This window comes from Parambassis ranga, chromosome 17, assembly GCF_900634625.1.
Source record: "Parambassis ranga chromosome 17, fParRan2.1, whole genome shotgun sequence".
NCBI classification, from domain to species: domain Eukaryota; kingdom Metazoa; phylum Chordata; class Actinopteri; family Ambassidae; genus Parambassis; species Parambassis ranga.
The window spans coordinates 3,451,344-3,522,837 of NC_041037.1; the positions used below are offsets into that span (position 1 = coordinate 3,451,344).

General features: G+C 43.7%; 3 protein-coding genes across 7 annotated transcripts; all 3 read left to right on the top strand.

The window, feature by feature from the left end:
* The first annotated feature begins 1,060 nt into the window (after nt 1–1,060).
* Nucleotides 1,061–6,153, top strand: LOC114450054 (transmembrane protein 200C-like). The gene is made up of 2 exons (XM_028427958.1): nt 1,061–1,149; nt 3,990–6,153. Exon 2 carries the CDS (start codon nt 4,026–4,028, stop codon nt 5,577–5,579), a length of 1,554 nt encoding a protein of 517 aa, XP_028283759.1. The 5' UTR covers nt 1,061–1,149; nt 3,990–4,025; the 3' UTR covers nt 5,580–6,153.
* Nucleotides 6,154–15,473: 9,320 nt separating this feature from the next.
* LOC114450212 (protein 4.1-like) lies at nt 15,474–49,603 on the top strand. 5 transcript variants are annotated; one of them, XM_028428216.1, is made up of 26 exons: nt 15,474–15,611; nt 22,151–22,347; nt 24,669–24,812; nt 30,947–31,051; nt 31,211–31,253; nt 31,349–31,424; nt 31,563–31,781; nt 32,374–32,461; nt 34,576–34,728; nt 35,257–35,354; nt 35,820–35,995; nt 36,256–36,458; nt 36,842–37,426; nt 38,599–38,652; nt 39,739–39,774; nt 40,240–40,305; nt 40,903–41,088; nt 41,636–41,698; nt 42,112–42,801; nt 43,558–43,590; nt 43,765–43,836; nt 44,995–45,078; nt 45,363–45,461; nt 45,695–45,775; nt 46,087–46,202; nt 48,514–49,603. In XM_028428216.1, exons 2-25 carry the CDS (start codon nt 22,162–22,164, stop codon nt 46,195–46,197), a joined length of 3,651 nt encoding a protein of 1,216 aa, XP_028284017.1. In that variant the 5' UTR covers nt 15,474–15,611; nt 22,151–22,161; the 3' UTR covers nt 46,198–46,202; nt 48,514–49,603. The 5 variants fall into 5 exon arrangements, with proteins under 5 accessions (XP_028284017.1, XP_028284013.1, XP_028284015.1 ...); XM_028428212.1 differs by lacking the exons at nt 36,842–37,426; nt 39,739–39,774; XM_028428214.1 differs by lacking the exons at nt 36,842–37,426; nt 39,739–39,774; nt 46,087–46,202.
* Nucleotides 49,604–50,566: 963 nt separating this feature from the next.
* On the top strand, nt 50,567–53,329 carry LOC114450213 (zinc finger and BTB domain-containing protein 14-like). The gene is made up of 2 exons (XM_028428217.1): nt 50,567–50,689; nt 51,323–53,329. Exon 2 carries the CDS (start codon nt 51,347–51,349, stop codon nt 52,517–52,519), a length of 1,173 nt encoding a protein of 390 aa, XP_028284018.1. The 5' UTR covers nt 50,567–50,689; nt 51,323–51,346; the 3' UTR covers nt 52,520–53,329.
* The last annotated feature ends 18,165 nt before the right edge of the window (nt 53,330–71,494 follow it).

The following is a 71,494-nucleotide window of genomic DNA, read 5'->3' on the forward strand; positions in this document are numbered from 1 at the left end:
CAGTATAGATCAAATATTTCTCTTTATTGTAATAGACTGTTAAGACACGTTTTATGTCAGAGATTTTGCAGCTGCTGTCTTTTTCTTTGTCATATTTTGGAACATTTGTTTGCACTTACAGGGTTTAGACACTGTAAGTCTCTGTCAGGAGCTCAGAAACATCTGTTGTGTGTCACTGTATCTTCCTATCTTGCACAAGCTTACAGTGAAAGCTGCTCCAGACCTCCAGACCTATACACTGCACCGGTTAACTCCAGGGATTAAACACAGCTCTATAAACCCCCCCACCCCCACCCCCCCATTCCTCACTGGATTATTCCCTATGTCCGCCTGTACTTTGACTCTGACTGCGGCATGCACACTGGAGTTTTTCCTCTCTTCCTTCCACTAATTTATGCCATAAACAAAACACATTTCTGGGTCATAAATACGCAGTCAACTCTCTCTGGAGCGTCGGCTTTGTTATGCATGTTCCCCCCTGCCCAGTGCATAGCTGCTGCTTATGCTGTCTTCATCTCACTAAAACACATCTGGACTCTGTCATATTTAATTTTGTTAAACACGGGGGACACAGGATACAAGCAATTATAGCAATGTAACCCAAGGGGGGAAGGTATGGAGAGGAAGGGAACATGAAGTGAGAGAAGGTGAATCTGGCTTATTTAAATGTACCTTTTTTTTTACCCAAGTACACTGAGGTCTGTACTGTGCAAACTGAAAGCCACAGCATAGTAATTTACAAAGCATTACATTTGTCTCATACAGATTAGAGGTATCCACATGCACATCAGTTACCACGTGTCCTTATGTGTTTCCAAAGCACGGTGCAGAAAGCATGCAGTGCATGGCATTAAAAACACACCAGCACGCTGCAGAGTGTTCAGTTTCTAGAAAGGAAGAAACAAATCTGGAAGTGTTTGGGGTAATAACACACAGCGTGATGATAGCAGCCCTCATTTCTCACGTTGCCCAATAATCACCAGCACCAATGGAAATGCGGTTGGCCCGCCCCTGCCGGTCTATTGTGAATCCGCGTTCAACTGGAAACCACTCTTCCAGCCTTGGCACCAAAGTGGCGCACCACGACATGTACCGCTGAACGAGGAGTGCGCCTTAGAAGATGTTTGATTATCAAGCCACACATTTCTGGTAAGAGACGCGTGATTTTTTTTTATTTCTTATTTTGTTTTTCCTCATCAGAAACAGTTCCTGCTGCGCCTTCTACTCCACCTACCCGCGTCTCTTTCGCGTTAAAAGAGTCTGATTCCAGGGTGTCGAGGTAGATGGAGGAGTGGGAATTCTTTCTCTAATTCTGGCACCGATTGGTGTAGTTTGAGTCTTTTGAATAAATCGACGGACAGGAGGAGTTGTGGTGTGAGGAAGGCGTTGGACTTGGAGCACTGCGCTCTTTAACACTTTTATTCGTGAGATTTCTCTCACATATTTTGGTGCCTCGTCTTTCAAATGAGATATGCATGGAAGAAATATGCAGAAAATGGCAAAACGCGCGTCTGATCATCCGCTTAAACTTTTTTTTATGGCCGCGACGTTGCCATTAGATACCGATTTGTAAGTTGCAGTGGAGACGTTGGTGGTGTATGTCTTACTGCTTGGCTCTGCTATGATGTTAGTTATGAAAGCATGGGCTTCATCAAGCCATAAAACTGGTTTGGATGTTTGTCATCTTTCTGCAAGCCTGCGACCCTCCTCCTCCTCTAAAAAAATGCATTGTTTGGCTTGGAGCTGGAGCGAGGTGCGCCGCCGCCGCGGCTGATCTGGACATTTTCAGGGCGCCTCACGCTCCACAGCAGCAGCAGCAGCAGCGGCAGCAACTCGTATTTGTTTCACGGGATTTTCCAACAGAAGGGAAACAGATGTGCCGTAATGTCAACATTCGATTACTCATGCAACATTGCGCGAAAAAAAAAAAAATGCGCCCCCGCAGCTCCGGACGGAGTGCGCGTTAAAAGACCATCCTCCTCCTCCTCCTCCTCCTCCTCATCCTCATCCTCCTCCTCGTCTCTATCTACATCCTGTCAGACGAGCAGCTTTTAGGAGACAAAAACTGAGGCAGCTTCCTGTTCAGCACCGCAGACAGAGACACAATCTGACTTGTCCACACCCACTTCTGGTCCACGCTACCGCTGCCCTTCTCTCCCCACACACAGAGAAGAGAGGTCCGCCTACGCGTTATCAGTTTTAGTGCAGGTCGACTTGCTCTCGCCCGGGAGGCATTCGAGTGGTTTTTGGATGTGATAGAGATAGAAAGTCGCTATAAACAGCAGATGAGTACCGGTGCGGTGTTTGCTGAAGCTCAGGTGCAGAGCTCTCTCTCTCTCTCTCTGTGTTCTACTTTTCGTGCCTGTTATAATCATACATCTGTATTTTAAAACCAGCACCCAGAGCAACCATTGAAAAACCTTCTATTAATTGCTGCTCTGAAAGGAATTTGTGGAATAAGTTATTCATGAAGACCTGAGTCAAACACAATTAGACATGATTAGTCAAATTAAAGATGGTGTCACAGGCACAATCAGGGAGGGAATGCTAGAATCTGACTAATTAATCATCCTTATCCTCTGATTGTTATTCACTACGTGTGGCTGAAGTGTATCAGCAGATGTCTGTAATCATGATAAGTGTTGCTGGCTGCATTTTGGACACAGCTTTAGTTAAAACTAAAAACAAATGTGCGCAGCTGAGGCGGTGTACATTTGTCTGATAGTTGATATTTGATTGTGTGACGTGTGATGGACGCTGTCATCTCGTAGCGCAGCTGCGTTGGTTGATGGTGAAGTGGATTTGGGTGGAAAGCAGGAAGAGATTGTTGGTAGAGAGAGAGGAGAGGCAGGAAGAAGTGGAGAGAACATGCCTTCTGGCCTCCTGTCTGGACAAATTACATTTTCATATCGCACCGGCACAGCTGAATATAGACAAATAGCACTTCTTGTTCTCTGCTGTCAACTTTGGTATTTGTCTCTGTTTTGCTTACATCATCGTATTTGTAGATCCAGCCGCCGCAGCCGCAGCAGATGGATGTTATCTCTAGGTTTAGTCTCCCATCTGATGACTAATATTGCATCTGCCTTTAGCTGGATTAGTGCAGCGTGTGCACTCTACCTGTTGGATTATCTCTGATGCAGGGCTGGATAAAACAGCTTGCAGACACCCGGGCAAAAGTCAGCCCCCATAAAGCCCCTACTCTCCTTTTCTTTGAAAAATGATTTCCCGTGACAAATCCGGTGTTCTTAATATGAACGCTAAAAGGCTGTAAAGCAAAATAAGCTTAATGCTTCTGTTGGATAACAGCCTTTTGTTTTCAGTGTGAAGGGTGGATTCGATATCACCAGGTCAGCTCCACCTCCGATCGACAGTGATCCAATAAAGCCAGGGTAGACACCCGACCCTTAGACCTTTTCCAGGTCATTGTTAGAACCCATTTGACCCTGATACTGCTGTGAAGAAAACCTCATCTTTATGCTGCCTTCCATAGATGTCTCTGTTTAACCAGTGCTTTAGTGTTTTACCTTGCATTACACACCAGGATAAGCAGCTGAGAGGCTGCTGGCAGTGGCTCCGTGCGCAGGTTAGGTCAAAGCAGCCTCATAAACTGGTTTGATTTGTATGATTCTGTCATTGTTCAGATTTTCTTTTCTCCCCGTGCTTTTAGTTCTGTGTGTAATTAAGTCAAACTGGTTGTTTGCTCAAGTTTGTTTTTCTATAAAACAAAAATACACGTGTTTCTATTCCAGAACTGTTCCTTTAAGGCCCCTTGCATTCTGGTTGACATTGTGTTTTTATATGAATATTAATCAGAATGACACTAATCCAAAGTGAATTTTGGGCCTCTGTGGTGTATGGTTGATAATCCAGGCTGATAAACTTGGATTAGAAGTGTAATCTCCAAATTAAATCATCGTATTTTGTGTCATCTGCTTGTTTGACTACAGTGAACATCCTGTCCTCTGCTCTGTTCTGTGTTCTCTCAGACTGAGTGACGAGCCTGCTGTCTGATCGCTGCCGCCATGATAGCCACAGGTGGCCTGCTGCGCATGAATCGGCGCCAGGATTCGCTCCGGTCTAAAAACCGAGCAGAAAACAAGCGGAAACGGAAATCCAAAAAAAAGAAGAAGAACGACGTGGTGGTGGTGAAGGGGAAGCTGAACCTGTGCTCCCTGGCTGGTTTGGTGGCTGCTGTTGGAGTTGTAGTTCTCATTGTTGGGATTTCCATGGCTGTTCTGGGCTACTGGCCCAGCCAGAACCAGCAGGAGTACCAGGAGCGTCGCAGAATGGGAGCGTTCGCTAACAGGATGAGCTACTCCAGAAGTCCACCTGTTTCCTCTAATTTGACCCAAGATAAGCCGCCGTCTGTCTTCAACCAGAGCCATTCTAACAGCAGTGCCCCCGACCCATCACCTCACTGTGGCTTCCTCTGTGACTTCCTGAATAACTACCTGTACTCTGACAATCTTAAAGTCTTTGGACCGCTAGTGATGGGAATCGGTATTTTTCTCTTTATCTGTGCCAACGCAGTCCTCCATGAAAACCGAGACAAGAAAACTAAAATTATTAACCTGAGAGATATCTACTCCACAGTGATAGATCTACACAGCATACGTTCGAAAGAGTACTCCCCTCTGAACGGCCTGGTGAACTATACTCAGTCGAGGAGTGCCGAGGGCCCGTCGGGTTCTTTCCCTGCGAGTGGGATGCTCACTCGCAGCTCCTGGCCCTCCACTGGACTCAGTTTCCAGGGTGAGTTGGAAGGAGATGAGGTATTCAGACGTGCCTCATTGGCCAGCAGGCCACGTAGCTGGTCCAGGGATGTCCAGACCTTCACAGACACTGTCTACAGCATCTACAAAGACTACAGCAATAGCAGTGAGCAGGCGCCACAGCCCAGACAGTGGGAGACCACCTCCATTGTCACCTCCTCTGTGAATGCTTTCACCCTGCCTGTGATCAAACTGAACAACTGTGAGGTGGAGGAGTCGGAGAAAGTGAAGGCAGAGGGACGCTCAGAGGAAGAGGTCGTTATTGAGGCAGCTGCTAAAAACATTAGTGAGGAAGGACAGGCAAGCAGCAGCCAGGCTGACGGGGCGGACGGCAGGCAGACGGAGGCCTCTGCGACGGACTCACCCCCACCTGATCCCATGAGCCATGAGGACATATCCCCAGAAATGGCTAGCCAACAGGGGGCGCTGCAGGCTCAGCCTCTACCACAGTGGACCCAGCTGTTTCCTCCATCACCTGTTGCCAGGGCGATGGGGTCACGGCTGTCGCTCACCTCTCTCACGGAGCAGCCCGGGTCTGCACGCCGCTGCAGCCTGTCTGTGTCTGCCTGTCGTCAAGGCGACAGAGCCAGGCGCTTCAGCTGCCCCCGCCTGGAGCGCTCAAACAGCAAGGGCTACATCAAACTGACTGACCTCGGGGGAGAGTCCTTCGAAGCCCCCGACACAGACACTTTAGTGGCCACTGAAAAGGAAGTAGCACTGGATGCATCGGCAGCAGAGGAAGAAGCTCAGGGAGAGGATGACCTGGTAACACCCAGCACCTCTGCAGAATCCAAGGCTTTTTAAGCTGATGAGCCTCTTAAAACTATTTGATGTCTTGTTCTTTGTTCGTACCTTCTTCTGCGTTGAAGCCGGCTGTTACAGAGGAGAGTGAGCAGCTAAGGACTATTGAAACATAGCCATGAACACTCAAGAGCAAGCCTCTTTATAAATAAACCACACCCACAGCTCAATATTCAGATGTAATTTTTCTATTTTTTCAATGTAGCAAGAGCAATACTAAAGACTTGTTTTAGTAAAGATTTATTTACAAAAAAAAGAGAAAACAAAAAAGAAAGAACAGATCATATGAGTTTTCTTTTGTAAGGCAAACATTGTAGCTTGTAGAATTGCCAAAACTGTCACTGAGAACTGCTGTCCAACATGTTGTACTGTAGCATCAACACATGCCACAGAACACTGAATAGTCTAGATTTGTTTCTCTGCATTGTTCTGTGAAATACCACGACCAATAGGTGGACTGAATCTCAGGTAGACGTTTGGTTTAGGAATCGGGACCTTAAGGACGAGGTCTTCCCTCTGTGCACACTTGTTTATATGAAGCATTCATGGTTGAATAAATTTGACTGTAACACCTCTGTCGGGTCCAATAGGTGTCCGTGTGTGAATATTAGATTAAATGAATGCAAAATAGTTTGTTTGCTCCCAATAGTTTTTTCTTGCATTTAGAGAAATTAAAAAAAAAAGATGAAACAAGCCGGAGTACGTGGAGTGATTACGTGTGTGGCTAACCTGCCTGACTGTATGGATTTTGTTGTCCTGTGCTCAAGTTGTACATCTCCTTACAGGGAGGTACTGCAGTGGTATTGATGTTACTAATGTTATGCTAAGTGAACTGAGACCAGCAACATGCAAGTGACCTTAGCAACAGTCTGTTCAAGAATTTTAGTCAGGATTACAATGGGATATGTGCTGATTTGGAAGTCAAAAAATTCCCTCTGAAGGGGATTAATAAAGTATCTATCTATCTATATATCTATCTAAAGGGTAAGATCGATCACACATTGATTCCTTGTGTGTAAGTATTCACATTTGTTCATGTTTCTGCACTAAATATACATATTTTCCCTTAATTCTTCAACTACAAACAGATGTGTGGTTACTGTTTGAAAATACATGTTGTACCACCTCAGGAACTCTTGGGCTTGTGCACGGTGGCACCATCATTTACTAAACCAGCCCCTGTAATCGCCCCTTTTCAGGCTTTAGTATGATGGGATGTTATGATGCAATAGATCTCTGGACTGCATCTTAAAGGTCATCTGTCTGCCTCGGCTGGTTTACTGTTGTTTATCTCACTCAATCAGCCCCCTCTCTGCAGTTTTTTAAGGACAAATCAGGAGCATCTACTGTACTTCATCATAGGTGTTTTATTCAGTTGCAGCGGTTGAAACTCATAAATCACACTTGCTTGGTTTTGTTGGTCCCTGCCACAGCTGAAAATTGTACTTTATTTCCAGTCTTAGCACTCTTTTTTTAAGTGTTTTTAGCACTACCACCAGTAGATGCTAAACAGAAATCAAGATTTTGTGCATCCTGTGTTTATCTTTCAGTCAAACTGCACCAGAGTAGCGTCCCACCAAAGTTGTTATTCAGCCTTTCACCAGAACAATGTACTCCTGACATTAAATAACAAAGACAGATAATTTATGATGTCACTATATCTTTTAAATGATCAGAAAGAGAATTCTAATATAGCCATATAAAAGTAGAGTAGGCCTATTCTTCCTTTTTTGTGTATTTTAATACACACTGAAGAACGTAGTGTACTTTTTTCCTTAGAGTTTTATACATGCAACATATGAGGGATTAATGATGGATTAAAGACTTAAAGGTACAAAAGTATTTTTAAACTGCAATAAAACACTCCAGCGCTTTAATGCACTAACATTTGGACACTATAAGTAAGATCTACTGTCAGCCTAACGTGGCCATCTAGTGGTCATGTGACATAAAGATTATGATCAAACGTCCAGCTCTTCCTGACAGCGACCAGCAGGTGGCACTGCCTCAGTGCAGGTCGTGGGGATCGTAGGCGTGCCCGTTTAAACGTACCGTGGGGGCCGTTTTTACTGGGCTGGAGGGGCGGGGTTATCTCGCTCCTGTCTCTGGGAAGCTTTGCCAAAGCAGGCGCTTACAGGTGTCTGGTCCTTTACTCCCTGACGAGCCCCGGGTCGGGAACTCAGGTCTCCGTTGACACACAGCTGGTGTGTTCCAGAGCGGTTTGTGTCTCCTCCGCGAAGACTCAGGTAAAAAGCTTCACTTGTTTGTTTCACTTTGTGTTGCGTTCACAGTCCTCTCAGAGCAGTGAGTGAAGTCGGTTTTGCACAGTGTTTGGCAGCATTTAAAAAGCCATTTGTTGTAGTTGTGAAGTGTACAAAGACACAATACTCACTGATGTCTCTGTCTCATTTCTCATTCGGCTCCACCGGGATTTCCACCCACGCTGTGGCTTGCTGCCTTTCTGCTGAAATGGAATGTGACATGGTGAGTACAAGTCATTCACAAAGCGGAAAGTGTGACCGTCCACATACATACAGCAGCGAAGGACACGTTCAGTACAGTGCTGAAATATATTTAAATGACAGATACTTCAGCTTTATTTTGAAAATCTTCCCCATCACACCTTAGATGGAAGTCTGAATGTGCTGATTGTGTTCTGTCAGGTCTTCATCAGCACTTTTCTTTGGTGGTTTCTTAACTCAGTTGTTCACATAACTGCTGAGAAAGCACAACTTGTTTTCCTTGACACGCACACATAAGACATACACACACACACACAGACACACACCTGATCAAAAGTGCTGGGCAGAGGCAGCTGGTTCGGAAATAGGAAGTTGTCACAGCATGTGTTTCCTCTTAGATTCTCCTTTAAATAGAAACAAGAATAAATCAAAGGAGGAACGGGCTCTTTGTTTGAATATCCATGTGGATGTAATTAAGTCTGATTTGATATTTAATGCTCCAGTCATAGATATGTGATTCATGTGTCATTTATGACATCCATTTATGGTTCTGGATGATGAAGGTGCATGTTCAGGACTCCAGGTAATAAGGACGGGTGAAAGTCTGTGACACTTGTTCATTGGCCGGTAGCAGCAGGTACAGTCCTGGGCGTCTCTGATTGGCAGCTTTCGCTGAGGTTGTAAATTTGTAGTAACTGTGACCTGGCTTTAAAAGAGCTGAGTGTGCACAACTTTCTGTTCGGTACGTCAAACGGCACAGGCAGGTGATGCAGAGCTTTATCATCCCACGTGTCTGAGAGCGCTCACATAGAGCAGTGTGTGGAAATGGCTTTATTTGAAAGTTTAACCCTTAAAATATTAACTCTGAGTTATCATACCTGCGGTAGAAACTTGTTTCAGGTCAATCTATTTTCTGTTTTTAGCATCTTTGATATTACAAATTGATGAGATTGATTAGAGAACACATTTTCCTTGCTTTTTCTAAATGAATAATAATTAAACAATTAAATAAGAAGTTATGTGGTATCGTTTTTTCCTAAGACGAATAGATATAGAAAAAAAACATTTTCTGAGTTTTTAAGGTGGAATTCCTTTTTAGAACCTTGGGCATTTTCTTTTTTTTTCCTCATGTGGTAAACATGGGAGCTGCAGACATGCTAGACTAAATGGTAATCTGCCCTTTCTGGCTGGGCAGTTATATATACTGTATAATATATTATACCAGCTATAATATGGAACACGGGAAGCTTGTAATTATGGGTGAGCAGCCGGGGATTTCCCAATCCTGACCTAAAGTGGAGTGCATACATATAGAACTGAAACTGTAATTGATTGGATGTCTTAGAATCAGGGCGTCTGTTCCTTCTTTTGAAAGTTAGATGATTTCTGTTTCCACAGGACGAGATAACAGGATTAAATCTCATTTCTGTCGCTTATTCGTGTCATCTTAAGTTTTTAGAGACTTCCTGCTGTGGTTGTGATGTAGTGCTGCTGATGATAACACCTATCTCTGAGTATTCACCAATCAAATCATCAAAATGAATTTTACAGTCCCTTTAGTTCCTGATCAATGGCATTGTGCTGCAGGAGGAGGCGTTATTCTACCTGCTGCTCTTTGTAGCTGTGACTCACTGTGCTGTGTGTGGCTGTGGAAGGTACTGTGAGGTCAAAGGTTAAAAGGAACGCTCTGCAAAATCCCTGACATTATCAGGATTTAGTGATAAGAAATGCAAAGGTTGAAGAATAGTAATGTCTGCACTAATGTTTGCAATGAAAGGGCTGAGCCGAGTTGGGGAGTTATTAGATTACACCCATGACCTTCCCACAGTGCTCATATCAAGGAGGCCGAGGATTTATTCATCGAAATCCAATAATGGAAGTAGTTTCTGTCCCTGTAGCTAATGCAAATACTATTTTTATTTTCATTTTTATTCACTTAGAACCCTGACAAATTTTTCCAAAGTAAAAAAACAACAGCGTCTTTGGTCATTTACAGCTTGTTTATCCAGAAAAACCTGATGATCTGAAGATGTCTCCTCTGACCTCGAATACAGGTTTTCAGCCCACTGTGTATGTGTCACTGTTTAGATTACATCAAGTGTCTTTTAACATGTTTCTATGGAAGGCCCTGATCCCTCACTGTTTTTCTGTACTGTAACACCGACTAAAGTGTGAAATGCAAATGAAGCCGTTCATCACGGCGTCCGTGCCTTCAGGTGGAGCCCTCAGCAGCTCACAGTCAGTCCCAGTGAGCTGAACACGTGAGCAGTGCTGCTGTCTTCAGGGGGTTGGAGGAGATAACGCTTATGACTCAATCTGGTTGAGTGGGCTGATAAACTTGTTGGGAGTATTGTTATCTCCCAGTGTTGCCTGATGGTGCTTGAGCGGGCCGTCATTGCCTTATAAAGCTGGGGCCCCTGTGATGGCACCTGGGCGGAGTATTTATAGTAGAGTGAAGGCTTTAGTCAAATGAGGTGATGTGCAAGAACTTTTGGTTATATCGAAGTCTGTATTGTGTTCAGAACAGTTCCGTTAATGAGAAGATAAATCTCATGGGAACCAATTAGCTGGTAAATGTATCTTAGCTCCAGGACCAGAAAGAGTGGAAAGAAGCAATACTAGCTTTGTGTTTAGCTTAAATATGTGAACACATGTTGGGTTTCTCTCTGGAAATCTCACCAAGCCCAACACTGAAATCCAAGATGGCTTCTCTACACATCAATAGCTGTAGTAATATGCTGTTTACGAGCTCTTCTGTCTGTGCCTCATCAAACCAGTCAGCTCAGTCTACAAGTATGCACAGAATATAATGCAAACATCCAGGAAGTATAGTCTAGTCTAGATCATTACGTCTGTCTCGTTTCTGTGTTTCCAACCAATGTAAGGAGTAAAGTTTCAGATGTTGTTGTGTAAACTGATATCTGTTACTCTCACAACACTGAAAATATTGAAATACTGATTATCTGATAAGCTCTATGAGCCGAGCTGATGTTGAACTGCTGGTTTTTTTCACCACCACACATGCTCAACCCCTCCCTTTCTCTAACAAAATGCCTCATCTGCAATCACTCGAAGGGCAAAATCATTAGCCTATGGCTTTCCAAAGGTTAGAAATACACACCACGTTTATGATTTTTTTTTTTAGAGATAAGATGTGCTTCCTAGATGGTAATGATTCCTCATCAGTCTGCGCCCTTGGCGTTACATGAAAGGAAATGAATGCTAATAGTAGGTGTGGTGTAAATGAGGCTGTGTTCAGGGTAGTGGGTTGATTTGGGAGCTCTGTTGGTGTCAAAATTAGACTCTAATTTGGCATTTCTGCTGATTGACCTGCCGCCCTTTGGGAGCAGAGGCATTTACAGCTGGAGAGCAGCTCAAAGCAGATTTCACTTTGGGTTCATTCAGTTCAAGGTGTAATTTACCGCTAATGTCAATGGTGCATTCGTGGGCTGAACAATAGAGTGGTTTTTCATTGAGCCCGAGAGTTAGTGAAAGCCAGTTCTGATTGGACTTAATACCAGGATGACATAGGTTAGTGTAGCGAGCTTCTGATTACGCTGACTTGTGTGTGTGTCTGTGTCTGTGTGTGTGTGTGTGTGTGTGTGTGTGGAAGCCCAGGAGACAAACTGGAAATGTGATTCTGTGTTTGTGCAGAGACCTCGTCTTCTGAGACCAGCAGTGATCGTGTTCCCTTCACTCCCCTGGGTTGGCAGGGAATGCTGGCTGGACCTTTTTTTTTTAATTGGATCACATGAGTGATTTGCCGTGTATTGTAAGCAACATGCTTCAATATAATTATGTATTGATGAAGTGCCAGCTTGTTCGCCCTGACCACAGCACTGGAAATTGGATTGCTGTAATGAGGTTCATAAGGTTACTGATTTTAGAGAGTGAGAATATACACATATTCATACACACCTCCTCCGGGATTGGCCTCCAATAAACATCGAATCTGAAATGATCTAATTTATTCATGTTGATTAAACTTAGCTTGTGCCAAATCCTGTGTAAGCAGGTCAGTTTGTGCTAATACTTGGTAATATTCTGAGAAAAGGCAACATTTCAAGGTGACCTGAGTTCAAGGTTAGGGTTCAGGGCTGCACAGGAACTCAGTGTCTGTATGCAGCAAAAAAAAGTGAAGAGTTAAGCAGCCACATAAGCTAAGTAGAGTTCAGAGATCACATGTTGTCTGTCTTGTGTGGTATTAATCATTCTGCTGACCAAGGGCTGTTCTGGAGGCTCGGAGGCGGTGTGGACGTCACTCAGACTTATCTGTGAGGAGCTGTACATGCAGAGAAGAGCAGACAGCAAAGCAGAACGTGTCTTTGTACACATTTTATTATCCAACGTTCATTGTTTTATAAGAGAGATGCAATATTAAACATTTAACAACATCACAGGGTTACTTAATGGGACAGGTGTATGGCTGTTACACAGAAAATGAGGCTGGTCAGCAGTAATTTGCTTCACTGACCTCCTGATAAAGGCCTGAGTGAGCTGCCTGTTCTCTGTTATTTATGAATTATATTAGATATTATTAAATATTAGCTCAGGACTGTTAAAACTAATTTATCAGACATCAGTCTGTGGTTGGAGTTGGAGCGCACTCTGCTGGACAAAATATGGAGTGGCAACATTTCTAAATTGCTCCAGCCATCTTTTCCTGCATTATCTTCTTTATTATCTTTAATTTCTGTATATATATCACCCAACACATGTATTATGTAATATTTCTGTGATACTGGTATATATTGATTTGACACAACTACAAAGCAACAAAATGATTATATATATAATAAAATATAATAAAAACCTGCAGTATCGACATTTGTAAATAAATGTCCTTTTCCCAGGAGTTTATTTCTGCATTTGTTTTGCCCCTAGTGGCCAAAAATCAGACCAATTAGCTTTAAAAGGAGAAAGTGTCTGGTCTCATTTTTTAGGTTATTACAGTTTATCAATACAATAGAACTGCTAAGTATTTGTTTTAGTCAGACCTTGCCTTTAAACGTTCAACATTTAGCAGTATTTCAGCACTGATTCTTAAAACATGCGTATTTATGTCTTCAGACTTCATCCAACTAGTCTACATTGGCATTTTTTATCAATCCAGGAGCATGAGCGTTGATATTTCCTGCAGAGACGGCTGGTGTGTAACCCTTCATTTCCTACTTTTAATATTGTTTACTGCATTTACAGCCACCACCCACCGGCCAGACAGGCTCTGATGAGCAACGTCTGAGACGATCAGTCAGCCCATGACAGTCCTGCAGCCAGGCTGCTCTAACTGTAGATAACTACTGTTTGGCTGGACAGCTGTTACCGCCTGCTGCACAGTGTATCTTTACAGAAGGCCTCGCTGTGGTCATGTGATTTGTTGCGGAGCTGTAAGTGTTGTTTGTCGTTATGATAATGTCTGTGATTTCAAAACCAGATATGAAGGAGGAAGTGAAAGAATCCAGCGGTGTAGGAGGGAGCGTACGGTGACCTGAGGGTGTGTTTAAACACAAATCCTTTTGACTTGTTGTGGTTAATAGGAGTATCACATTAAGGCTCGGGATGCCGGCTTGGTTTGACAGCCTCCCTCAGCTATTATTACTCTTCCCTGAATTGAGGGTTACAGGAATATTCAGTTACATCTATTGTTGCAGTTCTAAACACCAGCCTGCTTGCCGGCCGGTAGTTAGCTGTGGACACCATATGTAAAACATGTACTGTTGTTGTCACTGAACGTGATTTATGAGCTGTGCTACAGTTAGCTACAGGCTGCTTGTTTTCACATTGACCCTCTACTACCTGCATAGCATGCCTGCTATGTCAACGTCACTATTTAGGACTTCAGCTCGAAGTTTGTGTGTTTATATTCTCATAATGTGCTGTAAGTGTTGGCCCGCGGTAATAATAGTTGAGCATGAAAGCAATTACATGAAATAAAAGTCAAATGGGTGACCGACTTGGGTCAAGATCCCACCGGGAGGCAGGAGGCACAAAAACCCACAAATCCTCCAGAGGGACCAGCCCAGACTCTAATTAAAAACTCTGCTTTCATGTTTGTATTTGTGAACTCACACAGACGTGCTGTATATATATATATATATATATCTAGAAGAGGGCAGCAGATGTGTGTTCATGCTCTTTATGCTCAGAGAGAATCATAACATGTTCTGGACTCTGTGCAAACAGTGAGGAAGTGTTTCAGCTCAGTGATGAAAGTATTGAAAGCAGCAGCATGGCTCCTGACAACATCAGAATATATGTATGCAGTGGCTGGTCAATGGAGACTCATTTTCATTACTGTAAATGGTGTTCAATATTTTAATTTAGAGCAACTCAGCATATTTTCTGAGCTCATCACATATTTTATACAAAAAAAAATTAATCTGCTAAGTAACTATAGCTGCTACAGGGAAGTAAAGATATTTATGCTGAACTGATATTGTTCCTCTTCAGAAGTACCAAAAACAGTCAGGAAGAAAACAGATCGTGTGGAAATTTAGCCTCAGTTTTTCTCAGATTTTTAAATACAGCTTTGCATGTAATTAACAAAACCATGCAGTGTTCGGTGTTTATTTGAATGGGTCAAAAGCCTGGAAAAGAAGGAAATACAGACCAATAGATACCTTTTTGTTGGTAAAATGATGATGTATCTGCCTATCTCAGTGTATATATGTACACACAGTATAGGTGTACTACAAACAAATTCCCTAAAAAGTCATTTAAAATAACAAAAATGATCAAGATATGTACCATATCATCACCCAAATGACTGCCATTTGGGCAGATTTATCAGCTCATTTATTAATGGACTGGTTCTTTTAGCTTTAAAGCTTTCATGTATAATGTACGTCTCCCCCTTCAGGCCATGGTGAGTAACTACACAAATACTGATGATACCAATGTAGCTGTAACATTTACTTAAATAATGGATTTTTTTTGTTGTCTTGGAACTGAAGACGTTTCTCTGTGTTTTTGTTCTCTGGACACCAGCGGCTTCACCATATTTGTAGTCTCGCGGTCACAGTCACAGGTACCCAGAACCCTAGAGGTTGTGGGGTGAACTACAATTTCTGGCAATTACACCCTGGCTTCATTTCTGAACCTTGGAGGTTGCTGCTTGTCTCGGATATCATCCTCCATCGGGTGCTGGGTGAACCTCGTGGTCCAGGTGACCAGATCACCTTAGGTGGCTCCTGTCAGCGTAGAGAAGGAGCAAACACTCCCAAACACAGTGTACAGACGCCTAAAAAAAATTCTTCCTAATGACTTGAGTAAATGTACTTTGTTACATTCCAGCGCTGATTCAGTTTCATTGAATCACTTTTCTTTAAATAGAGATGACTGGCACTGCCTTTTCCCACTAAAACAACAAACCTCGTGCCATTAATTGCCCTCCTTTGCGCGTGCACGCGCGCGCGCTGCTGAAATAATGCCCCGGCTGTGCTGATATCCCACAATTCTTCTCTCTGAGCCGCTCAGAGGAGCGTGATAGGCTGGCGGAGAGGGGGAACTGCAGCAGAGTAGCACCGCTGTCAGGAAACAGAAGCCCACTACGAACGAGGACGCTCTCCTTCTGGTAATAAAACCTCCTTTTCTTTTTTTTTTTCCTCCTCCTTTTCTCCTCTAATGTTACTCCGACGCTTTTTCTTAGGAGGCGCTTTCCGGGTTCTTATGTCTTATATTGTCATTATTCTTCTGGTCGAGTGAGCACATCAGGCTCGGCGGCCGATGACAGATGATTAACATTAAAAACGCTCCTTCACTGTGTTCACTCTAGGCGGAAAAAAGTGGAGTGGACGTGGCTAGCCGTGTCAGAAACTCGGGTCATATGCTTCTCATATTTTTCTCTTACATCGTAATGCATCGTGTCGCTGCTGGTTGCTCTGTTGAATGAGCTGCACACACAGCGGCGCTTTATTCTGTAGCTAAAAGTCAAAGCCTGCACGAATATCGGCTAAAAAAAAAATGAAGCAGGCTCCAGTTTCAAAGTGGCTGAAACAACACAGTGTTATTATATATGTGTGTGTATATACACACACACACACACACTGTGTCAGTGAAGGGCAGCGCTAAGTCACCTTCCAGCCATTACCCACATTAGCAGACAATTAATGGATTTTAAGAGAAGTGTCCACATTAAGACGACCCTCTTCGGGTTGTTTTTGATCTGCAGTGCGGTAGGCGTGGTTATGGGCCAGCAGAGGATGACACGGTCCGGATCCCCTTTTTAGCATCCTTTACATCCTTGCAGGCAGCCATGTAAAAGGAGGCTGGAGTCTGACTTGACAATTTAATTAGGATGCACAGTAAGCTGTTGTTGCAGCACTGAGGGGCAGAGACATTGTGGGCTTTGTGTGTGTGTGTGTGTGCAGGTTTTTCATACTTCAGACACTGAGGGTGTAGTTTGCTCTGTTTGTTTTGGAGGTAGATTTAATCTGCTGCTCATGTCTGTTCATGTAGTTTATTTAGGTGATCTGTTCTCCTTTTATTTAGATGCAGGAACACCCAAAATATATGAAAGATGAGCTAAAAATGTTCATTTTTTTGTGATAATCATGATTAAAAACAGAAAAATAAACATTTATATGGAAGGAAACACATGTTTTATTACGGTAATCTGCTTCCTTTTTTTTGATTGTGATCAGGAAACAGAAAATAATCTGTAGATTAACCATCATAGCTAGCTAGCTGTTAGCACAGTGTATGGCTACATAGGGAAAATCATATCAGATGAGGTCAGATGAGGAAGTTTGATTTTTTTGTCTCTCTGTGTGTGTGTGTGTGTGTGTTGTTGTTTTGTGTGTGTGTGTGTTAAGAGATTTCGTTTGAGTCTCTGGGTCAGGGTATCTCCTGGTATTGCCCTCATGGGTATAAAAATAAAACACCAGGGTTAGTATGCCTCCCCAGCTGAGGTAAACAAATTCATTTTAACCCTTTAGACCTCATGTAGGACTGAAGCCACAGCTGATTTACTGATTACCTGCAGCTAATCTCATAAAATGCTTAATCCACTCTCAGCCCCTCTATAAGAAGTTATTAGCTCCTGATCAATAAACCAAGATTTAGTTCTAATCTTTTACATTAACAAGAGATTTTCTGCCTTGTCAAAGGAGCAGTGCGACTGAGAGCTGCCAACTTTTAACCAACATGCAGTGAACCTGTCAGACACCGCGGGGACACAACACTGGCTTCAAGCCACACTAAATGTGTGTTGATTGTGTCACTGAAGAAGACCACAGTTAAGAAAATAAGTTAGCTGTGCTGTCTATTGAATCATTGCAGGGCTTGCTGTTTGAAACCGTAATGCTAAGAATGTAAACACATCTAGATTTATGGCCTCCTCAGCAGAAATGCTCTCTGCTTGGAGTCACCTTCATGCGACCGGTCTACCTTCCCCAAATTCTGCCGTCAGTTGAATCCGTGAGGGGTCAAGCAGAGCATTCACAATAACATGGATGTCAAGCCTGTGGAACGGCTGCTGAATGAAGCCATCAGATGTGCAAATATGTCTTTGTAGCAGCTGTTATGGAGTCTGTTGTCGTGGAAGTCTCAGAGAAGACGGGATGGTTCGTTTGTCCTCAACTCGGCATCATAAAACATCATTCCTAGGATGATTTGCTGAGTCACAGATGTTACAATTTCACACATTTTTAGCCTGCTAGCATAAAGGATTATTACATGCATTCTCGTTGCAAATGAAACATGTGTTATGTGGCTAAAAGAGTCCTCATGCTTAATTTGTTCTGCATCAGAGCAGGAGAATGTTCTGGCTCAACACACCGCTGTAGAAAGCAGATCTGGGTTGTGTAAAGCCTCCCTGTTGCTAAGGGCTGGGCTAAACAGTGCTAAGCTGTGAAATGTCATTTGAAGAACACTTTATACCTGCCCGAATGTCCACCTTTTATGATGACAATGGGAGTCTTACATGAGTGTTTCTCCATCCGTCTGTATGTGAGCGTCTGTGTGACCCAGATTTCTGCATCAGAGGATGTATGTGAGCCAGAGAGAGGCTGAATTTGAGTGCCGAGTCTGCCGACTATATGATCCTGCACATTAGGGAAACTAAAAGTTTACTTCAAAAATTAGATATTCAGTCAGTCAAAACGGTTTTTCCTCAAACGAATGTCCATAAATACTTAAAAAGAAATGATATCCCAGCGACAGAACAGCCCTTTTTTTGACAAAACACATCAATAATTTCCTTGTTTATGAGTCAGGACAGTTAAAAACACTTTGGGGATGTGGTGTCTCCTTTTGAGTGGCCAGGCCAGCTACATGGTATCCTATTACAGTAGCTGGGTTCATGTGTGACAGCTGTTGGCCCTGCAGCCATACAGAGCAGTCACATCATATACAGCAGGCTCGGGATGGGCCCTGACATGTCAAAAAAAAAACACCAACTATCCTCCCCATGTAACCTTCATGAGTCCCCCCAGGGAGGGTAAGCATGGGAGTCTGGGGGTGGATGGGCAGGGGGGGTGGGGGCAAAGGGTGACAGGGATGGGCCCAGCTGTGGTGTACTCCTGCTAATGACACTTAGCACAGATGGCCGTCGCTCATCCTCCTCCTGTGTGTGTGTGTGTGTAGGCCACTGTCCAACAGTGTGCATTACAATCACAAATGGACCTTAAAATGGAGGTTTGCATGCATGGGCAGCACCACAGCGTTTAGTGTCAGTGATCAATTATGTGATGTGGCTACGGCCTCAGCTGTGCTTTTAGCGCAGACATGGGAATCGGCTGCAAACTGTTGCCTTACTGTTACATCCGAGCGTGATTTGATTGGTCTGCTCAGAGGCAGACAGTGTGTTTCCATAACCTGTGGATTCACAGAAGAAAAGAGATTTTTAGGGATAGTTCTTCCTTGTGTTGCCTTATAAATCAGACCCACGAGAGGTTAAAAAACACTGTTTAAATGGTAAATACAGGAGATACATTTGATGCCTAAATGCCTTTTCTGTAGATGAGGTTTGAAATTTTTTCTCACTCACAGTATTGTCTCATTTTTAAGGTGGAGGTGGGGGTTGTGATAGACTTCAAAAACAGTCCTGGAGGTGCTGTCACTTTCGCTCCAGGAATCATTCCCACATTATCTGAGACGTATCTAAGAAAGTCACAGCTGAAAGTGAAAACAGCCAGACGAACAGAACAGCGATAGAAAGCATAACCTGAGTACAAAAAAAACATCCACATCTCATCCAAACTGAGGCCAAAACAGGACCTATAGCATAGTAATACGATGTGCTGCTTGTAAACGTTTCTTCTTGGCAAAGGGTTTAAAAACTTCCCAGACGCCAGCTGTTTATGACCACAAATGGTAAAACCTTCCTGGTTGAGGGTGAATCTCTGTTATGCAAGATTAATCAGGAGTAGAGGCAGAGTATGCATTTGAAAATACCACTGTTGATTAGATTTAGACGTCCGACTCCTATACCGAATACATCGGCCCCCTCCTGGATACAGGCAGCAATCTGAAGCATGAAATGAGTTGTGAATACAGCTTTCAGAATGCATAATGTATGTGTGCAGTGTATGGTGGGGGCCACACACAAGGCCCCTGTGTGGGCTGTTGTGTGGCTCTGTGAAGAGTGCCTGTCACCAGTGACTGAACGTATTCTTCGGCCATTTCTATGGTGCTAAGATGTTCCTTTCCTCTCCTCCTACCATAGATCCTGTTTAAGATGGGGGGGGGGGGGGGGATTTAAGAGATGCAAAGGTTAGCTTTGTGCAGCCATCTTCAGTCAGCTGATCACTGAGCGTTTGACAGTTTGATTTCTGCCTGAATTCACTTTGATGTTCACGTTGTTTTTAAAAACCCAAGGTTGGAATTTGGAATCTTGTGACTTCATTGCGGCTACAAGACTTGTAATATAGATTTGGTAATCTTTACAGCCTTTTTATCTGAGGTTACTGATCTTGAAAAGCAGTGTGATCAGCATGTGGCATTCAGTGACCCTTGGAGCTGCAAACTCACAGAATGCTTCTGACTTGTTTAAAAGCTTTTAAAAGCCCCGACTTATTGCTTCTTTGAGTCAACAGCATTCGGATCCATTTAACAACTTGCTGTTCTGAAGTGGTTTTGTTAATGTAATCCTATTTTCAGTAATTCCACCAGGACTCAAACCCACTGCTCATTAGCAAAGATGAATTAGCCTCTGGCATTCAAGAAGCGGTTCCCTACTTCTTATAAGAACCGTATCATTCTGCATTAGAATGAGTGTAAACGCCGAATAAAACTGAATCAGTTTGCATAGTTAACATGAAGATAACACAGTATCAGAGGATGGTTGTGGCACGAGGAGTTCAGGGACTCCACCTGTGCCTTTTCACAGCAGGACACCTTGGTCATGAGGGCCAAATTTAGTCTTTGAAGAAGTCTCCGATCAATCACATCAGGAGTCTTCCCTCTTGTTTCACTGTGTGTCTCTCTCTCCCTTGTAAATGTTGCATTTTTTTTTAAAGTCAGCATGTCGACATTTTTGGGGATCACCTCAGGCCGCAGTGTTGGCTTTGCTGATCCAGAGGCTGCCGTCCCTGGCCACGGCTGGAAGTCAGAGATCCTCCCAGGCTGCAGTAAACACGACCCTATAAATAGAGCTCAGAGCCAGCAGCAGAATGACAGGCATCCATACTACAAACCCCAGAACACTCAAACGCCTGGTTTGTGTCCTCCAAAAACCCCACATCCCAGTGGGTTCGGTCTGCACAGGGGGGGCCCCCAGTGTGATCTGTACTGTGTCATTTCTGTTTGTCCAAACTGGTCATTAGATGTTTCCTCTCATTACCCAGTTTTAGACCTTTGGGACATAATCTGTCACTGTTGGTATGCTGCTATTCAGAGGAGAAGGTCATGGTGTGAAAGATGTGTACTGGTGCAGCCCAGATTCTTTGGATTCCTGTGTTAAAATACTCTTATCATAACTATAGATAAATGTTTCTGTCAGCAGACATGCAGCTTCTCCAATTTGAGGATTTACTTCTGTTTTCTTTTCTAAGCTAAAGATATTTTTTGTTTGTCAGACAGAACAAGACATGTTCTTACTAAATATAGATCTATACATGTCAGATGTTAAATAAGGGAAGCAAGCTAACAGAGTTTAAGCTTCACATTTTCAAAGTTTTTATAATATAATATATTATAATATATTTTATATTATTATTATTATTATTATTATTATTATTATATTATTATATTATATAATATTATAATATATTTGCGGTTAATCTGCAATTCATTTTCAGTTTTCCTGATATTAATGTCAGATATCAGCTCTGATATTGACTAGATCAGGTATATGATAACAGGGCTAATCTGTTTATTTCAGTTCTATGTTAGCACAGTATGCCACACATTGAACAATGGCACGGAGCTGCATCCAGTTAGGCAGCTGCTGGCAAAGGCAATGCTGTCAGATCAGTTAGTGTGTATGGGCTGCAACACAAAGCCCAGATTTTGGTATCCCTGTCAGGACTGCAGAATTCAGAGCAGTGCCTCCCTATTCTTTATTCAATGAATATACACCAGCTCCAGCTTTTTTTTTTTTTTTTTTTTGCTTCAGTGAGAATTCAGTTCTGATTTGTCAGGTGCAGCATTCTGGGGTCTGTTTATTTTCTGACCGATGGACACGTTGCATTAAGGCCACCAACACTGTCTACACCACCTACATTCACCAGCTTAATGCAACCGGTACTCCATTCTGTGGGCAGATTATTACTATGTAGAACAGGCTTTTACTATGGATCACAAAAGGGGATCGATATGGAAATATGGTCAGTTGCAGCCATAGTTGAGACTATTTTTAAACCTGCATAATGCACCGTCACTCAATATCTGGAACTTCTACTGTATTACTGTTTGTCACAGCAGCCACAGCAGCAGTTTAAGCACTTCCTGTCATCAGCTGCTGACACCACTCAGATTACTGGTAAAAGGGAACTCAGAATGTACCAGAGCCTCTTGACTTAATTTTTACTGTCAAACAGTATCCACATCTCTGCATTTGCATCAGAGGGGGGGGGGAGCTTACCATTACACAGGCCTGAAAAGCAACGCTGCATCAATTCATAATAAGTCAGCTGACTTTCCTCCTTTACCCTCCTTTCTCCCGCACTCCAGTGTGATTTACCATGACAACTGAATCGGGTGCAGACTCGGAGGCCAAGCAGCCACAGGAGAACAAGGAGGCGGAGAAGGGCAAGGCTAAAGCAGCATCCCAGCCCAGCCAGGCAGCAGCAGAACCCACCTCGCCTCGGAATCAACCGGAGCCGCTTCCAGCCGCCGCCGGACACAGCACCCCGGCCAGGAAAGAGCAGGTCAGTCAGGCCTCTTCATAAATAATCCACCATAATTATCTAATAATGTAAAATGCATTCATTTAGTGGTTTTGTAATGCAAACACTATTACAGACCATTCACCCTCGCTCTGAATGAACAGTGTCTTTGTGTGGAAAAATGGAAATGAAAAGAGAGAGAGGGGAGGAAAAACGGTGACGACACGACCTCAGTGCCCTCAATGACGGTTACAACTCTGCGTCAGATGCTTTTGTTTACAAGTAAACTAGTTTCCCACTGTGCTGCATGCTTTTATTGTGGAAAAACAGATATAGAAACCACTTTCATTTTTACCTCAGCTGATCTCACTGACTGAACCTCACACAGCTGCTGAATAATGAGTAAACTGAGTTACTCATGTAGTTGGTTGGAAGTAAAACCTCATGGCTTTCGGTGGTTTTGGGTGTTTCAGTTAAGCCTGATTGTCCTGGAAGGCTTACTGTGAGTCTTTCAGTTCAGCTGTTGTACTTAATGTTGCATCCACTTTGGCTTGTTGAAAGCAGTGATCTCTGTTAGGACAGAGTTCCCTGCAGCTTGTACATTTCATGTCCACGATGGCCCAGGTAGCTCACTGATGTTATCCGAACACTAAGTGCTTGTCTTCAGATTTTTGGCCCAACAGCCTTTGCTGCTCCCTATCTAATCGATGTGCAGATTGAATTTCCAGGGCTTCCAGAACTACAGAGAAACAGTGTCAGGCAGATTCCTGCTGATTCTCTCATTTACTACTTGAAAGGGAAAACATTTTCAACCAGCTGTGCATGCTTACAGATTTGGACACCGGTATGTGCAGCTAACTGGCAGGGACAAAGGCGCATTTTTATCCCACGTTTCCACTCCAAATTGCAACATCTTTTCTAAGTGTGTTGCTTAAAAGAACCTAATGTTCACAAGTGAAGTTTTTTTCTTATGGATACAACCTAGACAGCAGGAACTAATCCCAAAATCCAAAAGAGAAAAAAAAAGGGTTTGACTGATGTTTGTTACGTGAAGGATCTCAGACCGCATTACAGTGAGGATTAGTTCTGAGCTGTCTTGTCTTATTATTTTTGCTTTCATCAGACATCAAAGGCCTGTAAGTGACAGATGTACCTTTCTGTCATTCTACAGAATCCAATATTAAGGAGTCAAAAGCCAGCCAGAATTTGGAGCTGCTGAAAAACATGATGTTTTACTTCCTGTCCTGATCAGCCCCACTCACCCAGCAGGCTTTTATCATGATGTGGAAACATTAAGTGTAAAAAAACAGGGTGTTTGATGACGAGAATAAATAGAGCATGAGCTTATAATGGGCTGTAATGAGAGAGAGCAGCAGAGTGAGGGCGAGGTGAGGGATAGATTCGCCATGTGTTAGGCGAAATTAGTAAATGTTAGTAAATGTGGCGAAATGGTGATTAAAGACATTTTTAATAAAAAAATTAGACTAGATCTGTTCGTATCATGCCATGTTTACCTCTTAGATGAACCACTGTTTCTGTTGAGGATGTATTTTAGGGGTTCGGAGGTGATTTATACTCATTTAAAATCACCGCAGCTGCAGTACATCAAACACTGTGCCACTCTGAGAGTGATGGATGATGCTCTTTCATTGTTGGATCTCTGTGAATATGCAAAAACAAGGCTGAGAGACACACAGCACTCAACAACACAATGCTGTCGGTCCGTCCTGTGAGACACATGCTCACTCCGGCTGTGTGCCCATAATGACTGAAGTGTCTGAGATGCTTCTTCTCATCAGTCAGGATTTTTTGTTGTATTCACTTAAAAGCAAAGTTCATTTTCTGATAGTGCAGGTCGTGCATGAGTCCACAGTGTGAGTGCAGCAGATACTCTATAGGAACAATATAATGGACATAGCCTAAAGAGGAAGATAAGAAGTATTACATGCACTTTGTGAGTAAGAAGTTAAAATGCCTCGCAGCCACAGGCTTCTTTTTCAGCATAAAAGTCAGTCAGCAAAGGCTTTGTTTTCAGCCAAGTGGAAAATTGGATTTTCTCTCTTTAAGACAAAATGGCGGTACACCTCGAGCTTTTCTCAGTGGGACCCGATTACAGGGTCCAGGTCTCTATTTTTAGGTTTAGAAGATGTGACAGGACTGGTGATGTTGTCAAAGACAGCTATTTTATTTGACATTTAGGGCAGCTGGAGGCGTTCATGTAAAAACGTCTGCAAACTCCGTTTTTAAGTCTTGACAGCATCTCAGTGCGCATACCTGTGAAATGAAACTGAACAAAACTGATTATTCTGCATATAAATTGATCTTTATCATTAGAAGTGACACTTTTGTCCTGTGTCTGTCAGGAGCCGCACGAGGAAGATCAGGTGTCCCACAGATCGTCCACCAGTCGTCTGTCCCGGTCTCCTTTGAGAGGAGTGAAGAAGGTGAAGATCATGCAGTGTAAGGTCACCCTGCTGGACGGCTCCGACTACACAGTCAGTGTGGAGGTGAGATGCTGCCGATGGTTGTTCTTGTTTTAGTTTGCCACAGAGTGCTGATCATTTTTCAAGGCAGGTTTAGCTGTTGAAATGTGAGTTTAGATGCTGAAGTAAGCTTTTTTTATTCTCAGCTGAGCTCAGGTGGGTTAGATTAAAGCTCAGAATAATGCATGAGGGTGCTGAGGTGCTATCACAGATCATTAGCTGTGTGTCGAGGCGTGATGAGCCTCAGTTTTACACATGCTCCATGTCTTTTTTGATGTTTCTGTAGTTTTTATAGATACAGGGAAGTTAAGTAATTAGTCATCACTTTGATTGGTTAGGTTTTTAAATCCAGCCTGCAGGTTTCTACTGTCTTTACACACTGTTTATCTGAATCTCAAAATCTGAAGGCACATTGGAAATGTCTATATTCTCTTTAACTGACTCATGTGAAAATCTTTGCTGCAAAAAAAAAAATGCAGAAAGGTTTTCATGACTCAATCTGATGATGAACACTTGGCGCCGCTTGTTTTCCACAACATTGAACTCATCGTCAGACTTACTGTAGTTTTAAAAACATAGATGACCCATCAGGATAAAATCATACTGAGCCGTCATCCCTCAGCTGTACCCACAGTTTTATGATCGTTAGCTTACAGTATTAACATTACACTAAACCTCTGTTATTCTCAGAAGCAGGGATTTCATGGATTTTCCCGCATGTTCACACTTGTATTGTCAAACTGCTTTAAGGGATTTTGTTTTCCCATCAAAGCCTCTCTGTGTAGGCCCGAGAGAAAGAAAAAAAAATGTTACATAGCATAACGGTTTTAGATGTTTAGTTCCCACATCAAAGCGTATCCGAAAATAAACACTATGAGGGAATAATGGCGAAAAAATCTATGAAAAATGCATGTCTTTGTGTTTGTAAATGTGAAGCGTTGCAGCAGCATCCCACCTCACAGCAGTGCGGCTTTTATCACAATGTGGACAAATTAAATATGGAAACGGGATGTTTTTTGAAAGAAAGAGAAACAGAGCGTGAGTTAAACATAAAACATAAACATACTTAAACATAATGGGCAAAACCAGAGAGGAGGTGAGATGAGGGAGAGTATAATAATAAACCATTTACTCCAAGAAGAATCTGTAAAAACACAAACTTCTTTTCTCTCAGCTTAATTAGGACGCCATGATTGACCCTCTGGGTGAAAGCCTGGTTTGTGAAGGCTGGAAAGACGTGCATGGTTAACAGTCTAATCGTACATAGAACTTCTGTTTTCTTCTGACACGGGTCTCTCCTGTGAGATTCCATTAAATTTTATTTTTGATAGACATGTCTGAGTTCTCTGTGTTTAGCCGTGATTATGCTGCTTCTGTAGATGTGCAGAGGAGGTGCGGAGGAGTGGGAAATGGTCCAGAAATCGCTTGTTGTTCAGAGGGTTAGACGAGCTGTGTTCCCCTTATGTTCTCCTTGGAGGGTATTCAGTGGAATTTAATGCACTTTTATTTTTATCAAATTGCTCCGTACAGTTTTTTTTTCACTAAAGCAGCACTGCGAAGCCTCGAGTGGAGCACTGATAAGCTGTAGTTCTGAGGTATTCAGAAATATCTCCCGCAGCTCCAGAGCAAAATGCCTTTCTGCTGGAAGTGTGTGTGTGTGTGTGTGTGTCGGAGCTCTGTGACATAATCACTTCTTTCTGCCTTCACACTGTTTCCTCTGTTTAGTTTACTTTACTTCAGGAATAAATCTGACTGCTGAATTTTTCTGACACTTCTGCACCCAAACAAAACTAAAGTTACAAAACTTTTTTCAGTAAAACCCCAAAATGTGTTCAGAATGAGAGAAGCAGACCATCCTCTGCAAATCTCCTTAAAGCAGATTCCTCCCCACCAGGGGTTTGGATGGAGGGATTAGCCGAGTGTGTTTTTGGGGGGGTGGAGGTGAGGTGATGGGCTCCGACCATGAAAGCATTTGTTGAAGGGAATCAGTGTCACTGGCTCAGTGTGTTGGCATGATTACTGGATGTCCCACTGTGGTGCTGGAAGGACAGTTATCTGGAAATGGGGGTCAGTCTGGACTTCTTACCCTTGAGACAGACTCGGAGAAGGGCGATGCACTTCTGTTCTGAAAGGTCTGAAACATTAGAAGATTAAATGCAAATAACTGATAAACTATTCACCTGAGTTATATAAAGTCATTGTCTTTTATTGGAGTGCGTAATAAACAACTCCCCCAAAACCTTTGAGATTAAAATCTGCATTTACTTTTGACTAGCTGATACACGATTCTAACAGATTTGAAGACGCTGTTTATCTGTTGTAGCAGTTTTGTTTTCTGTGTAAGCTATGGTCACTTAGGGAAGTCAGTGGTAAAGCCGTTTGTTCTGAGTAGATGCACTCTGCTTTCAGCGCTGCAGGCGGCGGATGGATAGAAAGTAGTTCCTTCAAGAAGCTGCTTGGTCTGTGGATAACTGGGTCATGATTTCTAGAACAAGATATTCCTGTTGTTGCAGTTTCAGTTTTGGTATCAGTTTGGTGTTATTTGGTAAATGGCACAGCAGTTCACAGAAAAAGGAATTTTAGAAGCCACATCTGACATAAACCCTCTAGAATGATCATGAATGTTTTCACAAACTTGGTGTCACTTCTTATGAAAGGAAATAATGGCGTTATATTCTAAAGTCAATAATTTAGCCATGCAGAGTGTAAACACACTGCGTGATTTACAATATGAACCAAATACACAGTCAATAGTCCCGATGAGTTCTCCTCCCCTCACCTTTAGCAGCCGTCCAGTCAGCTGCACACTGTTCTGACCTGATTCTGCAGACCTTAAACAGAGTTCCTGTGTGAAAGGGGCTTCTGAGTGTGTAATTGTGGCTAATAGCTTATAGTGAAGTATTAAACCATCAGGCCCCATCTGTTTACTGTCCTCTAATCTCCCTCCTGCTAGGACAACCTGAGTCCAGGCCTTCCTTGGCACAAGTCGAACCCTTGCCTTACTGCGTCCCAACACTGACACCCACAGTACCTCATGAGCCGGCTTCAGATTAGAGTGCATTAGAAGGGATGTGAGCAGACGCACCCAGCTGAGCAATATGGAAAATGAAGGAAAACTGGAATGGATACATTGTCTGTGCAGAAAACCCACCTGAAAAACTAGTTTGCTGCTTAAAAGATAGCATGTAGCTGCAGAGGAATTTGGTGGGCAGAGGTCAAAAGTTACTGTGTCACTTTGAGCCACGACTCATGAACAAAATATTTCAGAAAGGCTTTGAAGGAGTTCTTTAGGGGTCACGGACAAAACTGTCTATTTTCCTGCATTGGTTAACGTTCTCTGGACCACATTAGCATAGATGAGGTCATTTTCTGTGCAGATTTCTTTCTTTTTTAGGTTTTTAGTTTTTTTTGCCTGGCTTGAAGCATTGACTATAAAATCAACAGAAGCTGTTATTTCAGTGTGTGTGTTGTCTTTGGATTGGTTTATTTTATTTGTACCTCTCCCTCAGAGTTTTTGTGAACATAACTACGCCAAGTAACTATTTTCCAATTAACCATTTAAGCAGTAAAATAGCAGAATAACAGAATAATTGCAAGTGGGGGGGAAACTTAAGGTCTCCTCAAAATAACCCTTTGTACTTACTTTACAGACTTGTCTCCTTCTTTACATGTTTGTGACGGCAGTGCTGCAAATTCAAGCTGTGCTAACTAAGGCAGCGGCGACATTAGTCACACCTGGTGCTGATTGCGGCCTGACAATACCCATAATCACAGCAACACTGTCTCTGTGGGTTCACAATTGTGACTAATACTCACTCCCCCACTGAAAGGGTTCCATTTAAAAAAAAAACATTGAAATAAAAAGCAACAGACAACAAAAAGGGCTAATTAGCTGCTCGCTTACCTCAGGAGTTGTCATAGCAACCAGTGAGGCACGACCGTGACCAGCAGGACCTAAAAACTGAAATGAAATTCTGCAGCATGAAAGCAGCCGAGGGCGAAACACCAGGTCAGCTTATGTTGTCTGACACAGTTATACAGTCGAGGTCAGAAGACCCTCGGATAATTGCCTGGCCAGCCTTCTTCTTCCTCCCAATCCCATTTGAAGGCAGTGCAGAAATGTCATGATTTGACATTTTTTATATCCCCCTGACCTTGTAGTTTTCCAGCTCAACTCCATTTCCTCCTGTGGGAAAAAAATGCCTGCGCTAATCGTTTCCTATCATTTTCTGTGACACAGAACGGCCCAACTTCCTCCCCTCACTTCAGAGGGTGTTAGGTCTCAGAGGAGGAAGAAATACAAATCTCTCTCGGCGTCCCATCAGTTTCTTTTGTTTATGTTTTTAACTCCGAAGTACAGAACAGTGCTTGCAAAAAGTAAAGAAACACAGAACCCCCAAACCAACAGGTTAGACGTTCCCAAAGGGAGCTCTTTTGTAGAATCGGTAAATCTTTTGTTCTTTTTGTTTTCTATGTACACAGGGAACATGTCTGAGTTCTCTCTACTTCTAGCCATGTTGATGCAGTTTCCATAGATGTGCATGGCTTTATATTGCAGTGTGAAATAAGCAGTGATTTAAAAATGTTAGTAGAGTAAAAAAAAACTCCTCTGTGTTCAGAGGGATGATTTAGGAACAGCCTTTGAAGATGCACATTCTACTTTCCTATCATCCTCAAGCTCCTCCTGCTGTTCGCTCTCCAGATTTGACCAGATATTGATCAAGACTGATGTTTCTGTCTAAGTTTAAGTCAATTTACTTTCCAATTTCCTGCTGTTTTCCTTCCTTAAACAACCCGCAGGAAGGCAGAGTGATTACCAGTTGAGTGTGCTGCACCCTCTTAATGTATTTACTCTGTCAGTGAAGCCAGGTCTAAGTGCTGCGTTGAGAAGCCACTGTCACAGACGAGCAGCAGCACTCTGACATTGCACTGCTAATTCCCTCAGAGATGTTCTGGTAGGATTAACTCTCTGCCCCCTGCAGCTTTGTGGCTTTGTTAATATCACGCACACACTATCTGTCATGTAAAAGGTTGTCGGTGCGTCATCAGGCTGTGAGTCGTGCATTCCTCCTTCTTTCTCGCCTTCATTTCATGACATATGCATACTCCTCTGCTTCCACACAGGAGTGTGACAGACGCATAGTCACGTGGTGACTCCTGCTATAGCAGCGGTTTTGAGCCTAGTCCTGACGTGAGGAGCTGGCTCTGGCTTCATGCAGGCAGAAGGCAAGGCTTGCCCTAAATTAGATTGTGAGCTGGCCAAATGAGGCCGCCAGCATCCTCAAGTGGAGGGAGGTGACAAAGCTCCAGCTGATGGCACAGAGCTCTTTAGATGTGCGGTCGATAAGTGTAAAGCACTCACGTCACTGATGTTCACCTTGAGGCTCAGAAATTTGAAGGTGTATTTACACAGTAATGCTTCATGTAGGAGGAATCGATCCACGAATGGCCTGACTGATCGATTGTGGCTGGATTGCTTGAGGGTTATCTGTACAGGCTAAGCTCTGTCATGCAGCTGTATTATGCAGTGTGCTGCATCATTGTCATGCTGCTTTTTGTAATTTAATTTCATGGTGTAGCTTTGCAAAAAGGAGGTTTAAGTTCATTAATTATCTCAAGATAATTATGAGGAGATGAGGAGAAGAAGGAAAAAGCAGCCCCATGGCACCTTAAAACTGCTCTGCTTAGCTTACTGATAGTGTTTTCTAGTCATTTTGTGTTTATTATCAGGAACTCCAGGTCAAAGGTTACCACAAACGCACAGAAACCCATCTTGGCAGGTTTCAGCCTATAAGGAGTCAACATCCTGTGAGAAAGTACTGATGTTTACAGGTGTATTCCTTACAAACATGGCTGACACAGGGTGCTGATATGCACTATTATGGAAGCTATTGTTATTTTTTTTTAAGAAATAGATAATTCAGACACGTCATCACACAGCGTGTCTGGATGAACTGTAATAATCAGCAGTGTCTGCAGCATATGTCACAGACAGTGGCCACATTAGTTTTACTTCTGCCTGTCATGTAACGAAAGGTGACAAACCAGCTATAAATTAAACATTATCTACAAACAAACTCCAAATCCAAAGGATGCCATGGAACAAAGATGAGCCTGTATTAAATATGTTTTGTTTTTTTTTCCTGTTGTTTTCACAGAAACGAGCCAGGGGCCATGTGCTCTTTGATAAAGTGTGTGACCACCTCAACCTCCTGGAGAAAGACTACTTCGGCGTTACATACAGAGATGTTGAGAATCAGAAGGTAAACTTAAAGTAAATGAAAAGATCAAATGAGGGAAGACGTTAACATTCTAAACCTCATTAAAGGCAAAATGTGATGAACTTCTTGCCTTTGTTGACCTGGACTTTTTTTTTTTTTAATTATTTATCTGATAAATTCCATTTTTTCTGTCGGTTGCAGAATTGGTTGGATCCTTCAAAGGAGCTGAAGAAGCAGATCAGGAGTAAGTGATGCTGCTTTGTTCTCAATAGCACTTTGAGGTTTTTGCAGTTGTAGAAGGCACATATATAATAATTTCATTTTTTGTCTCCATCTCAGCTGGTCCATGGAACTTTGCTTTCAATGTGAAGTTTTACCCTCCAGACCCCTCTCAGCTCACTGAGGACATCACAAGGTGAGTTAGACATGAATCTACATTTTTTATGTGTGATTTGGAGGAGGATGGATGCCTGAAATAAGAAGCAACAAATGACATCATGGATGTAAATGTATTTAAATCTGTGTGTACTTCCTCCTCCACTACCTCTTACAGGTACTACCTGTGCTTGCAGCTGAGGGATGATGTGGTTTCAGGTCGCCTGCCCTGTTCCTTCGCCACCCACACCGTGCTGGGCTCGTACACGGTGCAGTCTGAACTCGGAGACTACGACCCCGAGGAGCTGGGCAGCGACTACATCAGCGAACTGCGCTTTGCACCCAACCAGACCAAAGAGCTAGAGGAGAAGGTTATGGAGCTTCACAAGACCTACAAGTTAGTCTCATTTCCTAAAGTCTGAGGTGGAACTGAAAGTGCCTGGTCTGCATTCGTCTGTTGAAGTCTCTGACTGAACTGACGTCATCTGTAAATATGAAAATGTGAAGCTGTACTGCTGCGGTTGTGTTTTTCTGCTCAGTCATTGCATTGAGCCTTGAATCTTAACCGGTTCCAGTCAGTCAGCAAATGTTTACGACCTGCACTAATAATCTGCTCTCAAAAGCTGCATGTCTGCAGACATTGGATTTATGTTTTCCTATAAATGGATCTCGCTGGCTGTCCTCTGTCTGAGCCCCCCTATTCTCCCTGTATTACAATGATTTGTATGTAATTTGATGCTGTCCTGTCTAGTCCGGTGGGTGGAGCAGAGCAATGACAGTGCTAGGATTAGGGTTCCTCTAAAGGCCGTCTGTGCTAAAAATGGATGCACTTCTGTTGCTCTGTGGAGTTTGAGCAAAAAGCATCCAAACATTTTACAAAACCTTTCCTGCAGTAACACTGAATTATTATTGGAAACCTGTCCTTCTGAAGTGTTACACTCATCAGAGAGCATTAAATCTGTCTGACGTTTTGTGTCCTGTCTCATCAGGGGGATGACACCAGCTGAGGCAGAGATTCACTTCTTGGAAAACGCCAAGAAGCTGTCCATGTATGGCGTGGACCTCCACCACGCTAAGGTAACAACAATATCTAAAGGGATTATTTATCCAAGCTAACAGCCGAATTTAAATAAAACAGCAGAAAAACCTCAGACAGTGGTATCAGGTAGTTTCTAAAGATTAAACTTATGTGTCCTTTATATCCCCATTAATGCTTGGTGCCCTTGAGAGGAAACGTTTTTATTCTGTTAAAAGAAATAGTTCTGCTATTTGGAAAATTTGGCCTCATTCTTATGTTTATACTTTAAATGTAGAGCCACTGCTAGCTTAGCATAAAGGCTAAATACAGCTAGCCTTGCTGTCTTAATGTGTGTGGGTCAAAATTGTAAAAACAAAAAAGGAAAAATTGTGTTTACAGACCGAATAGCTTCCTTGAATATGCCTCAACATTTTCCAACCATACCCTGCAAGGCATGGCTTTAGACAACTCAAAGACCTTTATATGGTGACAGTTATGCATTTAAAACAAGTTCAAGTGCATTACAAACTGTGGATAAACAACAAAACAGGAGGCAGGATGACAGATAAACACAGGACTGTTGGCAGACATGTGTGGAGTTTAAGTTACAATTTACTTGCACCTATAATTCATGTGTAAAGCAAAATATGTCTGAAAGAGAGCTGGCTGCTGAAGAGGAACATAATAAAAGTGGGAGCCAGTTTGCTCCTCATTTTAAGAGCAAAAACATCTGGCATCATGTTCTGTAATCAGCACATATCCAGAGGTATTTCTGTGATAAGGTGATGCCCACCTCCTGTACATCAACCTGTCGCTCTATTAAGAGTGCATGTAGGCTGATTTTTGTTCTCTTGAACAGAGTTTCTACTCGGTATCCTATGTCTTTGTGCTAAGCTAAGCTACTGTAGGAGATGATGTTCATTTTTATCTACCCCCAAATTGTGGAACTATTCATAGATTAGTGCACTGAAATGTTACAGTAATAAACAGTTTTTTGTATTCTCTGTATGAGATGTAAAGCTAACATATCTCACTCATGCAGTCACAGTCACCGCTGCTTCAGAAACTTCATGGCTGCCTCGGTTTAACATGCCACCGCTGCTCCGCTGATTGACTGACATTATATCACGGCTGCCTCTGTGTGGTTGTAGGCGGTTAGTGGGGGCTGAGGGAGATCTGAGGCAGGGTGTGGGAGGGGGGGTAAGAGGGGGGTCTGGAGCCCAGCTTGAGTTTGGATTATTTTCTCACCATTCCTATTCCACCATCCAGATGGGATCAAACACGCCATTATAACACACAGGCAGTGAATGGAGAGCTGGAGTATGACAGCAGGGCTGCTGCCATCATAAGAAAATTACAGTCATCAGTCTTCTTGATACGAATCGGTTATCAAAAGTGCTTTGAAAGTCAAAGTGGGACTAGATGGGAGCAATGGGGAGGATATTGCCTTCACAGATTGGGATCAGGCTGGAGGAGATGACAGAGATGAGGAGGCGGCGCTGATCAGACTGAGTCAACATCAATGCTCAGTGCTGCTTCTGTGAATCATAGATTTGATACACAAGAACAATATGTACATATCAGACCAGCATCCCTCTTTTGTCTTCTCTCCTCTCTCATTAAATGCAAAGTTGGTAGGGAGTCTCTATGAATGCTTGGCTCCAGCTGAGGGAGAGGTAAGAGGCTGCTTTCCATGTGCTAACCTGAGTGAGTGTGTTTTGTGCATGGTTACATTTACACAGTTGTCATTTTCAATGATCCCAGTGATTAAGACTGGTTGCTTTGGATCAGCACTCCCCCTCTCAATCCGTCATCATTGGTTTCAGCTGCTCATATCATGCTTTGTGCAGTGAAGAGCCTCATTTTGTGCTTCATCCACCATTTCCCAAAACTTCACTGTTGCAGTGCCCCTTTCAGTCTGTATTCACCACAGAGAGAGTGCCATATATGCCTGATTTCACTCTCCGCCTGCCTGCTTTTACCCCATTATTATCACAGACTCTTCTTACATTCTGCTGCTGTGCACCTGAACACCCCTGTTATACCCTGTAGAGTTTAAGGAACTTTAAGAAAGAGCAATGTTGTGGTCAGTGACGTCTTCTTTAGGCCTCGTTAATGCCACATTATCATATGAACTGATGTGTGTGTTTTTGTTTTGGTGTGTCGTTGACAGGACTCTGAAGGTGTGGAGATTATGCTTGGGGTTTGTGCAAGCGGCCTCCTCATCTACAGAGACAGGTTGCGGATCAACAGATTCGCCTGGCCCAAAATCCTCAAGATCTCCTACAAGAGGAACAACTTTTACATCAAAATCCGACCGGGCGAGGTGAGGGCGATCACAGCTATGTTCATGTATTTAATGGCTGTAAAGACCAGAAGGTTTGCACTACACATATTTCATGTTTTGCATATTTTTTTTACAGAATCTTTCAGTGCCAACACTTATTGCACTTGCGACCTATAATAAACCAGTGATAGATCACACATGCTGTATTCAAGGGCCATTGAAAATATGAAAGTCTGACAAGTCTGATCTTGAGTGTTCTCACTTGGTGAACACTGATGAGCCTCTCTACCAAGGGGTAACTGTGATGCAGCTGTATTGTATAATTTAGCACTGGTAATGTCAGTCATGTCTAAAATAATCTGGATTTTTTTTGACATGTATGCAGCTGTTTCATACAGGTATAAATATTACAGGAGGGTATGGAGGAATGGTTAAAGCGTTCAAATTGTGAATAATAGGAGGCTGGAAACCGACTTGAAAGCAGTTATTAATTATATAAAGTACATAATTTAGTTTTAAATAAATGATTCCTCAGGGTCTTACACCAGCATTTTATCTGTCCTGCAGTTTGAGCAGTTTGAAAGCACAATTGGTTTCAAGCTTCCAAATCATCGTGCTGCGAAAAGACTCTGGAAGGTCTGTGTGGAGCACCACACCTTCTTCAGGTAAGAATTAATTTACACCCTGTTTTTAATAATGAAAAATATGTCCAGCTTGTCAGAAAGATGTGTCTCTTCTTTTTAAAATGAAATGGAGATGGATGTCATTCATTAGCACCCACAAAATGATACCACTGTGCTTTCCTCTGTTTTTCTCTGCCACTCTCTGGCGTTGACTGATCACAGTCATGCCAGCCTTGTAAACATGAGTTTGCTGATTATCTCTGCACTTGGTGTCTTTGTACTGAAACAGTCTTCACAGTGTTTTTGCCATTTGGACAGCATACAAAGTCGGTTAATGCTGCTTTAAGCAAAACTCTGTCCCCTGGGTTGTTTCTAGTAGCGAGCCCAGCCTGAAGGCTCTCTGGAGGATATGCTAATGAGCTTCAGTTTTAATGGTTTATGTTGCTTGGCTTGAATCTGTGTTTTATTTCTGGCATGATTAATGTGAGCGTTTGTGTCTCATGACAGGCTCGTTTCCCCTGAAGCTCCCCCGAAGAAGTTCCTCAGCCTTGGTTCCAAGTTTCGCTACAGTGGTAGAACGCAGGCTCAGACCCGCAGAGCCAGCTCTCAGATCATCAGACCGGCTCCGCTGTTTGAGCGCTCCTGCAGCAAGCGCTACAACATGTCCCGCAGCCTAGACGGAGGTGGGTTATTTTGAGTATTGTGATGTTTTTAAAGCCCTTTTGTCTCAGTTGCACACATTTTTCATTTTGGACATTTTTGTTTCAACAAAACAAAATGTGTCACTGAAAATGTTCTTGTGACAAAATCCTTTGTTTAAAGTGAAGATGAGTGATTTTTTTTAACCTGAAAGCTGGCATAGCTAATATTTCTGTCACATTTTTACACACTGACAACAACCACAACAATGTGCAGTATCTGTCTTTGTCCTCTGGTATTCCAGCTCCCATCATGGAGAACCACGAGACTCTGATGAAGGACAGTGATGGGGCAGCCAAAGTCATTGCCAAGGGAGACATTATCACTACGGTAACAACAGAGAGGAAGGCAGAGGAGGAGAAAGCGGAGCAGGAGGATGCTCAGAAAGATGTAGCAGCAGAAACAGCAGAACCTGCCTCCACGACACCTCTGAGACACGACACAAAGGTAACCAGCTGTCCCCACCAGTTCAGTGCGCCCAGATCTGCCTTTTAATTTAAAGTACCCCTTCAGAGGCTTTTTTGTTGTTGTTTTGAGGTGCCACTCGTAAGAATCAGAGCTCTTAGAAGCTGTTATGACTTTTTTTTCTCTCTTCCTTGATAAACATCTTAATGGCTGAGGAAAATATCCCAGTTGCTTTCAGCTTAACCCACTGCAGTAGAAATGCTTCTCATTTTCTGTGCGCTTTACTAATTAGCTTTTCTTTTCTTGTCCTTTCTTTGACCCCACACTATACTCGTGTGTGCTCATGCGTATTCGCCCCCCTCTTCCCCTTCGCTTCTCTCCATTTACACACACATCATCTCTTCGTTGACATTTCCCTCCATCAGTGCTCTCCTCCTGTATACACAACTGACCCCCTCCGTTCTGAGCTCTCACTCCCCTCATCTCCTGTTTCATCAACTAAAGTACGGCGGAGGCGCAGGGAGAGCGCTCGTAAGCGGGCCTCTTCAGTCAGTCCAGCCAAGAACAGCACGGGGTGCCGCCGCCGGCAGGCCCATGCTGACCGGAAAGCCGCCCTGCTGGAGGAGCAGGCGCTGTTGCTGTCGGCCCGCAAACAGAGGCTGGAGCAGGGCAAGCGCCGTGGCGGCACGCTCTTCTCCTTCTCCCTGCACCTGCCGGACCTGTCCTCCATCCTGGACGAGGATGGCTACATCACATTCCCCGATCTCTCAGAGATGCGCTTCCTCCCAGAGTGCGCGCAGAACTTCCTCCCCATTAAGTCACCGTCACTCATCCCCTGCTTCCTCTTCATCTTCTTCTTCCTGCTGTCCACTTCCTTCTCTGTACCCTACGCCCTCACACTCTCCTTCCCACTGGCGCTGTGCCTCTGCTACCTGGAGCCCAAGGCAGCCTCCCTGACCGCCTCCATAGCCCAGGGCTACCATGACCATGACAGTTCAGAGGAAGAGGAGGTGTGTGTCTGTGCCTACTGTGTTCCAGTGCCTGTCTCTGGCTTAGAATGACAGTCCATTATATATATATGGAGTTAACCCCCGTTATCCTGTCCTGTATCACTCAGTTCAGAGAAGCGACCTGGAGACTGTGTGTGTCCCAGCGTCTGTCAGTCTCCTACTTTCAGAACCTCATCTCTGCCCGCTCTCACTCTCATCCCGTAGACTACATCCTCATCAGCATCACAAGTACACAGAGATGAACCTGCAAGTCTCCTCACCATTTCATACGTTATTAGCTTGTGTTCACCATAATGAGAGGGTTAGACACAAATACACAGAATCGTCCTACTTACCATGACTGTAGAACTATTCATTTTAATATTTGACTGTTTATTGAAGTTATGAGCACTTCATTTAGTCACTAGTCCTTCACCAAACACCATATTCAGAAGCATAGCTTTGTGCCTAACCCATCTCAGTGTTATCATCTACATTTAGAGAAAGAAAGCGATCAACACCAGCTGCATGTGAACACACATATCTCTGCACTCAGTCTCTCTGCATCGTCAAACAAAGCAGCCAAATTAAAATGATAGATTTAAACTGAACTGAAGACGCTTGAGCAGCAGCAGCAGCACCCTTTGAATTCACATTGATCAGTGCAGCGCAGTGCACGCTAAGATGCAGAGAGACTGTGGCAGCTAAATGCATCCAGATCACCACCAGTGTCAACATGCATGGAGAGGAGGGGGAGGGCCTGAAAGTCAGGTTACTGGTCGACAGTCAAATGTTTACCATTAAGTGTTGTGCGGTGACAGCATGGCAGAGATCATATCTGCAAATTTCAATGAGGATGTAGTCTTTCCCAAATCCAACAATAACTTAATAATACAACATCCAAATGTCAAAGTGACTGACCGAAGGTTTCATCTTCCTCTGAGTCTGTTTTTGCTTGCTTCTTTTTCATTTGCCTTTTTATCTTATGTTGTTGTTCTCTTGCAGATCTTATCTGTAGTGTCGTCTGATAATCTGTAGCTCACAGATCAGTGCATTTCCATTCGTCCCATTTGTGGTTATATAGAGTCCTCTGTAGGCAATGAGTGCATTTTTCAAACATTTACAAGTTGGGTTCTTCTCATCTTTTTCCTTGCTTGCAACTCGGAACGGTGTGGGTCTGTTTGTCAATGCAGACTGACAGCGAACAAACTGACTTTGCCTTTGATGGAGAGATGACGGCCACAGAGGTTTGTACATGGGGGGGAAAGATGGCGTTTGAGGGAAAGTGATAGGCATAAAGAAAGTGCTGCTGAGTCATTACAATAAGAGCACTTAAAGTCTTGCATGTTGTGCATCCACTAGAATTGTGCATATTTTAAATTTTAAATGTTTTATAAACAGACTTTAAATGTATGTAAATGTATGCAATATGCCAAGTTTCCTCCCTGCATGTCTTCTCTGCTGGTTTCATTACCCTTGACTGTTGGCTCAACCCAGCTCCTGTTTCTACGCCTGTCAAGCTTTTCACTGTCACATGACATGTGATGTCCTCTATAATTGGACCTCTGTTGTCAACAAAATTAGACTTCTCATTTCTAGCTGGAAAAAAATCAAGAGTGTAACTGTCTGCCTTGACAAATGTTACTGTCTGACACTTCGTTGTATTGGCCTAATTAATGTTAGCTGCAGTCTGCGGATCACTCCAGCTGACTGGCTTTAACCAATGCCTTTGATGGGTACATACATGTGTCAGACATGAGCTCAATTTTGCATGAAGTACTTAGTTACTTCTTGTCATTTCACAAACAGCTACAAAGCACTCAAATTAGTCACAATATCACAGCTAGAGTCTGTTAGTGTTCCACCCTTGAACCAGTACAGGGTCCTGGATTGCAGTAGTCTGCAGTGCCTCCCTTCTCACATGCTATTAGTTTCATACTAAAGTTTCTGCAACACACATAGATTAAATAATCTGTTGTTTCAGTAGCTGAATGTTTGATATAAAAAATGTTTCCACCACTTATTTATCTGCATAATTAATGTCATTACATATTGATAAAGCAGTTCATGCCTCACTTAAAGTTTGACTTTCACTACAGTTCAGTTTTAAGAGATTATACTATCTTTCTTGCTTGTCCAGGTGCTTGCTCAGATTAGACTTTGTTAGCAGGTCAGCTCATCCGTCAGTTATATGAGGCTGGACAGGCCTAAAGTCTGTATCCTTTCCTTGTCTTTGCCTCTCTGCTTGCTGCTCCTCGTGTCTCTCGCGCCCTTCGTGCCTCCTTGTCACCTTGTCTCACTGTCTCTGTGCTCTCTTCTTTACTTGCTGTCAGTCGGAAGCAGAGGAGGACTCTGAGATGCAGACTCAGGTACACTGGGCCCACTTCGTGGCCCCGCTCAGTGCATCTCACCACCACCACCACCACCACCACCATCAGATGCACTGAGCCACTCAGAAATCAGCCATCAGTCACTTTGTGCCGTCCCTCCGCCTTTGGCTTGCCTGCTACCGCTGTTGACACACTCATTATCACACACCACACACCTGGCTGAGCATTTACTCTTGCTTGAAGTTGCTTTACAGACTGCTGCTGCTGATCCACCCTTATTTCTTAGCTGCCGTTGTTTATAAATGGGGCAGTTTCTGTTTCTGTTCTTGCTGCTTCAGATTTCACACTTTTTTTCTGTGAGTTGACATTTGCCATCATGTCGTTTACAGCCGTACGGTCGAAGACAAAGCTCCCATTTTCTCCTAATAAGAGCTGGAATTGAACATGGCAGAGCACCTGAATACCTCATTTACAACTCCTCTCCCCCGTTTTGTGTCTTTGCAGTATAGTTTCATAAGACGAGTAAAAGGGGAAAACGTTTTTATCAAGCATAGTAATCTGATGCTCGAGGTTGGTACGAAAATGATGCATGACTGAAATATGCATGCAGGTGCTTTTGAAGGATCCTAACTGAAAGAGGAATGATGTGTCTAACTTAAGGATAGCTGCCAGTGTTGGATACAGGTTCCTGTGTGAATTAGTTGTTGCTGTGAGCATCCAAATTTCTAAAAGTGCAATAAATCAACTGTCGATTTCTAACGAGATTTGGGAGTGTTGTGCTTAACTAGAACTAAACAACTGAATCGATGCATGAAACATTTGTTTTCGCTGTCTTAAATGTTCCTTAAGCATTTAAGAACAAGCTGCTAGTCTTTTGGTTAACAGCTGCCTTTGTTGCTGTTTGTGCAACATGCTGCAGAGCCTCTGAAACAGGCCTGTGAGCAATAAACTGACAATAAGGAAGCACATAATGCAGCTGAGTTTTTGTCTGTAGACATCCTGGTTCCAGACTTTGTCAGAGCTGCATTCTCTGCTGCCCTACATGTTTTTATTTTTTGGTTATTTCATTGGATATGCTACCGTTGCGTTCATGAAGCATGGCCGTCGTTTCCTCCGTGCTGCTCCTGCCCTCATGTCCCTTGTGTCATGGTTGATCGGCTACTATAGGACACCGAGCCGCCGGAGGACATGGTCAAGCACCAGACCAACATCAGCGAGCTAAAGCGCTCCTTCCTCGAGACCGGGAGCAAAACGCCGGGTCTGACTGAATGGGAGAAGAGACTCTCCTCGTCCCCCGCGCGCTCACCCAGATCGGATGAGGCGCCAATGATAGAGCCGCTGGAACCGCAGGATGTAAGCTGCAGTCCACAGCAGGCTGTGAGACGGCGTGTGTGTGTGTGCATGACACCACCAAGGAGATTTTTTTTTTCAATGCAAACAAAGGCATCATTTTCAGGATTAATTGCTCAATGACTCATATGGCAGTAAATTCAGTATTCATAATGGGGCTAGAGCAATATGGTGCCGCACAGTTTATATCTCAAATGGATTTAGAGCTTATTAAAGAAGCAGATGAGCACCTTCATAAAAGAAATTGATGTGTAAAGTCATTTCAAGTTAGTGCAGGAATAAAGTCGAAAGCACATTTAATCCAACGAGTGTGTTTATCTTTGTCATCTTCTCTACATCTCATCAGCGACTGATTATCATGGTAACTTTTCTCGTGATGTTCAGTGGTACTGTGTGCAGAGTTTCCCCCTATGATCCGTAACAAACAAGTCTGTTTAAAGTCTCTGAAGGCGATTCACAGTGAGAGGAAGCTTGTTCACTGGAGGAGCATCTGAACATGTAAATGCACCATAAGTGTCCATTCTTCTGACTTTTCTCTGTTTATTTTCAGACCAATGATGAGCAGCCAGCAGGAGATGAGACAGAAGAGGTGGCAGATCATAAAGTGACTGGGGTGAGCTGCCTTAAGAAGTTTGTTTGTCAAGCATGAAAATGTGTGTGTTTGTGATACTTCTTATCTCCAGGTGTACAGAATGCGGGGTTACTGCCTATTTTAATATATATTTTGAGACCTGTTAAAGAGATTTCATCTACTTTTTAAGCTTTAAGTTCAATGTTCTCTCAGAACCATGCGTCACACAGGTGATGAAGTGTAATTTTTGAGGTTCAGAAGGGTAAATTCAGTAATAAAGTCAGTACACCATCCATGTACTCGTGGAGCTCAGTCTGCTGTACGTGTGTGTGTGTGTGTTGTCATTTTATCATGATTAGTCTCTTGAGCTTATTTCCGCCCTGTATTGGCTCTGTGATGCCCTCTTGTCTTTAAACTTGAACAATCCCTTTCCAATAAGCCAAGTGTCTCCCCAGGCAGCAGGATATCTGGTGAAATACGTGGTGGATAGTATCGTAACAGATGGGGCCACCTCTTCAGGGCCTCACGGGATTAGCCTGTCGACCACCATGGACGACGATGTCTTCATGGAGGGGACCCTGAGGGAGGTGGAAGAGAAAACCCCAGACTCTCAGAACGGGGTGTCAGAGAGGTCAATGGTGAAGGTCAGCCCCGGAGCTATGAGACAGGAAGTGTCCCAGGCCATCAGTGACAAGAAAGGGACGCTCATTATCCTGAAGGAGCAGGAGGATAAGTCGGACACCGAGGGCAAAGAAGAGCCTGTCGTCCCTGGAGAGTTTGAAGCTGACAAGAATGAAATGTTGTCTGCCTCCAAAGAAGAAGACACGTCTGTTGTTACAGAACACCAAACTACAGTAGTCAAAGTGCTGAGTCCAAAGATGGAGATAAAAACTGATGACATTACTCAGATTAAAGGTATTGACTCTCCTAAGAAGGCCATGGCATCGTGGATTTCAGAGGAGGTGAAGACGGAGACATCAGAGCTCCTCAGTGTGTCAGCAAATGAAGCGAAAGAGACGAAGACTTCTGATGAGCCGCAGCAGAAAGCAGAAGTCTTCATCTTCGAGGAGGTCCAGACAGAGCTGTCAAAGTCCATCCTGACTCAGATTACAGTTTCTGAATCTTCAACGACATCCTTAGCAGTGGTACTGTATGAAAACTAAAAACAACAATTCAGTTTTGGCTGCCTCCCTTCATATCTCCACCACCACCACCACCCGCTGCCTACCCCATTACCTTCCCTCCAGCAGCAGCCAAACCAGTCTAACAACAGTGTAATCAAGCCCCCGTGCATGGCTAACAGTCCTTTAACACCCAGTGTTGATGCTCACACTCAAACTGCCGGTTTCTGTTGCAATCCAGCGTGTCGCTTCTTTTTCCAGTACAACAGTTTTTGGGTTTATTTTTTTCAGCTTGCCTTGCCTCAGCAGCTGATTCCCGCAGCTGATTAGGAAAGAAATGGGGGCTCTCGCCGGCTCCTGTTTGTTTCTACCGTTTATGCTCAGTTACAACCATTTCTTTTCTTTTCAGCTCCGTTATCAGTTCCCTGAAAGCGGTGACTTCATAGCCCTGGCTCACTGCCACTGCTGCAGCTTTACCTTCCCCACCTCATCCTCCAAAATCCCCCTCTGCCTCAGAAACAGAGGAACAAAAAAATTGTATGGATCTACCTGGATCTACATGTTTTGCAAAAGCGGATTAGCAGACATTTTTCTTTAGCTTGTCACATTTAATACGTTTGACATCGGTAATTCATTTATTTTTGCTTAATTTTACTTAATTTTACTTACTTTTTTTTCCACGCTCTCCCTTTTCTTTAATCTTCTCTGTGACTGTTGACTGTCCTGTCTTTACCTTCTTCTCTCTGTTTGTGTGTCTGTCCCTCCTGCATGTCCCATCAGTCCACGCTGGGATGGGTTTCTTCCTCTCAAAAGGTGACCACTGCTCTCTGGTCCTTATAAATGTTCTTACTGTATTTTTTATTTTTGCCTAATCGTCTAAATTCCTTATCAGCATAACTGCTTCTCTCTGTCAGGTACGATGTGACTTAGCTCTGTGTTGTTGTTTTTTTGTGTTCTGTGTGCTAATGCTACAATTATCATTTACAGGCATCTGCTGAGCAGGAGGAGACGGCAGTGGTTGCCACGGAGACAGAGGCATCGCCAGCCAAGTCGACAACGGTGAATATCCAAATCACCACCACCACCACTGAGACTGCAGGGGCCGAACTGGTGCACCCTATAGTCACAGCAACAGAGCTAGCACAAGCTCAGCAGTCAGAGGAAGAAGTGTTATCAGCAGGTCTGAGGTCAGAGGAAGCAGAGAAGGAATCTGAGGAAGTATTAGATGTTAAAGGGGAGGAAGCCTCGGTGGAGAGGGAGGCTTTGGTGTCAGGAGAGGAGGGTTTCAGATTCACTGTTGGTCCCGCAGACGAAGGCCGAGGTGAGAGAAAGCAGACAGAAGCTAACTGCAAGAGAGTCCAGTTCTCAGATGAGTTGCAGTTTTTCAGTGAAGAAGAGTTGGAGGGCAGTATTGAGGAGGCGGAGGAACGTTCTCGAGGAAACACTCGGTGCACCGAGGATAAACAGCTGAAGACCTCTGATCCAAAAGAGATGTGCTGCAGTGTCCAGATGGAGGGCTTTGATGAGGAAATGAAGAGAGCAGAGGATGAACAGAACGATGTAAGAAAGGAGGAGAAGGCGGAGTTTGATGAGTCTGAAGAGACAGAAGACATTGTGGAATCAGAAGAAACTGAAGTGGAGATTGAGGATGAAGACCTCGCACCACACATGCTGCCCCTCCTTTCACATCCAGCTGTGTTTCAGTCGGAGGTAACTCTGTGTCAGCTCCAGTGGCGGCCTCGGCCTCGGCCCTGTAACCTCACCACCGTCCCTGCTGCCACCATTTTAATCAAAACCCCGACCAAAAGCATGGATGTGTCCCGGCTTCCTAACTTCACAGTCTGTTGACGTGCAGATCAGGGGACCGTTTAATGTGATGCGGTGCACACTTTTGATTGAAACCTTGTGATCTGCATTCTTCAGTATCCTCTTCCTCACTAGATTAGGGACTCTAATGCATGACTGCATGCTCGTTTAGAGATTTAAGCCCCTCAATGACTGCCTTTGGCATAGTTTATTAGCATGCGGTGCTTATTTTTGCCAATTTGATTTCATGGCACTGCGGTGCTATTTTTAAGAACAAAAACATACAGTGAACAGTCAACACCTGTGGCAGTTTGTTTCAGATGTGACATCTCAGAAGAGAGCACAGTTTGTATTTTATTTTTGGCGATGCTGGACTCACTCTGTTCCTGTTTTCCTCTTCTTGTTCACCAGAGTCCCGACGCTGTGGAGGTGGCAAACAAAGACGTGCCTGTGGTCCACACAGAGACGAAAACAATCACCTATGAGGCCGCAGAGGTACAACAACGACATGCTACCCACTCTTAGATTGAATAGGCAAGATGATGTGAAGAAGACATAGAACAAAAATGTGCCTAAGCTGTGGTGTATGTTTCCCTATAAAGTCTAATAGGAACTTACACACACACATCAGGAAATATCTGCCTAAATCCTGATCACTAGGTGTGTATGCTGCTGTTTGGTGCAGAGCAGGCAGCATATAGAGCAGAGAAGTCATGAAAAAATACATTGCCCCTGATTATGTGCTGAATTACACGGAGTGTGTCTGTGCTTCTCTCCAGGTTGACACTAATGGTGATGCGGACCCCGGGGTGTTGCTGAGTGCTCAGACCATCACCTCAGAAACCACGAGCACCACGACTACCACACATATCACAAAGGTCAGAGTGCACCCTTTGTCCCTTTTAACACTTGAAACCTCAAACGCACTGTTACTGAGCACCTCTCTCTGCTTACCGCTGAATCTGAAGCATGAATTAAGGGACGTCGGTGTAAACGGTGTACACACAGTTATGGTTGTAGAACTCATCTGTGGCCTCACTTACTTGCCGTTGCCGCTTATTAACGTGTGTTTTGTGTGACTTTTCTTCAAAATCGGTTTTCCGTCGGTCAGACGGTGAAGGGAGGAATATCAGAGACAAGAATCGAGAAGAGAATCGTCATCACAGGAGACGCTGACATCGATCACGACGAGGTCTTTTAGACTTTTATTCTCTGCCATTTTTTTTTAAGTGAATAATTTGATTTTAACAGCCAAACTTAGAACGTGCTGATCAGCTTAGTGACCCCTCAGGACTCTAACTTGCACTGTGTTGAGCTGCCACATGTGACATTTTCAAACAAAACATTATTAACTCTTAATGTGATGCTGGAAGTATGACAAATGTGACTTCCCTGTTGGCATACTGACTTAACAATCCAACATCCCCCCACTCCCTCCCTGCCCTTCCCCCATTCTTTGTCTCCCCCTGGTGATCCCTCCTGGCACTGCACTCCCTTACATAGGCTCTGGCACAGGCCATAAAGGAGGCAAAAGAACAGCACCCTGACATGTCAGTGACCAAAGTAGTGGTACATAAAGAGACAGAGATCACGCCAGAGGAGGGGGAGGACTGACCCAGGTAAGACAACAAGGACCCCAGTCCTGGTCCTGTCCAGTGAACTCTGGTCAGACTGGGATTTTTTGTTTCCCCCTATAGCTGGTATGATATTTTCAAGCATGCTGCTTTCTCATCAGCACTTCTTCTAACTAGCACAGACAGCCCCGCCCGCCTCTGTAGCACTTACTGCTAATGCATCATGCTGTTGTCATTCCAGCTCCGCTCCCCCCCTGCAGGGATAAGGGCCGCTGCTGCGTGTGTGTGCACACAGACCGGATATTATAGTCTCAGCTTGTAATGACAAGGCTTAAAAACCTTTACAGTAATGCTGCTGGCAGTCTCATGCAACCTCTAGTAATCTGGCTGCAACACTTCCCCCTGCTGGAAAGACATGCTTTTCATTTCAGGGAGCTCATTAAACACTTATATCTGTATAAGAAAAACATCTGAAGTATTAAATGTTGTGCAGTGTTCTTTATGTTGTGTGGCGTCACAAAGAGCACAGACAGTGATGAGCGATTAAATACCAGATGAACCGGCTTATGCCTGTCAGCCTGCATCTCAAACACACTCGTGAGGACAGAAATCTGATCTCGTGTGTACACAGACGCGCTTTTAGTTGGGGGAAGGAAAAAAAAAATCACAAATAAAAACATTTCAGTTGCAATAAAAAGTTTCACCTAATTCCTCCTGCACAGTTTTTCATTTTGTAGCTTCCAATTTTACCTACACAGAAACGTCTAAATTCTGGCTTTATCCTGAACTGTGTTTCTAGGACACTTTTTTTGCAACAATTTGTGACATACTTCTCCTCTCAGTTGCACTTTTCTTCCTCTGTGCGTGTGTGTGTTTAGAGTAAAAATAGGTCAGCATTCCTTGTGGCGGTGTTTTCCACAAACCTCACAAATGCAGTCATTTGTGTTTCAACTTGTCTGCTGTCAGTATTTGTGAGTGTTCTGTCAGGTGTGGAGCTGCGTGCAGGGAACTTTTCATTCCACAGCATGTTTTTTTCTCTCTCTTGTTTTTAACTCTGTGGAAACTGCTCGCCATCTAGTTTTACTCTTAATTCACCTTTTCTGGCTCTGAAACGTGTTCTTTCATTAGCTTCTGACTGAAACAATCCCAAGGCGCCGGGGTTTGGGATGAGCGAGCGTGCATGTGTGGACTTGCGTGACTCACCAGATGGGAATGCTTGGCTTTGTTTCAGTGGCCTTGCCCTCAGCCGTGTGTGTGTGTGTGTGTGTGCGTGCTGTCTAATATCTGTGTGTTTGAAGGGCTGTGTTTGAATAGCACTATTGACACGATACTAAATGTTTTCTCTGTGGACTTTCCGAGGCTCTGTCTCTGTTATACTGTAGATGCACACAGAGCAGTGAAGAATCTGAAATCAGTCTATAAAACGTACATAAGGTTGCACGGTTCAGTCCACCATGTTTTATTCACCAAATGTTCTCAGAAATTCTAAGGAAATCTGAGGTTTATTCCAGCTTATTTTGATGTAATTATTTCACTTTTTCTTCAAAATGCTATTTTCAATATGTCACTAGTCTCATTTTGTAATATGAATTACTATAAATATAAACATGTTATGCTAATAAAACCTATCAGTGCAGCTAAATCTGTTTTTATGGTATTCTGGGGTTTTTTTGTGGCTCAGGATTACCGGTAGCAAAGATAGAAAGCCAGGAAGCATCCCAGAAAAGTTTCTAATACTCCCGATAAACATTCAGCCAGAGGAAGGATGACATTTATCTATGAATAAATAAAAAAAATATCAACAGCACTAATCGCATGAATTCACATCCATGTTGTGCGACATTCCTGCGAATGTACAAATCTGTGCTTCAAAATATAACCTGTTCATTTATATTCAGTGCTCTCTCAGGTATAAGCTAGAGTAGCTTGGTTAGCCTTAGCTTTGTTAGCTCATCCCCATTGACTCACAGACAGCCCTGGTGGCACATTCTGTCATCACAGGAGGGATCGTCTGCATGCGTTATGTGTTGGAAGTGTTTGTGTAATTCCTCTCACTGCCACAAGGGGGAGACAAAAAGTGCACACTGTAGCTTTAATTTCAATGTTATCAGTACAGTACTTATACTTGGCCGACTGAGACACAGTATAGACAAATCCTTCCTTTGAGGTGGCTGAAAAACTTGACTAAACAACACATGGTGGACTTAGCTGTTGGAAAATAAAATGTAACTAAAGAGCGGAGTACAGTTTGTTGCCTGGTTAGCCTGTGTGTATCTATGCTGTCCCTCTAAATGTGAGTGTAAAACACACACACACACACAGGATGTACTAACAAATTCCTCTTCTGCTCTTCCAGGAGTAACACTGAGGGCTGTTATCTCTTCAAAACTCCCAGAATGAAACATCCAGAACTCCACATATTAACGTCGGGACTCTCAGAAGACTAGAAAGGCTCCTGGTCTCCAAATGCTGCAGCTCGCTGCTAGTCGCAAACCATCATCTGCAAAATAAATACAAGCATTTTGCATGAGAAGGACGCAAAACGTCGCATTATCAAACCAATGTCAAGAAAACTGTATGATTTTCCAAATGGTTCTCAATCCACCTGCACGCCGAATCCCTGCGTGCAGCCAGCAAACCTGTTGCTTTTCACTACCTTTGCCTTATTATACTTTGATGCATTTTTATGATTACTGAGGATAATTAGTGTAGCAACATTTTATTTATGAAAATAAAGCCATCACTCCGGAAACTTAAAATCGCTGTAGGCTGTATATGTTAGAGAGCATTACACTATTTAACCTTGCAGTAGAAGTGCCAACCTCATTTGCAAGCAAGCGTCGCCTCACTCCCTCAGACACCAACACAGTGATTCAGATGTGCCACTACACAGATCACTACAGCTGTGTACATATCCACGCTTTCCTGGGAGAATAGCAAATTATCTTTCACAGTTGATTTTTTATCTACTTGAATTTTATTTTCCTTTTTATTATATTTTTTTTGTCATCAATCAGTCACCATATTTTTTTTTTTTTTTTTGCTTTTGAAAAAGTCTGTTTTGGCAAAAGCCAAGGAATCAAGAAAACAGGATTTTTATGTGCCTGTGCAGGCTTCGAATGTTTTCAGGGTAGGAGGTCGGCTGCAGCACAAGTCCCCAGGTTTGTGCGACTGTGAGGCAAAAAAAGGGCTCAGACTGCCGGGCTCTGTCCAACACTTAGATAGTAAAGCCAAGAGAGATCTGTCAACCCCTCCACCCGCTCATCCGCCTGCCTGACATCCCTGAACGTCCTGTCGGCTGTGCGCCTCCCTGATCTGTCCACATGTATCCCAATAACAGTCTTGTTCATGTACAGCCATGTTTTACTCAAAAGTGGCAAATGCATTTGTTTTTAATTTGCTGTTTTCTTCTAAAAATAATAAAATTACCACAGTACTGAAACTTGTGTCAGCAGTGGACCTATTGATTATATTTATATTATTCTGTATTATATTGGGGAATGCAATGGTGACATCACTTCTCAGGGTTTGCTAATTTAAAAAAGAGACCATTAATATTTAATAAGTATTAAATTACTATTCTAGTGGCTCTAACATAATTGATATGCAACAGGTTGCATGACCTGTGTACCTGCATGTGCACACAAACCCTGCATTTTAAAAAGGAGTTCATACATAATCAATATATTAATAACAGACTTAATGTATATCTATTATTCATGAAGCCAAACGCCATAAACGCTTAATTGACCTGTTGAAGAGGGACCCGCTGGCTAATTAAGACGGGATTTTTGCAGCCAGAGGTAATTATGCTGAATACACGGAGGCCTCCGAAGCCCCGCCCCTTTCTGTGTACGTGCCGTGCGTGTGTGCCAAAGAGTGGCAGAAAACAGGAGCTCTCACTCTCTCCAAAAAAATGCATTAGCAAAAATGATACTGCTGTTTGTGTGCCGATTTATTTAACTCCTAAATAAACAGCAAATAAATGCATTCCACAGATGGTTGACTCAATGCAAAGAAGGTTTTTGTATTTTTCAGCTATACACGATTTTTCTTCTATTGTATAAAATATTTGACTGAATTTACTTTAATTTTTTAATGTAATTTGGAGTAAGGATCCCAATATTTACGGTATTATTGTGTATAATTCAAAATAAATAAATCTAAAATGTTACTTATATATCTTATATATGATAATATATGGATATGATGACATTATAATGTGTGTTAAAATGTGTTATTTGGGGTCTTTTAATATCTAAGTATATAGAAAATATATGATTTCAAATGTGGTTTTTAATGTATTTCCTTCAAATAAAAACAAGAAATGCGGCTTAGAGTGACTCATCCTCTCCGACATAGACGATCAAACAATGGAGTTCCCGCTCCAGTGCGGTAGGGGGCGGCAGAGCGGCGCAGCGCTTCCTGTGGAGCCGCTCAGTCACAACAAGAGGAGGAAGAGGAAAAACGACATCTCTGGATCGTCGTCGACTGCCTTGCGTGACAACACAGGGATCGCGTTCAGGCTTCGGGTATGAACATTTTTTTATTTCCTCTTTGTCTGTTCGTGCGGCGCAAACGGGAGAAAAAAGCCAAAGCGCGCACGGCGTTTTTCGGGCGTTGTTTTTCTTCCGCCTGCTCGCCGCCGCGTTCTCCGCGCGGTGTGAACAGAGTTAAAGACAGCAGAAACATGCCAATGGAGGCTTGCTGACCAAAATGGCTGGGCGCAGTGAAATGTGAAATATTCTCTGCTAAGGTTGTTCTTTCTACCACGCAGCGCCACTGTCACGCGAACACTGCGGTGAAAGCGCGTTAGTTGAGTTGAGAAAAAGTGCGTGTGTGTGTTTCTGTGTGTGTTTTCTGCTATTTACGAGCTGTGCTGCGGTTCGTCTGGCTGTCGGGCCTGCCGTGTTTTTTCTCAGGGATTTCTGCATGGTTGATTCAGCTACTTTTTTGTTTACTCTGTGCTTCTCTGGCGCTCGTTTTTTTTTTTTTTTAACAAATTCTGCTTTTGGTTGCGAGTTGCTTCAGTATTTGTTTACGTGAGTTGCATACTGAGTGTGTGTGTGTGTGTACATTATCAGCAGATAGAGCTCCACCCCTCAGCTGTGCAGGTTGTTGTGGAAACCTTGATATGTGACTGTCTGCTGCTTGTTCTCCTGCAGGTTGCTCCTCTTTGACCTGCAAAAATGTCTGATTTACTGAGATATATCGACTACGACCACAAAGCCACTTTCCTGAAGATGCTGAACCAGCAGAGGATGGAAGGTGAGCACTGTGATGTGGTGGTGGTGGTGGAGAACATAGAGTTCAGGGCTCACCGCTGTGTCCTGGCCGCCTGCAGCAACTATTTCAAAAAGCTCTTTAAGAAACAGAGTGACGAGGACAACTCCATCGTGGAGTTGGACTTCATCCGTTCGGACATCTTTGAGGAGGTTCTTAATTACATGTACACGGCCAGGCTGGCTGTGAGGAAGAAGGACGTCAATATGATGATGTCATCGGGGCAGATCCTGGGGATCAACTTCCTGGATAATCTGTGCACTCAGAAACGTGAGCTGACCAACATGAAGACCCGGGAGAACCAGGCTCCCGGCGACCACGGGATGAGAGCGCAGGACGCCATCTTGAAGGAGCTGGCCATGGAGGAGGTGAGGAAGAACAGCTTCTACGACCAGGGGATGGACAGCATGGGGCCGGGCGGCTCCCACGTGACTCAGCCGCACAACTACAACACCAACATGAGTAAAGACCCTCACAGCCACAGCTGGGGCTCCTCCTCCTCTAACGACATGAAGCTGGAGTACCTGCTGTACGGCCACCGCGACCACGGCTCCTGCCAGAGCACGGGAGCGAAGCCCATGGACCACAACGCTAAAAAGGAGCGGCTGCTCACCGCCAACCGCCCTTACGGCTGCGAGCACTGCCCCAAAGCCTTCACCACCGCCGCCCACCTCAAGGAACACCTGAAGATCCACTCCGGCTTCAAGCCGCACCGCTGCGTAGTCTGCGGCAAGGCCTTCATCAGGGGCCCCGACCTGAAGAGGCACGAGAGGGTCCACAGCAACGAGCGGCCCTTCGCCTGCCAAATCTGCGAAAAGGCCTTCAAGCACAAGTCCCACCTGAAAGACCACGAACGGCAGCACCGGGGCGAGCGGCCCTTCAACTGCGGCTCCTGCGACAAAGCCTTCATCAAAGCGTCGGATCTGAAGCGCCACTGGAACACCATGCACAGCGGCAACTCCCGCAGACAGATGTCGCTGTCGCCCGCCGCCTCCCAGCACGGCCAGGGAGACACCACCGACCAGAGAGACTGGAAAATCGAGGCCGCGCCACACTCTCACAACTCGGGAGGCTGTTGAACGTACACACACACAAATACACAAACACACATATACATATATATATATATATACATGCACATGTATACACACAACCACAAACCCTGTGACGGGCCGGGAGGCCTGACGTCACACGGACTGAGACGGGAGCAGAGAGGACAGAGATCATAGCATGTTTATGAGACTGTGGGGCTGTATTATTATTCTAAAAGAGTTATGTCAAAGCGATGTTTCCTTTCCACCTGTAAAATCAAATGTAAATGTTTAGTTCACTCTACTATACATATATTTTTCACAAATCATCGTCGCTATCTAGACTGAGGAGTCTCTTAACATTATTCTTTGTTTTTCTTTAACAGGAATATGTAACGTTTAAATGTTTGTTTAACCTTTAAGGAGTTTTACAGAGATAAAAAAAGAGCAGCAGCAGCAGAGAGCGGGGACGGGTCGGGGATTTTTCTGCATAACATTTGTTGCATTGAGTATATTCATGTGGATGTTTTAATGGATGTGTTTAGTTGTTATTGATTGATATTACACTGTAAGAGTAAGAGTCACCACTTTGCATTCGACGCAGATGATACCAAAGTCTTGGGCTTTTGAAGGATCGTCCTGAGAGGCCTGTCCTGCCCAAGCATTTACCGGCCAATTTAGATTTACTGTTATACAGTATAACTGTCATCCAGCTATCAACAGTTAATGATAGGTGTCTGTATATACTGTAGCTTAGTTTGTTGCACAGTTAGAGTTCACAATATGAATAATGCACATATAACATTGTCCTACTCTCCTACACTTTGACAATAAACACCATTTGCTGTGTTTTATTGATGTTTTTGCAAGGTTGTTGTTTTTAATGGGACTTTTGATCAAATCATAGTCAAGGAAAATGGCTGATTGTGTGTTTAAAATGTTGCTAGAAATTGTCCTGAAGTTCCGCCTGTAAAGATGTGTGTGAGTCCTGCAGCATAGAAGCTGATACAGGCCGGTTTATTATGTTGTAAACATGTTTCTAAAGTGTTCACAGATATAGAAGGAAGCAAGGTTTGAGTTAAAACGATGAGGTGTTGATGTTGGGCAGCACTAAAAAAAAAGTTTTATGAAAGGTTCTTAATGGCAAAAAAAAGTTTTGTTTGAGTTGCAACAGTTAAGTTTTCAGTCAGGCAGCCGGTGTTAGAACCAACAGTGTGTGTGTTTACAGTGAATGAGTTGTCTGAGAAGTAATGCAGGTAACATGATGTGATGACATCACAGCAGCAGCAGGGAAACACAGGTCGCACTAATGATGGCTCAGTGCCACATATTTCTCCTCTCTCTCAGCCGTGCAGCCGGTTTTCTCCTGGCTCCTTATCTGGATCCATGTTTTTTTTTTTTATTTTGGTTTTAATACATGCAGGTAATCAGTGCTTCTTATTTAAAACATCCTTGATCACAAACTGGCCTCAGATTTGTGAAGTTTTACCACTGTTCTGATCTGTGTTGTATTTTGATTGATGAAGAGATTTTTTACATCATCAGTGTGAGATTCTTCTCTGCACCTGTCAGATCTTGTTGGAACTCCTGCTCTTGGATTTAACATGACCTGAGACATGTTACGGCACAGATATTACAGAAGGTTCAGGTTCCAGAAATCCTGAGTGGAAGCAGGTCAGGAGCCAATAATAAACTGGGATGCACTAAACCTCCGCTGAGCCACCACCAACACGCCTGTGCTGTCAAATCTGAGAACAAACTGTTGTGTATTGTTGAAAAACTTCACCAGGTTAGTCTGAATCTGCAGCTCAGACTTTCCTCCCATCGTAGACGGAGCAGTGTGTGTGTGGCTTTTGGTTTGTTTGTAAGCTCCGGCCTATGCAAACAGTCACATCTGCTGCCCTTCCCCCACCCACTCATCCAGCCCTGTTGTCCACTCACTGCACCTTCAGCCTGTTCCAACTTTTAGATATGACGCTTCTGCTTGATCTTCAGAGTCTCTTAAAGGAGATGAAGTCGGCACAAACACACACACACACAACATGGCTGTCCTTAAAGTAGGGAGAAAAAAAAAGCTTTCAGCAGCTCTCCTATACTCTGCATGCAACACTAGATGGTGCCCTGTTCATAGTGATTGACCTGTTGCTGCCCAGCCTGACCTGCTCCACTGTCCACAGCTAGAAGAAGCTCTGAAGAAGCACTGATGGGAACATCAGAGGAAAAAGTTCCTCAGTCCAGTAAAGGAAGCGGTGCTCGGTGTAAAAGCACACATGGTGGTGGCTGTGTGAAATGTATGCGCTCTCACACCTCAGTGTTTTCCATATATTTACATATGTCTGAGTCCAGCGGCTGGAGCGAGGCCAGCACAGTATCAGGGTTTCACAGCCGCCGCTGTGTTGAGCTGACGGGCAGAGACGGAGAAACTCTGAAGCTAGTCGTGTCATTTTGACTGCACACAGAGCATCTTCACTCCCATATCTCTGGCTGATATATTCTTAACTGTCCACAGAGGAAGAGTTTGATCGCCTGTAATTTGGGCTGAAACAGTTTTGTGGAAAACTGACGTCAGTGTCTAATGTAAAAGGCGGGCCCTGCCTCACTGATGTCAGTAGATGCCCGAGATCTGTTTTCTGCATATCCTGGCTCTGCTGTACTGGGTGTGTGTGTGTGTGTGTGTGGGAGTAAGATCCAGTGAATGATGCAGGATGTGGCTTTGTATCACATTGTTAGACTGATTAGAGTGTGTGTGTGTGTGTCTACCTCTGTGCCGTGACTGCTTGTATGTTTGTAAAGAAGGTCTGAATATAATGTGTGTGTGTGTGTGCACCAGGGGATTTGAGGGGGGGGGGGGGTCTCTTTGTGTGTGCATGTATGTGTGTGCTCAGTTACTTATATGTGTGTGCGTGTGTATACATGTGTAATGGTTGAGGGAGGAAGGGGGGGGGGTTGCGCATTCATGCATGTGTGCGTGCTATGTGTGCACTATATGCATCTATAATGAGTTCTGTGTGTGCACTTGCACACTGTGGAGTGGAGTACGGAGGGTGAAGTGTGTCACGGAGGACCAGGCACACACACAGACTCTTGTGTGCTTATAGTGCATGACGTGAGAGATTTATTGTTGAAAAAGGAAGCTTCAAATTCAACCATAGCTGCAGAAAATAACACAAACAGATGAACAAATATGTCAATAAACAGCTGTTTCTCTTAGATGGAGAGTTAAATCTTGACCATCAAGGGTCAAATATTGTTGCAGGGTGTGCGCATGAGATATGTTCAATTTATTGCATGATTAGACTTGCATTATCATCAGCTTAGTTCTTAAAACCATCACACCCTGCTGCTTGGGTATACCAATATGATATAATGATGGTAAATCAGAGTGTTTAGCTGCAGTTGCAGGATGTGTACACATACAGCAGAACAGTAGAAACAGTGCACAGCTTTTTTTCACCCCCCTGTGATAGATGATGGAGGGTGTGCATCCATCCATGTGTGCGTGTTTGTGTGAGTGTTTGTGTGTGTGTGCTCTATTCATAATGAGTTGTATGCACAGACAGACGAGGAGCTCGTGTGATTATCATGCATCCTGCATGGGGCAAAGTCAAGAATTATGGGCTTGTGTTGCAGACGTTTGCATTCATGTCTATCCAGACTGATATATTGTGTGGTGAGTTAAAAGTGTTCTGGCAGAATATCAGGGCTTCATAGCGAGGTTACACATTAGGTCATCACTGCAGCATGTTATCGTATTGAACCCTGGTTTTACATTGACATCATTCAGTGTGAAAGGGTGAACCGGGGTGCTTGCTCGGAGGTCAGGCTCTCTGATTCTGATTGTAGAAAGTACTATATAAATAAAATTGAATTGAATTGAATCAGCACGGTGCCATATGCGGACCTCTGCACCACAGGGCACGTCCTTTTGAAAGCACATGCTAGGTGGCATCACAGCACAGATTTATACACAGTCTCTCTGTGGCTTTTATGTACCTTTGATCTTGAACTACCAAATTCTCCTTGGTTCATTCTTCGGTCCCAGCTGTGCCAAGTTTGAAGAAATTCTTTCAAGCTGTTCTTGAGATATTGCGCTCACGAGTTATGTGACCATGTGACCATGACCTTTGACCTGAGACCGTCCAGGTGGACGTTTGTGCCAAATGTGAAGAAATTCCAGCCTGGCGTTCTTTAGATATTACACTTACACAGGTCAGATTCATCCTGGTTCGATGATGTCGGAGAAATTCACACAGACACACAAACACGTCTGTGTGCATCAATCGGACTTTTAGTAAATAATTACCTGAGTGTTTCCACAGCATGTGTGTTACTCTTTTCATCTGCACAATAAGTGAAGGAGAGATCCATCCATGCTGTGCGTGTGTGTGTGCTTGCAGCACAGAGTGTTTGTATGTTTGTGTGCAAAGTACATGCATCTATAATGAGTTGTGTGCACATTCTTGTGCAAGTGTGACAGGCAGTGAGTGAGTGGGCATTCATGCATGTTCCTCCCAGCGAGTACTCATCCGTGCCTCTCTGTGTGTGGGTTGTGCATCAGTATGAAGTGTCTGTGTGTGTGTGTGTGTCTCCTTTGTTTTTATGTATGCATGCGCATGCATGTATGTGTGTGCAGATTACTATTTAGGGAACGTTTCAGCAGGCTGATTTCTAAAATGCACAGGCTCACATGAATGATATGTGCATTCGTATTGTGGGGGTTGTGCGCTCAGATTCATGTCTGCATACATATTCTCTCCTCAGCTTCAGTTAATGTGTGTGTGTCTGTGTGTGTGCGCGTTTGCATGTATGTGTATATGTGTACAGTAAAACACCCGGTTTCCATTACCACGGCCGGCGTGGTTCCCTCCGCCAGACCACAAACCTCCTGTCTCCACTCTGGCTCCACCCAGCGCTGCCACAGGCTTCCCAGAAAAGAACAGCGTCTAATTAAAAAACTTTAATTACATTCATGTCATCTCTCACACACACACGTACACACACACACGCACTCGAGGAGAATAAAACAACTGTATACAAACAATTCCATGTGATAAATGGGCATGAAAGGCAAAGCCAGCAGTTTTTTGTCCCTCTGAGTGGGAAGGCTTTTAATCAGAGCCGCTGACATTCATGAGCCTCATCGTCTTCTGTGATGACGTCTCGCATTCGAGCACCATCTGGAGTTCCTTCAGCTTTTGAAAAACTTCACGAACAGTGCATGTCTCTGTCCTGTTTTATAACCGTCCATCTCTCCTGTGTAAACACAGGTTGTTGATCTGAATGTGAATGTGACAAGTAAAGAGGAGCTCTCAGGAATGTTTCCAAGGATGGCTGTAGGTGGTTTCACTCATCACCTTAAACACAGGAGCTCTGACCAGCATCCTCCTTTCCCATCAGACCACAGAGGAGCAGCTTTTATTAACTCTGACCCCCTGCGTCTGCAGACAAGGTGCGTCTTTGTTGATGGGCGTCGCCGCTGACCTGCAGTCAGACCGCTGGAGAGGAGGGGGGGGTTGGTTATCGCGCCCATCACTGAATGGGCAGATAGAGCCGGCCGGATCGCTGCCATCTGCCTCCAGGAGTCATTGTTCAGGCCTGGACCAGATGTTCCAGCTGAGAGATTACCATCACATCACTCCTCAACGGGGGGAGTCAAGGTCCTCCCCTTCATGTCCAGCATCACTGTCCTCAGGTCTTTTCCACCTGCCTGATTTTCTCTTCATCCCTCTTTGCTCCCTTCATCCATCAGTCTTCTGACATTTCTACCTTTCTCTCCTTTCATTTATTTCCCCCTTCCTGCTCTCTATCCTCCCCCCTTCCTTACCTATTTTACCTGTTTTCTTCCACATCTTTCCTGTTTTTACTTTCCCCATTTCTTCCTCATTATTAGTTTAATCATCTCCTTTCTAGCATCCAGCAGCGATAACAGCTCGACGGGGTCTGACTTTGGGTCAAACACTGCGCCCGCTGTTCTCTGTTATCAGTCTCTGCCACGGAGGTCCCACTCTAATGAAATTCTCCTGCTGATCACACTGACGGATCTAAAGGCAGTGTTTGTTTGGAGAGAGCACATCTTGGGGGGGGGGGGGGGGGGATAGTGTAGCTGAGGGCATGAAAAGGAAAAGCAGCCGTAATCTGGTTATCTGTCTGGAATCTGTCCTAATCTGGAATCTGTTAAAACATTTTAGTAGATTATTTCCATGTAATTAAGGTAACCTGTAGATATACAGAGACTCTAGAATCATGTTCACAGCTGATTTTATGTTGAATCATGGAAATGTTCAATACTTCATCATCAGTTCGTGGATGTTGTGTGATGGAAAGCAGAGCTGTGTTCTGCTGTTTGAACTCTCAGGTGTGTGATTTAGCTGTACAAACATTACTGTCAGTATAATTCATATAACCCACACCTTGTTCAGATTATTACTGCTAAAAATAGAGAAATGTTCCAATTATTATTCAATGTGCATGTCTGGCATCCCAAACAACAGGCCATTCATCTATGTATACCACAGAAAAATGGATCAAAAGATAACTTCTCTCTATCCTAATAAAACAGGAGGGTAAAGCGCTGCAGTGGAAAACACTACTCAAATACAAACACTGCACCTTGATGTGTTGACAGTGTAACTACCCTCACTGCCAGCAGGGGGAGGCGAACAGCCTTAAGTAGCTTTAAGTTTCCCTTAAAGAGAGATCAGATAAAAAGTGACACCTGCCTGTAAATCCATGCTTAGTTTTGTTGATTGGTTGAAAGCAATAGATCCCAAAAAACATACAATGGTGGTTGGGAGCTACAAATATGTATTTGTGTGGACACAGCTCAACATCCTGGTACTGAGAATCAGTTTGATCTCCACTCTCTTCCTGAATTTAAAAATGAATCCTCTTTAACCTAACTCTATGATTGTTTTGGAGCGGTCACCCCTGTGACCTCTCGCTGCTGTCAGCTGTGACAGATTCTTGTGTTTTGTGCAGACAAACTTGATTTATTTTCATGACATAATAAATTACACAAATTGCATTTCGTGTATAAGTCTCTTGGAAGAGTCAGATCCATTTCCAAATCAGCTTTGCAATCATCTCCAGATGGAGCTCAGAGTAAAGACACGACTCCCTCTCCCAGATCATGACTTCACCACCACACACCGTTATTCTGCGGTTTCCTCCTCAGTGGGACAGGGCACCGACCTGCAGGTGACTCGGCACCAGTGATCTCCACTTATGTTTCAAAAGCATGACGGGCTGTTGAGTCTGTGATTTTATCATGGAGACCTGTCAAAGCAGAGACAGAGGTGAAGCAGACGCATCATTCAGCTGAATATTCAGTGAGTTTCCTCAGTCTCAGTGCTGTTTTATGTCTGTGTTTAATGTGAGGATGCCACTGCTGAATGATTAAAGCTATCACTTCGATCTCTGTCTGTTGACCCCCACCACACTGTGTGATCGTGGAGGGAAACTTTCTAGGGTTAATAAGAGGGACCTCTGTTTCTTCTGCCAGACCCTCACCCCACAGGACCCTCACCGAGCGACGCACAAAGCCAGAGGGAGCCCCTGAAAGCACCGACTCATCACTGGAGTCAGGCTTCTGTGGAATGTGTGAATGTGGGTTACATTCATGTGTATCTAGGACAGACGCAAAGGTGATGATGAGCACATTCAGCTAGTCTATAGCTGTTGTTTTTAGTCTTCGTGAGGATCTTTTCATGTTGTCTTGGCATCAACTAACTTTTGTCTGCCATCTCGGCTTTAGATTCTCCACATCTGTTCAAACAGTACTAAAACATTTGAATATAAAACATTATTTCCCTTTGTAATTGGTTTATTTACCTTTTAAAAACACCAGCAGCAACTTCCAGGGCTTAAGAAATGAAGCTAATGCTATTTCAATCAGGAGAGACTAGATGTTCAGATGAGAAAGAATTTATTGAAATACAGTGAATGAATGAATGAAATGTGCTTTGGCGTTCTAGACCCCAATGCGATGACCGCCATCCGAAGGGGGAAAGGACAGGAGATGAGGCCGCTTAGACAGGAATCCCCCCCGGGTCTAGACCTGGTGGTGGTGAAGGAGCAGAAGAGCAGGGGATGAGAGGCCTTGTCCTGATGAGGAACTGGTGGAGCTTGGGGTGGAGGAGGGTTGCCGAAATCGATCGGAAAGACAGCTGGAGAGGAGACGGAGAGATTTTTAAGTGAATTGCTGAGCAGTGATTGGGCAGGAGAGGAGCGGCTGATTGGAGGGGGCGTTGCTCTATATTAACCAGCTGGTTAAGTGGGAGGCAGAGAAAGAGAAAGGGGCGAGGGAGAATGTGGGACGAGTGTGAGGAGGATGAGGGAGAGGCGGTTGGAAAGAAGTGATGAAGGAGTGAAGATAGTCTTCCTGATTGAACTTGCGCTAAGAGCTTCATATAAAACTGCAGTTCACCACACAGCCACTAGAGGGACGACTCCAAAAATCTCCATACATTTTACAAATAAGCATGATTACCTCATCCAAAAAACTGTGTGGGTCCAGTTAGTTGGTTTGTTGTTGACATGAAGCTTGTGTGCAAAGGCAAGAGTGTCATTGCTGCTTTGATTAGCAGTGCTGAGGCTAAGATAAATAGCAAACGTCACCCTAATCGTTTTCAGTATGATGCAGTAGATTTGCAAAACTACAGATGTGTTTACGTCTATCTGTGGGTAGCAGGAGCCTTAAACACTATTTCAGAACATATGTCTTATATCTTATATAGCATTAGCATTAATTCGGAGTCACTTGAGTGAAGTACTTTCCAATATTTCTGAGAAGCGTTGGGTTAAATGCTGCAGTTTTCACCACAGTTCTCAGCTAATTGTTCAGCACCTGGTTCCCAGCTCTGCCGCTCTTCCTCCTGTTGAACCTTGTGTCTGTGCTGTAAAAGGTGAAGCAGGCTTTCTCTGGTTACATGCATGTAACTGTAACAAGAAACAAAGACAGTGACACACGTTGTGTAGGAGCTGCCATGTGAAACACAATCCTGCAGCAGTGACCGCTGTGCACCACAGATGCCACCAGAAGCAAAAGCATTACAAATCTGGAGATTACCAGTTTAAACCTTCCCCTGAACCCGTCTGCTTTCATCCCCTCACACATGACTCCAATCAGCCCCCAGAACCGACGTTATCAGCTGCTGCGGCTCTGTGAACAGAGGCCGCTTGTCTCAAAACTGTCACAAATGGTCGGCAGCAGTGCACCCAAAACGTTTGAACCCACTGTTTGTTTGCCAAGAAGGGCCTGAAGACAGAGGAGGACACTTTTCCTGAGATTTCAAACCCTGCCATGGACGGGGATCTGGCTTGAGGAATGCACTTTTGAGCGAGGAAAGCCACATAGCTTACATACATAAAATTCAACCTGTTGTCATAAACACCTCATGGACAAAAGAGCGGCTTTCTAAAGGGGTTTAAATCCCCGTCTGCCCTGCAGTTGCTGTTTAAGCTCAAAATGGGCGCACGGTGCCGGCAACAGGTGGAGCGACGGCCCCATTAAAGTGGCTGTTGTATAGTATTTCTCCACACATCTGTGCTAAAGCTAAAGATAATGCTGCATAAGAGCAACAAAGGGGACATTAGCTTGACGTATGCCCGGTAACAGCTCTTGGGAATGGGGTGTGTGAATGTAAACAGGATACGGCGCTGACTCTAATTCCACACACACACACTCACTTAACGCATGCCTCTCCCTGCAGAGTACACACACCTGGGACACGGCCCTGTGGGCTGTCAGGCGGGCTTTCTGAGAGGTCAAAGAAACTCTGATGATTAAACGGCTCCCGAGGTGAATAATTCACCAGCATGATAAAGCTGCAGCTAAATGCTCGGGACTCGAGGTGCTCAGCCGCCACCTCCCACACACACACAGACACACACTCAGTCACTCAGGTTAAACATGTGCATAGGTGTTGGACTACAGCTCTAATATCCGAAGCACTTCAAACATAAACATGTGATGTAGTGTTTTCCATCTATCATGTCATGCAACGGACGGGAGGAAAGGATGTGCTGTATTAACTTTAACTCCACACCTTCTTTAGATGTTAGGCTGTTGTTTCTCCCTAAAGAATAATGGGCTGAGTGAATATGTTAAGTTTAGACAAATGTTCTGTAAGAATAATGATCTTATGTTATATTATACTTATTTTATTCTTTATTACATATTACATTTATAACTTTACTTTATTAAAATAAAAAAAACAGAAAAACTAATAAATGAAAAACAATCCCATCTGTCTTTTCATATCTGCTGGTGTTGATAAGAGTTTGATTGATTGCTGAAAACCCACAAACCTACAGGAAGGAACTCATTGTGGGTTCTGATGATCCAGCCAACAGGAAGTCAACAACAGATCCATCAGCTTCGCTCCCTGTGGAGGCGAGTCCTCACTCTTCTTCTTGATATTAAATTTAGCAAGCTAAGTATTTTTAATGTAGCTTAATAAGTATTTGTTACAGATCTCTTTTTTTGTCTATGAGCAAAAATAGAAATTCTCCTCATCATTCCAGGTAATCGCGTCCTCTACAGTCGTTTCTCTTTTGAAAGCAGTCGCTAATTTGGCAGCTAATCATTATATTTTTATAAGCACAGTTGTTGTTGTTTCATATTTCTCTGTGAGGCCTGTGAATCAGCACAGTATTCCCAGGAATCGTGTATCCATGTTGGATGACTCCATGCTTACGGAAGGTTCCTCTCACACTGACTTGCTGTCACTGTGTTTAAACCATGATTGTGATTTTAAACCCTGCAACACATCCTGTTACACTCACACACAGTGACAACATTAAAAGGTTTAAACCCTGTTTTTTTTTTTTTTCCTGTTTCAGTCTGCGTCTGTGGGTTCCTGGTTCACATGGAGGCGGTCGTCTAATGAGAAGCATTCCTGCCTGAGAAAGAGGAAAAGATGCGAGTCCTTTAATTTTCAAGATTTGTACCTTTGATTTTGGCTTCCCCTTAATCGCCTCTCTCTAACAAAACCAGGTTGCCTCAGTGTGTGTGTGTGTGTGAGAGAGCGAGCGAGAGAGAGAGAGAGAGGGGGGGGGGGGGTTCACACATGTGGTTTTGGGTAGCCTTCAAGGGCAGCCACATGTTGCTGGAGCTGCTATCAGCTTGGCAAAGGTGGATGAAATGTGATAGGGGGTGTTTTTTCTACCTCTGTCCCACAGTGAGGAATGCAGACAGTTTAGTGGGGGGTGGAATCTAATGTTTCCATCACTGATGTTAGCGACGTTAGCTGCTGTGTGTCATGTGGTATCATGTCAGTCCAGGACTTACACATATATAAGCTAATATATATATATACTGGTCTTCTTTTTATCCAATTTTAACCTCCTGACTCACATTTAAAAACAAACTCACTGCTCCAACACTCCAACATCTTTGTGTCATGATTATTTCTCACGCTTTATTTTTGAGCACAGCTCCTCTAATTCAGTCTGACATGTGCGGTATCTTTTCAGAAATTAGGCGTTCTTCTGGGGTTTATTTGAACAATGCTTGGACACACATCAGGAGTTTGCAGTCATTTAAGGGTTAAAGAGGTTGTACGTAGAGGTCAAAGAGCATCATTCATTTAATAAACAATTATGTATGATCATAAACACACACAGGTTTTCATCAGATTAGTTTGTAATTAACAGCAATGTCTATGTTCCGGAGCTAACCTCGTCTTTAACACAAGCTACTTGTAAACCTACAGTTCCCAGAATGCACCCTGCCTTAACTTGTCTCAGCTGTGGTCTACAGGTGTAAGAGGCTTTCTAATCACCTCAGAGAAACACAAACACAACATTTTGGTTGCATTTTGGCTGCACTGAATTAAGGTAAGTTGCATTTTCTAACATGTTCTATAAAGTGTTAAAACTGCTCATTGCTATTTTTTGGATTACTAAGGGGTTAAGTGGTGTCAGTCCCTGCAGAAAAGGCAGAGCTCAGCTTCAGACTGTGATAATGTGTGTTAATGCCTGTTGACATATAAGCTTTGTAGCATAGAGCATAGACTGAGTTTCAACATGAGAGTTCCTTCACCTCCATCCACAGATGTGGTCTATGATGTCATTAAAATGGGAGCTCATGGTGTTTGGTCAAAGTATGATATTCAAGGTCAGAGACTTCTTATGCTCGACTGCTTTGTCCAAAAACAGGGAAAAGCTCTGTGCTCACAAACCGGCATTGTGCTGGCTGTTATTTCTGTCAGCGCTCGGTGTCCTTCAGCACAGCGGCATATGTGAAGCTACCTGACTCACGCTGAACACAAACATCTGCCTGCTTAGCAAAAAGCACTGAAGAGATAGAGCTCATCGCTCCTGGATGCTGACCCACGTCTGCAGTGTTTGGCAGGCAGGATAATGATTTCCAGCCTGGCTTTATGCAAACGTTTCACTGAGCTTGTTTTGTTTACCAGGGTTGCAGAATGAAAACACTTCAGGCGAGGGCTTCAGCATGTTGTCCGGTGTTTTTATTCTGTGATATGGCGTTGATGGACCGTGGAGGTGTGTGTGAAAAAAGGTATTGTCCCTGTAGCTGACTGTTTTAGTGTATAGCAGCTTTTGTCATGTCGTGGTTATGTTCCATAATGTGTCAGGGATTATATTCCTTTGTGTGGATATCTACACAGATATACGAGTGATCCGATCATTCTTTGAGTCCACCGGAGCCCTAGTTTGTAAGCACAGGAACTTCCCTGCATTCATTAGTCTCTTTAGTCTTTCAACACCTAGCTAAAAGCTAGCAGACATCTACCAAGATGATCATTTTTACTGATTATTGTATGTACGTCATGATGGATGGTCATGGGACCAACATGGCATCAAAGGTCTGCTTTGGAAGTTAGAGATGGTATGGGAAACAGTGGCAGGGGTAGGGTTGGGGTACAGGCAGTGTGGGGCACCTTCACATAGAAGTCAAGGGTTCAAATCCCCCTGACACCACAAGCTGTTTTGTTTTTACTCTTAGTTGGAGTTAGGCATTAAGAGCTGCTGGTTAAAGTTCATGTGTAATATAAGATAAGAGCTTTAAAACTTTATTAATCCCAAAGGAAATTCTTGTGCTAGAGGTATCAAGTTGCATTACATGCAGTTAAGTACAGAGTATAAGAGTATAAGTGTCACTATAATCCAAAATAAGAGTACAGTACGCAGTATGAGCACAATATATGATACATGGATACAATATGGAGATGTAAGGTGCTAGTAAGCATAAATATAGACCAGTGGAGGGAATGACAGTGATGCCTGACATGATTATCTAGCGCTTCTCCCTACAGAAAGGGGAGGAGTTATACAGTCTGATGGCCACTGGCAGGAAGGACCTCCTGTGGCGTTCTGTGCTGCTCCTCGGTAGTCTCAGTCTACCGCTGAATGTGCTCCTGTAGGACAGCAGTGTGTCGTGCAGGGGGTGAGATGTGTTGTTACGAATACTGAGGAGTTTCCTCAGTATCCTCCTCTCTGTCACCTCCACCACAGACTCCAGCTCCACTCCCAATACCGAGCCAGCCTTCCTAATGAGCTTGTTGAGTCTGTTGGTGTCGGCCGTCTTCATCCTGCTGCCCCAGCACACTACAGCGTAGAAGATGACGCTGGAGACCACCGAGTGGTAAAACATCTGCAGCATGGTCTGGCAGACGTTAAAGGACCTGAGTCTCCTCAGTAGATACGGGCGACTCTGTCCCTTCCTGTATATTGCCGTTTATTGCTGTTTGTGTGTTCCTGGTGAGGCCGGGCTGCCAGAAACACCTCTCCTAATGAACGGTGGCTTTGTGTTTACTGGATGTGAAGTGGTTGGAAGGGAGTTATTCTCTGTTTATGTTCGACAATGCAGCAGTGAAGACCTGGATCTGCAAAAACGTTTATTGTTCACGTGGGTCAAAATGAAACACGCCGCCGAGGTCATGATTATATCCTCATAAAACCTGCCTCCTAATGATCAGGACTATGTGTCTCTGTCCATGTGGCTCTGACAACAACACAGAGCAGCTCTGTCCACACACTGAGCGGTGATCATTTTAACAGTATTCTGGTCACTGTTTGGGGCTCGGTGCAGCGGGCGGAATGAGCCTCCTGCGGGTCAGAAGCTGTGGAACAGATGCACACGATTAACTCGGGCTACTTCAGATTAGTCGCCTTTTGAAGTTCAAGTTCCTTTTTTGTGACATTTTCTTCTGGAGACCAGCGAAACCCGAGACGGAGGGGAGGGTTGGTAGAGCTGAGGAGGAGGGAGCGGGGCTGTCGGGGGGGAGGCGGTGGTTGTGGCGGTGGTGTGGGGGTCTTTTTGGGTGGTCCGCCCCTGAGTGAGGAATGCTGAGAGTTTGAGCCTCTGAGCTCATACAGATTGCTCTGTCAGTCAGTATCTGATTTGGCCCAAACGGCAGCACCTGCAAATGGGCTGAGGCCTTCACCATGTACAGAAAGGCAAAACAACATCATGTGATGTAAGAACCGATGTGAGGGTTCAGTATCTCATGTAATAATAGTTTGCAAAATGGTCAACATGACGCTTGTGACAGCCATTAAAGACTCTTAAACACAGTTCCATGAAAACTAGGAGATTTTATTCCTCCTAAAACTCTTTAATTTGGTTCACCTTGCATGAAAAGGCTGCTAAAATACACATAGTAAAGAGTGACATGCATGAGGATCAGACTTTAAAGCAGCATAATTCACTTTAAGAACCTCAGCACCATCATTAAATTCTTAAACCTGCTATAAAATCTGGACATGCAGAGGCATATTTACAGCCTCAGAACATAAAACCCTTGTAAAGCTTTCACTTCATGCCAGCCCCACTTCTACCACCAATAACTATTTGTTTATGTTGTGTTTATTAAGACTGTTTCACCTTCAGCCTTCGAATGTTTTTTTAAGTTTTTAAATGCAGCTCAAGCGTTTACACTCTACCTAAAGTTTTGAAAATGTCTATGGTTAATTCCAGTTTTAGGACACCACCATAGATTATATATTATAAACCCATCGCCTTGCCCGTAAGAAAATAATAACCCAGTCATTCAAACAGAAGAGGGTTGGCTCTGCTGTTGAAGAAGATCGTGGACTCGTTTGTCCCCTTCATAAATCTGACATACATTTAAAAAATGGAAACCAAATGTATATAAATCATGCGTTTGGCTCAGTCTCCAAACATATGTGTCACAGTGTTTGGATCAATGCAATCCTTCTCCTGCTTTGTGCAGCAGACTGCACGCAACAAATAGAATTAGGCAGTAAACAGTAATGTCTGCGTGGAGCTGGATAAACGTAAAGAAGTGAGGGGTAATGATGGAAATCAACATCAACATAGAAAACATGACGTAGATTCATCTATAGGAGACTGTTCTGCTGCTGCCATGTATCACAGACCAAACAATAAAAGATAATTATGCAGAAAAAAGCGTCACATGTTACTACAATCTGCAGCTGCTACGTGCTGATCGCACATCGCGGGCACTCTGACAAACTATGAGAAAAGTGTTTGAGATCATTTAGGTGTTGTCCAGCATTTTCCTCCCGGTCACTCCTCCCATCTGCTTCCAACCTGCTGGTGGGACCAGACAAAGCGACCCTGCCAAGAGATGGAGTCAGTGATGTGTTTGAAAAGCCATTGCCTCGCAACTCATCAGTAATGAAGTGTTTGAAATGGTGCAGGCGAGGAATGAGGCGGCGTCAGGCTCTGTGACAAATCCTCCGCCGGTTTCTAATGACTGAGAGAGTTTCATGCAACACTCTGGCCCGATCATTAATAAACTCCAGTCCAAGACTCACAGACACTTTTCTTAATCAGTGTCTTCTTCGGTCTTTACTCAGTGTTTCATCTTAGGTGGTGAGAGAATCACATCTGGGCTCTTTGAACGGATACTATTAAGTTTCTAAAGTGAAGTCCAAGATGTTTCACAAAATTAAATTCCTTTAGTGTTATTATGACAGACATGGTTCAGTTTAAAAAAAAAATGCACCACTATTTACTTAGCTCCATGTGCCCATGTGAAGTTCCATCAAATCCTCCCCTGGGGACAGGAGGTGTCACTTTGTTAGCAAAGAAAATGGCAGAAAAGCTTGTTGCTGTGGTTGTTTCTCCCCTCACTTTGTCTTTTATTGACATAAAATTAAATTAAAGGTAGGGTAGGAGATTTCATTCTGATGCACTTTTTGTTAAATTTGTGTAACTTCTCTTTACAATCCGATAGCAACCAATTAGTTCGGCAGAAAACACTAAAAACATCAGCCAATCCTCCGGGTGGACCCTGCGTGGAGTATTGGCTGGTTGTCACTCTCTTCCTGCTCTGCGCGCACCAGAGAGGTACGTGCATGATGGCCGAAGTCACAGACCGCAGCTCGTCTTCAGGTAATGCGCGTCCATGTGATTGGGAGGCGTGGCTTCAGGGGTGAGCTCCGAGAGAAAGGGGCGTGTGTTTACTTTCCAAATCTGGCTGACTTTCACTGAGTTTTCAAAATCTCCTACCCTACCTTTAATAATAAACTACTTTAGGAACTTGTCTCCCCCACTCTGTTGCTCATATATGATGTCCTACTAAAGCATATGTCATTTATCATATTACCTCATGTTTTTGTTATGTTGGCTAACTTATCCAAAGACGCGGTCATGTGTGGTTGTTACATGTTACTGTGATAAGCATAGACTGCTATAAGCTAATGGGATTTTAATATTGATGTTCTTACTGTGAGCTGTAAGGCGACCACCATTTTAAAGTCATTACTACCAATTTATATCTCTTTTATAAAGTATGACTTGACTGCAAAATATTTATATACTCACGGGGAAAATTAAAACCATCTTGCACCTCAGAAACCCTCAAACAAGCCATTAAAAAACTATTTGTGAATGCAGTGTGATCCGGCTCCCAGGGGCTTGCATTTCTGTCCTCTGAGCGCCCACCTCTTCTTCTGCTTCCCATTCAGTGTTCAATAACGTGCAGAGCACCACATACCCCACAGTAACGCACAAAAGAATGAGGATTATCTTTTCAATTTACTTAGCCCTTGATGTTATGCAAACAAGATGGAGTGGAGAGGGAAAAATCTGGTTAGTTGGACACCATGGAATCCATTTCTTCAACCCAGAGGAGCGAGATCTGTCAGGCTTTAAGTCTAATGTGCTGCAGCTGATCCCCTCAGCTTTCACAGCCTCATTCCATCTTTCAATCATACGATTATAACAGATTTTTAATAAGGCACAGACTCCACAGTCTCTGAGTCCATAAAGGCCTACAGGCGTCCAAATCATATTGTTCACATTCGGCTTGAAACAATCTGAAGATGACAAAAAGTCTGTCACACAAACACACACACGCTGTTCTCATCAGGCCCGGAGGAGACTGGTGATGATCTGCACATTGTGCTGACTGTGAACCCCAGAGAGGACCAAAATAATGCCCGAGGACAATTTGGTTTGAATTTTGGAAAACCTATTTCCATAAATAAATCCTGCATTCAGCTGGTATTTTCCAAAGCTCGCTTTCCACTTTTAAATTTGTGTTTCCCCTGAAAATGGCTTCGTTGGCCGCACACTTCAAAGGGAAAGGTCCTAGCAGTCGTATTTCATTCACCTCAAACTCTTAACGCTGTTAAGTTGTTGTGCTTCAACAAAACCTGCACACACACAAACACCTACACACACCTTCAGCCCAGAAGATAACACATTTATTTAATCATTTCAGACCGAATAGTAATGCACATATAACAGCTGTGCAGGTCCTCACGTGGTCTTAAACCCTGCTGTCAACACTCTCTTTCGGCATCAGAACTGAGTGATGGCATGCAGAGGTGTGAATGCATGGCAGTGTTTGAGCTTTGACCTCACGTGTTTCCATCACTTTTTGCCAAACACAACTCATCTGAAGAGAAACTGTCAGCCCGAACCTAGAAGTTTAAATCTATATGCTACTGATTTATGCAAAAACAGGCTTCCTGCCTTAAACAAAGCATGAAAAGTGGAAGCTATGGAAGTTAGTCCCACAATAGACGCTGAGGATGCCTGCAAAAGTAAATAGAGAGGGGGGGGGCATTTGACAAGGTTGTAAAAGTTAGCCATGATTATGTGTTTCCCCTCCTCATTTCACCAGTTTGTAGGCCCTTGACAGGCTTTTGCATTCGTTTTCAGACTTCCTGTACTATATGTTGTGTGTTTTGCATTTGCGTGGTCCTTCTAGGCCACCGTACATTTGTCAGAATATGTGAAATTCCTCGCGTAACATTAATGTTAAAGAGAATTGCATTTCTGCTGACATAGTTTATACTTACTAAGACATATGTTTGGTTTCAGAAGTGCTCATATTTTGGACATTGAGAACTACTTTGAAGCCCACTGAAGCATTTAGACTGTTGCCGTTTGGGGATGGATGGTCCAAACAAATAGTTTTATTTGCACAAATCCCACCCCTGATCCTTTTTTCTTAAAAAAGTACTTCATCAATGAGAAATGCTTTGTCCCCTCTGTGAGGCCAAGGAGAAAGATCAGTCTCCGTTTGTAGTCATGTGTTGGACAAACATAGCGGCTTCAGAGTGACCCAGAGCGTTTAAAGACGTTTTCCGGGTCACTGAAGCAGAACTCATCACTCAGTTACATCACACACACACACACACAGAGGAAGTGTAGCTGAGGTTGTGTTTGGTACCAAAACTTAAAGGTTTCTCCAAACACACAGGAGAGAAATGAGGTGGGTTTTGTGTGTTTGTGGGTTTGTGTTACACACAGAGATGCATGCACATACACTGTGACTTATGGGAGAGTCACACACTGCTGAGTGGCTGCATTGTTGATGACAAGGGCCCGTGAAGGAAGGACAAGCTTCCTGTCTGTGATGGTGTTGTCGTGGAGACAGAGGGCCACAGTCAAATAGATGATCCCGAATGCTTTGATCTTTAAGAGTGAAACCAAAGAGGATCCTTAAACCGCCACCATTTTTCCACATGAAACAAACCGCTGGCTGAATGTTGGAGTTTTTCAGTCAGCGGCTTTCATCTGACTCGACGCTCGCCGGAAAAATCTCCTTTTTTAAA

What these genes read in the sequence shown, in the direction of transcription:
- LOC114450054 (XM_028427958.1), top strand. Translation starts at nt 4,026, where the DNA reads ATGATAGCCACAGGTGGCCTGCTGCGCATGAATCGGCGCCAGGATTCG.
- LOC114450212 (XM_028428216.1), top strand. Translation starts at nt 22,162, where the DNA reads ATGACAACTGAATCGGGTGCAGACTCGGAGGCCAAGCAGCCACAGGAG. An exon ending in GAGAGATGACGGCCACAGAG is followed by an intron (nt 38,653 to 39,738) that starts GTTTGTACATGG and finishes ACTTGCTGTCAG; the next exon opens with TCGGAAGCAGAGGAGGACTC. An exon ending in CTACCACACATATCACAAAG is followed by an intron (nt 45,462 to 45,694) that starts GTCAGAGTGCAC and finishes TCCGTCGGTCAG; the next exon opens with ACGGTGAAGGGAGGAATATC.
- LOC114450213 (XM_028428217.1), top strand. Translation starts at nt 51,347, where the DNA reads ATGTCTGATTTACTGAGATATATCGACTACGACCACAAAGCCACTTTC.